At 46.2% G+C, this 51,045-nt stretch overlaps 1 protein-coding gene and 1 pseudogene across 1 annotated transcript; one reads left to right on the top strand and one right to left on the bottom strand.

Moving 5' to 3' along the window:
* Positions 1–9,612: 9,612 nt before the first annotated feature.
* LOC100917172 lies at positions 9,613–10,571 on the bottom strand (annotated as a pseudogene).
* A 33,359-nt stretch (positions 10,572–43,930) lies between these two features.
* On the top strand, positions 43,931–48,199 carry LOC105750096 (osteoclast-associated immunoglobulin-like receptor). Its single transcript, XM_031961790.1, has 8 exons — positions 43,931–44,354; positions 45,179–45,466; positions 45,726–45,752; positions 45,872–45,967; positions 46,154–46,180; positions 46,323–46,400; positions 46,502–46,539; positions 46,753–48,199. The coding sequence occupies exons 1-8, from the start codon at positions 43,931–43,933 to the stop codon at positions 46,882–46,884; spliced, it is 1,110 nt and encodes a 369-aa protein (XP_031817650.1). The 3' UTR covers positions 46,885–48,199.
* The last annotated feature ends 2,846 nt before the right edge of the window (positions 48,200–51,045 follow it).

The following is a 51,045-nucleotide window of genomic DNA, read 5'->3' as shown; positions in this document are numbered from 1 at the left end:
TTACTCTTTTTCCCTTTCCTCCCACCTTCCTCAAGTAGGCTAAGCAGTTAAGCATGGAAATAATTGGGTATACAAAACAGAGAGTCACAGAGAGTCACACACAGACACACACACACACACACACACACACACATATATATATATATATATATACTTTTATACACACATATATACAAGAACACATGTATATATAAACCAACATGTACATATATACATATACATGCATATACTAGATCCTTATAATTGTTCACAAATATATACATGTGCCCTCATAAACATCTCTGTAAGATTGTACCGTGCTTGGTCCTCTGTCTCTCTGAGGGTGGATAGCATCATCCTTCTTGGGTCCAAACCTTTCCATAGTTTTCTAAATTCACCAAACCATCCTACACCACTGCGATATTCCAATGTTACAATGTCTACATTTAATTCAACTGAGCAGAACAGAAGACTCAGAGTTGGAAGGAGTATCTTAAGAGTTGAGAGGATCCTGTTGGACAGAGACAGAGAAAGTTCTCATTGGTGTCATGAGCTTCTTTGTCAGGTTAATTAAACCTATGGATCCTTTCTCAGAATAAAGTTTTAAAATGCATAAAATGTAATACAAAGGAGTGAGAAGGAAAAACCAAATATATTGTGATACAATTATCAAAATATCAATTCTTCCTCCTCAAGTTCAAGGACCCTAGTTAAGGAAACCCCTGCAAGAGACCCAGGACCACAAAGCTATGGTGAGGAGGCACCTGCCAAAACAGTAAGCATTCATTTAGTGTTTGCCATGTTCTGCAGTACTGGGTATGTTCCTCACTCTTGTTCACTTTTGTTTTTGCATCTCAGTTCATAGCAGGGGTGTGTAGAATAATGATACCATGTCTCAAGGCCTTGGGGTCTGCTAAATCATCAGAAATGATTTATCTGAGCATGATAGTGAGAGGCAGCAATTGTGCCTCAGATAACCTTAAGCAGGTTGTGTCCTGATACTGGCCCATGACTGGAAGAAGTGTGGTTTCGGTCTACCAACAGAGGTGGTAGCCCCGCCGGGATCGGGTGAGAGAGCCAAGCAGGTCAGGCAGGATTTCTTTATCTGTGGTAAATGGGGTCGGGCTGCCAGAAGCATGGGGCCATGTAGGAGCTCTCATTTTCCTTTATGTCACCACTGTGAAAAGCGGCCTTGTTTCTAGTGTCCGCAAAGTGCTAGAGGTGTCTATGCCCTCTCCTGTTCTGCTGCCCTTGGACCAAGTCCTGATCCTTGGCCTAGTTGATTTCTCTGAGATGATTTGGACAGAGATCTTACTAGCTTCAAGCTGAGATTCAGGAATGGTCTCTTCCCTCAGTCTTGTAATAGCTCCCTAGCCTACACAGGGCAGCCCACAGCTGGGAAAAACCTATTTAGACATGGCAAGATGGAGACAGAGCTGAAGGGTCAGGAAGAGAGTCCCAGAGGCTTGAGCTGTATCTTGAGATGATAGAATCCATCCCCACATGAGAGAAAAGGGAGAGATGAGAAATAAGAGCTGCCTGAGCCCAGGAACCCTTGGGTAAGTGGAAGCCCCCATGAGTTTCCTCCCTCCAAAGCCCCAGATTTGAGGTCAGGAGAGAGTTGTATCCAACCTGAAGAGGATCTGCTTCCTTTATATTGTGAGAGGCAGGGCCTGGGGTGACCATCTGTCTAGTCCTGGCACGTATTACAGAGCACCAGGCACAGGAGAGAAAGGGACTTGATTATGTCCCACAGCTCATTGTAGGCAAAGGTGGGGCTCGAACCCAGATCCTGCTTCCGACTCCAGTGCTCGTCCTCCCCCAGCACCTCTCTCTGAGCCCCAGCTTGAAGCCCTCAGCCACTCGGTAAATTCCCAGGAGAGATGTGTCTCCAGCCCCAGGGACTTGGTCCCAGGATCTTCAACTGGCCTCCTGCTGAGGCTCTGGGCCTTCAGAGGAGAGTTCAGCAAGATGTCCCAGGTAATGATTCCCAGAGGGAAAAGAGGCACAGACTGGTGGGAGGAGACAACGGGTCCCCTACCACATCCTGAGCAGGACCTCTCTCAGGGCTTCATGTTGACTCCTGCTGTGTGGCTCACTGAGGTCTGGGAATCCTTTAAGTACCATGGGACCGACCTCCAAAGGCCTTGCTCTGCCTTGGTGAGCCCCTGGGCTGGGCTGGGGAGGTGGACGGTTGAGAAGAGCTTTGGCCTGCTACACTGCAGGGTACGGAGATAGACCCCGGCAGCGTTCTTGATTGAGCAGATCCCAGACTTCTGCCACCTTGAATCACTTGTCTGTTAGAGCACCCAGAGAATCTTAGGGAAGTGGCTGGAGAGAGTTTGGAGTCATCCATAATCTCCTTCTCTTCCAGGGCTGTGCTGCATCTGCATGATTAGGGCACAGTTGGGTGAGTGTTTCCCTTTGGGGTCGTCTTGTTGAGGGCAATCAAGGAGGGAGAAGCTAGGGTGGGTCCACGCCATTGGTCTATTTCTGACTATCAGGGAGGGAGGGGGGCCTGCATTGATCTATTTGTCATTCCCAAGGAATCAAGAAGGAAAAGAGGACCAACCTCTCCATTTGTCCCATAACACCCAGGAAGTGCTAGAAACTGATTCTGTTCAGCATAAGTCCCTGATGGCATAAACTAGATAGAACAACCACATTGGACCAAAGCATTTGAAATCACTACATGGAAGCCCCTGATGAGTTTCAGTCTGACTGTGTGAACTGTGAGCCTCTGTTTCAGGGCCCAGGGTGAGACATGTGCAGGGACATCCAAGAAAGAGAAGGAGGTCAGCCTGGAGGTAGTCCTTCATGGGACTTTCCCCTGTAGCCCATAACTAGAGCTTGCACACTTCTTCTGGCTCCATTCTCCACACAGCTCATCCTTTGAGAAATCGGATTTCATCCTGTTTTAACTTTTCTCCTTCCCAACTTGAGTTTCTCCCCAATTCCTGAATAATTTCAACATCACGTGCGAGGTGCCTGTATCTGAGTGAGAACATTCTTAGCTAGAGTTCATTGGGCTGGGGCAGATGAAACAGTCCTCTTGACACCACGAGGGCCTTCCTCCTGTCGGTCAGGGCCCCTGCATAACCAGGAAAACCCAGATCAGAGCCATTCCTCTGTGGAACATTCATGGGTGACCTAGGGCCATAGGGACCCTGCCCAGTTCTCTGGGGAGCCTCACACCATTCCTCTATCCTGAATGGACGCCTGTCGGTGGCCTCACCAGCCATCTCTGTTGTGGGTGATGGAAGGATGGTGGGGCAGGGGAGGATGGGATGCAGAGGTTCATGACCTGGCCTTTCCCAGTTCTGCTTCTGTGCTCTTAGGCCTGGCATCTCTGCAGTCCCAGGTTGCTCCTGAATAACAAGGTGAGGCCAGAGTAGCCATGCCTAAAAGGGCTACTGAGGCTGCCCCTGTGTAAGGGGCACAAGGCCAGAGGCTGGGCTCTGATGAGGAGGCAGAGGCTTCCTACCCACAAGGAAAGCAAGTGAGGGGAGCCTCAGGGCCTGGGAGGTGAGGAAGGCCCTGAAAGGCCCCTGGATGTGACTGCTCAACCTTCCCAGGGTTGCATCTGAAAGAGAAGTCCAGGCTGGCTGGTCTCTGAGCAGGTCGGCTGTGTGTGTGTGTGTGTGCATGTACATGTGTGTGCAGTGACCTGTGAGCCTGTGTACACAATTCCTGTGAGCCCTCGGTCTGTGCTTGTCTACACAATTCCTCTGCGGTCCGTTGTCTTGTACCTGTGTTTGTGGGTGATTCGTCTCCCTTCGTTTCATTCACCACTGCCTTTAGGGCCCTCAGGCCCAGAATATCTCGGCGACCCGGCATGGACAGGCCCAAGGGTCTGGGCCAGCAAGGCAGCCTCAGCCACCCTGCCAGGCTCTCATTTCTCCCTGGACATGGAGGTTGGGGGGGCTGGAGATCAGCATCCAGAACCTTCTTGGGCCCAGCCACTCCTGGTGACTGAGGGCTCAGGGGTGGCTTGCAGCCTGGGAGCCTGTGTCAGTCTTGTGCTGGCCCTCCTCAGTGGGAGCTAGACCTTTATTGCAGGTGCACCCTGAGGCTCTGAGTCCCGCGGAGCCACAGAGACCTTACCCAGCATTCTCCCAGTGTCTCTACCACTCTGTGAGGGGATGCAGCCTCCTTCCTGAGGAGCCAGCAATCAGGACATCAGGAGGCTGGAAGCCTGGGGCCAGGGATGGTGGAAGGAAGCCTGGAGCAGAGCTGAGCTGCTAGACAGTTGGGGCACCAGAGGAAGGAGCTGGCCCAGCCTCCTGGCATTTTTAGGGGGCAGGAGAGCCCGGGACAGTGGTCTCCATGCTCGCAGACGCTGAGTTAGTAGCTAGAGGCCACAACCTGTGTGGGGACAGGAGGAAGAGGTGGTGACTAGACCAAGGAGCTCCACTTGGAGGGGTTGGAAGGGAGAGGTGGGGGTGGGGAAGATGCAATAGAAGTCATCTGTTCCTCTCTCAGTTTCCTTGCTTTGTCAGCCTGCCCACTGGGCAAGCCCAGGATCTTTGTTCCTCCCAACAGGGGCAGCTTGGCGATCTGCAGTGAGCGGCTGGGCCAGAGAGTCAGAGCCCCCAACCTGCCTAGTGTCCTTACTAGCTGTGGGGATTTAAGAATTACCTTGACTCTCAATGTCCTCCCCTGTTATGGGGAGAACTGAGCACTCAGCACCCAGGGCTGCAGGTCCAATGAGATAATATCTGTCAAATGCCTTGTTGCACCCATTCTTAGGGGGCACTGTACAAACACCACAGGAATTGTTATTATCTATGAGCATGATGATCAACACCCTGGTCCAGGAGGTGGAAGCCTCAGGCCTCTGCCCCAGTCACAGACTAGTCAAGCCTGACTCTGGGCTTTCCCTCCCCTCCCCCATATCTTCCTCTCCCAGCATCTCCTCCAGGCCGACTCTCTATGTCCAGCCGGGTCCTGTGGGGCACTAGGGGAGGAAGTGACGTTCAGGCAGGAGACCATCATCGTCACAAAAATCGGTTGCGACATTCCTTCTGTTGAAGGCAGAGCCCTGCAAAGGAAACATGAAATCCTTTATCAAACCAATTTCCCTGCAATCCTGGAGTGCCCAGGACCTGGGAGCTACAGCTGTGTGTACTACTACACTTCCCACCCACACATGTCAGGTTTGGCCAGTGAGACCCTTCTGACCTGGGGGTGACAGGCAGAGAGAGCAGGGTAGACTAGCCATGAGGTGGGCTCTAGGTTCTGGGGACAGTTTGACAGGGAGGAGCCCTGTGATCTCCCATGCAGGGGAGTGGGGAGCCAAGGAGGAGGTCCCGTGGAGGGGCCGGCCTGGCTAACACGTGACCGAGTTAGATGAGGCAGCAGTAAACGTCACCCTGAGTATGAGCGAGGTGGGCATTGTTCTGCAGGAAATATCTGCAGCCTTGGAAAAATGGAGGTGGCACCCTGCCTGAAGGGAGGTCAGCCCTGGGGCTCTGCTAGTACCTGTTGCCTGCACCCCCGAGAGACACCCAGATACTGCCAGGAGGCCTTCAATGGAGCCCCAACTCAGAGTGGGGGTGGGGCAGTGGGGGCACTTTCCGACACTGCAGGCTGGAGTAGGGAACCAAGCAGTGTAACAGAAAGCTAGAATTAAGTTCCCCACATGAGGGAAAGGGTAAAGAAGGCCTGGGGTGGGGGAGAGAAAGAGGGTGTGACCCCTGAGGCTGGCTAACTCCTGAGTTCCTGAGCTGTGGTCCCCGCCCTGCAGAGACAGCCTTCCCAAGCCCTCTCTCCTCAGCCTGGCCCAGTTCCACAGTAACCCTGGGGGTCAACGACCCTCCTGTGTCAGGGGGCCATCCTGAGGTGTGAGGTTTGCTCTGTACAAGGATGGGGAGGAGCTGCCTGTGAGCACCAGTGAGCCCACCCAGCACGGGGGCAGAGCCCTGATCCACGTGAACATCAACCAGACTGGAAGGTACAGGCTCTCATCTCCTGGGAGGTTGATCTGTCCTGGCCCCTGCCTAGTGATCCCTGGCACTCATTATACAAGGTGAGGGCTGATGCCTGAAAGTCCATCTGAAGAATGATTGTAGTTCCCTCTTCTCCTAAAACCCCTTAATCTGTAGAACTGGGCAAAGCCCCAGGAATTCCGGCTCTCACTAGGGAGACTTAGAAATAGAGGGAAGGGAAGCCCTCCTTCTCCTGAAATTCTCAAACAGCTGGGATCCTGCCTGAGCTGGGCTAGTTGGCCAAAATCTCACTCCTGGATCTTACCTTTCCATCCACTTTCTAGTGAGCAATGGGAGAGTCTCACAAGAAGTCAAGGTCCATGAGATGGGAAGAGGGTCAGACCATCTTGCATCTGAGCCATTTCTTAAGTTGGAGCATGAGGGATTGATGGCAGGTTGAGGGGAGAAGTTACAAATGATGGTCAAGGATCGATTTTATTTTTAATGCAAAAGTTGTTATTTATTTTAACTTTAAAAAGTTAAAGAAAAACTTTCAGAGTCTAGAAAGAAGTCTAGAGTGGCATGAAGTCAAGCCTAAAAGATGCTGAGTGTTTTGTTCTTTCATTCTATACTTTTTGGAATATTCCATCTGTAGTCGCATAATAGGTCATTTGGGATGGGGACTTCGTCTTCTCTGTCTCTGTCTCCATCCTCGTCTATGTCTATCTCGACTTGTCAGATTCCCCGTCAGAATCCCACTGGGAAGGCAACCATGATACATTATTAATGGGAAATCACACAAAACATTATCGTTGTCTCATGGTATGGCAAAACCCAAGAAAATAGAATGAGAAAAGTAGATTCAAATCTGCACTCAGAGCCCACCAGCTTTCTCTAGGGACAAATTTCCCATCAGAGCTCTGGAATTCCTCCCATATCGAGACCAGTCCAAAGTGGCCCCTGTGCTGACCTGTAGGTCAGCATTTTTGTAATTATGTGTAATACCTCCCATGTTGATGGATTTACATATACCTGTTTCAAGTGAGACCATTAAGAAACCTGCTAATCTGATTTGATTTTCCATTTTCCTTTAGTGTTTTCATCACCCTTCCTGAGAAATCAGAGAGGGCATGTCACCCCCTTTTATGATGTTTTCACCACGTTTTTGAGCAGTCATGGAAGGGTTTGGTCACCTCTTTGGGGTTTCCACCTCCTTGAGAAGTCAGGGAGAGTGACCACCTTATGTTCTCAAACAGAAGAAAGAGGGAGATATTATGGACCAGAATTCTGAACTTGAAACAAGGATGCTTACAAGGTACTAAGTAAGTGGATTTGATGAGACAATGGTTATCTAGTTTAGCATGGTTCAGTGTGACTGATTTAATCTTACAACAAATAATGGTTTCCTAGAGATATAATGATCGGAATATACTCAGGGTGGAGCATATAAGCAGGGACTGAGAGCCACAGAGGACAAGCGCACTAGAAGTTCTTAGAGCCAAGGAGAGACAGAAATCCATTTCACCTTCAGTCAGGTTCCTGGTGGCTGGGCCTGGGTTTTCTTGCACTTCCCCACTGGAGACCAAGGCAGGTCTAAAACCCTCTTCAGAAAGCTGCCCAGCCCCAGAAAGGCGATTATAAAGTATTTGGATTTGAACATGTGGCTGTTTTTGTGGTGATTACTGAACTGAAACGAAGGCTGCTCCCAGAGAACCCAAGAAACCCGATACAGAGAATATTACAGTAATTGGTGAAGGTGAACATTATTTCTCTCAATCTACCTTCATGTGAAGAATTCATCTAAACTGTAGTTGAGAACAACAATTAAACAATGACCTTGTTCAACAGCAAAATTGAAAATCTGATGTCAAACTAATAAAAAAAGAACAATGGATCAGTTTTTAACAAACTGCATATTTAAAGTAAATTTCCCCAAAGGAAGATCTATGAAGAGTAAGTAATTTAGAATCGAGAAGTACAACAAATGCAATTATTCACAGCTAGTCACAGATGAAAATGATATCAATCACCAAGGCTCATTCAGTCATTTTCAACAAGGGTAGACACTAATTGAAGAATGATATCTACAAACTAGATAAACTGTCCAAATATTATTTCATTACCACACTACGTTTGGTAATCCTAAAATTATACTAATCTTTCTTCTCCCTTAATAAAGTAGGAGCATGTCAATACAGAAACCAATGCAAATTCCACTTTCACATGAAAAGAGCAGCAAAAATGGTTTTGAGTGTGTTTCAGATTTTCAAAAAAGTTAAAGTTCATTTTGCATTTGTAAGAAAAACAAGCAAGTTACCAAAAGTTGAAATTGATAAAAGGTTAATATTGACTTCCTTATAAAAATGAAAAAAAATTTTTGTTTTAAACATATACCATACAACTGATTATCTGATCTTAGACTGACTAATTATAAGAATGGTTTCAAGGGGTAGTATAGTTGCTTGCTTTCCCCTTATATTTTATTTATTCATTTATATTTCCCCTTACATTTTAAAGTTAAAGGACTCTAGAAATAGAGTAATTCCTATTTTCTTCAGGCATCTCACCAAGACCCAAGTTGAAATTGATAAAAGTTTAATATTGACTTCGTTATAAAAATGAAAAAAAAATTAGTTTTAAACATATACCATACAACTGATTATCTGATCTTAGACTGACTAATTATAAGAATGGTTTCAAGGGATAGTATAGTTGCTTGCTTTCCCCTTATATTTTATTTATTTATTTATATTTCCCCTTATATTTTAAAGTTAAAGGACTCTCTAGAAATAGAGTAATTCCTATTTTCTTCAGGCATCTCACCAAGACCCAAGTTGAAATTGATAAAAGTTTAATATTGACTTCCTTATAAAAATGAAAAAATAATTTAGTTTTAAACATATACCATACAACTAATTATCTGATCTTAGACTGACTAATTATAAGAATGGTTTCAAGGGATAGTATAGTTGCTTGCTTTCCCCTATATATTTATTTTAAAGTTAAAGGGCTCTCTTGAAATAGAGGAATTCCTATTTTCTTCAGGCATGTCACCAAGACCCAAAGGATATGAACACACAACTTTAACCTTATAGAAATATATTCTTGAAAATAATCCTATATAAAGAAGTGTCCAAAACTCGCCCCTCCCTCCCTTCCCTCCTCTCTGCTCCTCCCTCCCTCCTCTCCATCCTCTTCTTCCTCCCTCCCCTCTCCTCCCTCTCCTCCCTCCTCTCCTCTCCTCCTCCTCCCTCTACCCCTCCAGACCTCCTTCCCTCCCCTGCCCCCCTCAGCCCCCCCCCTCCCTCAACACACACACACACACACACACACACACACACACACACACACACAAAAAAAAACTAACCCCAGGGATTTGTTCTGTTTTACAAAATCTCACGAGAAAGAAACTAGACTTGGCCTACTCACCCTCCTTCTCTCTCCTCCGCCCTCTCCCCTCCCTCCGCTCTCCTCCCTTCTTCTCCTCCCTCCTCTCCTCCTCCTCCTCCTCATCTCCCTCTCTCCCCTCCCCTTCCTTCCCTCCTCTACCTCCCTTCCAGCCCTCCCTTCCTCCCTCCCCTCAACCCCTCCTCTCAACACGCACACACACACACACAAAACTAACCCTAGGATTTAACGGTTTTTACAAAATCTCATTTATAGTGAAACTAGATTCTTGGCATAGTTTCTAAAGCTAATCCCAAAATCTTGTAAGTGTCCAGCTATGTCCCAAATTTCTTCATCTAAAAAAACTTCCATCTATGTCCACAATCATTACAGAAAACATATGTTGTCATAGGTTCATCACCACTTAGGGTTTGAAGCTGGGTATAGGTACAATTCTTCTTTTTACATTTGCCACATTGGAATAGATCACTTTGGCTCCCACCGGTCTGAGCCAGTTGATATTTTCTAATTGCTTCTCTGGTCAGGTTTTTACGCATCTCTTTAAGTTCGTCACTAGCCATTTCCTCTGCAGTCATTCTAGCAAAGCAATCTGGAGGTATGTTCCCATACAGTACGTTTTTCCTTAAATTTGGATTCTTTGCATCCTTGAGATTTGCTATTCTACTTCGTACCCTGTTTTTATACTTTATATCCTTGTTCCTTAGGTCCTGATACACAGCTTCCTCAATCTGAGCTGCCAGTTCTTCTACATCGGCCCCAATAGCAATGTAGTCATCTCCAGTTCTGAGGGCTGCAGCCAGCATCTCTCTGCACTTGATTCGGACCCAATCTGAGGTGCTTGGTGCCCTGGGGAAAGATTTAATGAGGGAATGGGAAGCATTGGTCTCTTCCTTTCCCTGGTTTGCTTTGATGCTGGAGCTCCTTTCTTGTCCTGGCTCAGGGCTGCTTTGGGAAGAGGTAGGAGGTTCCTTTTTTGGTTTCATCTGAGTCTTGGAGAACCCACATACCAACTTCTTCCAGCATTTGACGAGAGACTTGGCTAATGAGGCGACTTCTTCATCTGTGCTCTGCTTGCGAACAGTATTTACTGAGATTCCAATTTTTGTGGACTGCAACAATTCCAGAGTCATGGGAATGTTCTTAAGTTCCTTTAGCAAGTCCAGGGCCCCAGCCGCGTTCTTCTTCTGCACCATCTTATCGATCTTCTTGGCTATACGAAGGATCTCGTCCTCCATGGCCATGGCCGTTTTGCAACCCCACTCTTCCACCACCCGAAGGGGATGGGACACGGAGAAGCGGGAGCAAGAGGCTGATCTCCAAAGAGTAAGTGGGGCAGAGGTAAGCAGGAGTCCCAGGATGTCAACAAGAGCCACCCAGGGAGAACCAAGGCCCAGGGCCCTCTCAGGAACAAAGAAAAACCAGGCTTGAGTGATTGCTTGTCCCCAGGCACCGGTGACTGCTCCTCTCCAACTCTGGTGATTGCTGTTCCCAGGCACAGGTGACTGCTGGTCTCAGGTGCTGGTGATTTCTCCTCCCAGGCTCTGATAGCAGATGTAGACTGGGGACTTTGAAGAAATATACTTGAAAAAGTATACTTGAAATGATGATTTAACTCACAGGAATAGGAGACAGCACAGCCACCAAGAGGGTCTTTGTCATGGAGTCTGTTCTCCAGTATGAGTTCAAGAGCTTGAGTGAGCTCCAGCCTCCAGTCCTCAGTCTTTCTCTGAGTCTGTCTCCCTCTCACATCTCTTAGCTCTTATATACTGTCTTAAAAGTACTTAATCAGAAGTATCAATCTTGTAGAATAGGTGTCAACTCATATATCTCTACTAAGTACCTGTAAACAAGGGAATCATTATCTCAATTCCACTGAGTTAACACCTTGTTGTAAGATTACTTGTTTCAAGTATACTTGGCCCTCTACTTCTCCCACTTTCTTTTAGATTCTTTGGTGGGTTGGATCATCCACATGGGCTATCATGCCCGCTCTGACTTCTCAGAAAGGGCAGTGAAAACACCAAAAAGGAGGCGATCACACCCTCCCTGATATCTCTGGGAGATGAAAACACCAAAGGGGAATTGGAAGTCCAACCGATTAGTGGGTTTCCTCTGGGCTGAAATTGAAACAAGTATAGAGGAATCAATCAGCATTGGAGGTTCTGCACACATTGATTGTATCCAAGATCTACTGTAATCTATTTAACATGTATAGGACTACTTGACATCTTGGGGAGAGGGTGGAGGGAGGGAGGGGCAAAATCAAATAGAAGGAGTGTGTATGGGATAATGGTAAAAATTTTGGCACACACAATTCCACACAAATGTTATTTAACAAAAAAAAAAATTAAAAAAAGGTACTGATTAAAGCTAAAAAAGGACAGGGTCTATCTGATTTAAGAATAAAAGCATTATGTTGTTTACAAGAAACACATTTAAAGCAGGGAGATACATATACATTAAAGGTAAAAAAGGCTGTTAAATGAGGCTTCAGGTGGTCAAAAGTAGGTAGCCATCCTTATCTCAGAATCAAGCAAAAGTAAAAAACTGATCTAATTAAGAGATAAGGAAGGAAACTACATCCTGCTAAAGGGTAGCATAAACAACGAAGCAATATCAATATTAAACATATATGCACCAAGTGGTATGGCATCCAACTTCCAAAGGAGAAGTTGAGAGCAAAGAAGAAATATCAACAAACCGCAATAGTAGTGAATCTCAACCTTTGCACCTTCAGAATTATACAACCCAAACCACAAAACAAATAAGAAAGAAAATTAAAGAAGTAAATAGAATATTAGAAAAAATTAGTATGTTGGATCTTGGAGAAATTGAATGAGTTAGAAAAGGAATATACTTTCTTCTCAGCAGTTCATGGAACCTAATTTAAAAATTGACCATATGGCTAGGACATAAAGACCTCAATTAAATGCAAGAAAGCAGAAATAGTAACAAGCTTTTCAGATAATGATGCAATAAAACTACATTCAACAAAAAGTTAGGGAAATACCAAAAAGTAATTGGAAACTAAACCATTCTTCTAAAGAATGATTATGAAGTAGCAAATAGATGTTAAATAATAATTTCAATTAAGATAAATACAATGATGATCACACCAAAATCTTCAGGGATGCATGAAGTAAAATAAGAGGAATTTATATCCTTAGAGGCTTACTGAATAAAAACAGAGAAAGAAAGATTAATGAATTGGCTTCAACTAAAAAACTAAAAAAAAGACCAAATTAAAAACCCCCTATCAAACACTAAATTGGAAATTTAAAATTAAAGGAGAAATTAAAAATGGAAAGTAAAACCATTGGAACTAATTAATAAATTATTAAAAATAGCATCTTATACTCAATCATGAAAACCTCACTTGGCTACAGACGTCAACCAGGAAAAAAGAGACTTCATATTCCAAGTGAATTGGCTGCATCCTTCCCTATCAGACCATAACTATCACCAACTCTTTAAACGACTTCCTTCAATGTTCAGTTCCCTAGGCTAATTAATTCTATGCCACTGTTTGTAGAATCATCATATTATATTTGTATTGATATGTATACTAGTAATATACTGAGTTAAATTCATTGTAACTCACTCAAATTATTTTTATCTTTGAAGCAAATAAAAATATTAGCCTATTATCCTTGAACACATTAGACCTTTAAATACTTGAAAAACCAATACATCTATTTTTATCTCATCAAAAGTCAGTTACTTTAACCCTTCCTCCTTGTGAGATATCAACCAATAACTTCATCAACTTCTAAATTTTAACTAGTTTGTGAAGGCCATTGTAAAAGAGCACCAGCAGCAAGCCAAATTCCTCAGGTGTGATATGACCAATGAAGAGCACAATAAAACCATTGTCTTCTTCAGACTGAATTAAATCAACTGTCTAGTATATGAAATTTTTTTATTTCATTTCTTTTAAAAATTATTTTTATCTCCAAATATCCTGCTTCCCATCACTGAAAAAAAAAACATGAAAAAAGCCAAATAAAATAGACAAGCCTTTTGCAAATCTGATTAGAAAAGGAGGAGGAAAACAAATTAGTAGTCTTAAAATGAAAAGGGAGAACTTTCCACCAATGAAGAGGAAATTAGAAAGAATAATAAGGAGTTATTTTGCTCAACTTTTATGCCAATAAATTTGATAACCTAAGTGAAATGGATGACTACCTGAAACATGACTCCTAGACTAACAGAGGAAGAAGCAATGGTTTTGAATAGTCCCATTTCAGAAAAAGAAATAGAACAGGCAATTAAACAACTCCCCAAGAAAACCCAGCACCAGATGGATTTATATGTAAATTTTTACCAAACATTTAAAGAACAATTGGCCCCTAATGCTATATAAATTATTTGATAAAATAGGGTCGAAGGAGTCCTACCAAATTCCTTCTATGACACAGACATGGTACTGATACCTAAAACTGCAGGCTGAAAACAATAGAGAAAGAAATTATAGACCAACTTCCTTAATGAATATTGATGCTAAAATCTTTAAATAAGATATTAAAGAAGACTACAGAAAATCATCTCCAAGATAATACACTATGATCAAGTAGGGATTTATACCAGGAAATGCAGGCTGTCTAATATTAGGAAAACTATCAACATAATTGGCCATACACAACCAAATTAACAAAAACTATATGATCATCTCAATAGATGCAGAAAGCATTTGATAAACCATCCATTCCTAATAAAAAATTCTTGAGAGTATAGGAATAAATGGACTTTTCCTTAAAATAACTGGGCACTATTTAAACCATCAGTACATCATATGTAATGGAGACAAACTGCAACCATTCCCAATAAGATCTGGAGGAAACAAGGTTGCCCACTCATCACCGTTACTATTTAATATTGTATAGAAATGCCATAGCAATAAGAGCTGAGAAAGAGATTAGCAACAAGAAGAGGCAACAGAGGACAAATTATCACCTTGTCGATGACAGATGGTACTAGAGAATCCCAGAGATTCAGTCTCACTCATTTCAGTACTGAAACCTTTAAACTATAGTGCTCCAGTTATTCAGAAATGTGAGATGTGCGTTGCTACTTAGAGCCATCTCCACTCTAAAATGTTCATATATGGACGGTTTGGTGCCTGATCTGTGGTGTAGAACTTTCAGAACTCATATTGGTCTGATTAGCCTGAACCATCACACTGTACCACCGCCATGGGTGTATCTCCTTTGAGAATAAAGGGACAACCATCTCTATAGTCTTCTCAAACTTGAGAGAAGCTCCAAACTGGAACTTCCTTCCCTGTAGAGAGATCTTTGCTTTCCTATTTCTATTAGGAACACCACCAACCTTTAGTCATATAGATCTGGGATCTTAGATCTCTTTGTTACAAATGAAAAATGAATCTCTAGGAGGACAATAAACTTTGTCTAGATCATGCATAAAATAAGTATCAGAGTTTGCTGAGAACTGTGGACCAAACTTCAGTTATGTTCTGAATCAAACTTAGCTTTAGCATTGATCCTTCTGTGGTGGACAAGGTTGAAGAAAAGGACTCTAAACAATTTTACTGAGTCATCATGCTAGGAAAAGGAAGTATGGGCTGAGTTTTGTTGAGTTTCCTTTAGTTCATAGATTGAAAAGGGATTCAGAAAACAGATTATTAAGTAGCAGGTCCCCTCATTATGTGGATGATAAACAAAGGAAATAACGGAATTTGTCTATGGTCGTTCCAATACATATGAGCAGAGCTGCATCTGCACCTCAGTAAGCTGTTCCATTTCCTGTTTCAGTATCTTTTCTTCCAGGCCCTCTCCCAAGTCAACCTCCTGCCCCAAAGATTTTAGCCTGGTCCTGGCAATGTGATCTGCAGCAACATGTCAGACAGATGATTTGCCCAGAAAATGGACATATCTGCTGTTCAAGGAGGAAATTCTGTTCTGGCAGGACAAGACTACAGAATGTTGGGCTGAGTTCAACTTACTGTTTGAGACAACCTAGGATTTTGGGAACCAGTTGCAAGTATTTCTACCTTTTAGCTTTTCAAATAGTTTTCAGAGGCCAGGATGGTCCTGGTGATTTCAGAGAAGATAAGAAAGGGATCTGGTTCTATTATTGTAGTTGCTGTTTTTATCATATAATGGCAGGCTTATTTAGAAAAATGAAAAAAGAAAAATAGAAGAAAACCCAGAAGAGAAATACGTCGCATGCACAGCAGAATACAAAAGAGGATCTAGAAGAAGTAGCAATAAATTTCTGTTTTAAGAAAGTGTATATGATACTAGAATACATTGTATTCAGAACTGTCCACCTTGCAAATTAAGACAACTCTGAGATATTGATTTGCACATTCTGCTGACTGGCTAGAAATGACAGGGGAACAAAATGCAGAATGTTGAGGGATGGGAAACAGACTTAATATATTGTTGGTGGAGTTGCATTACATCCAACCATTCTAGAGAGCAATTTGGAACCTGCTCAAAAGACAACTGTGCATACCCTTTGACCTATCAGTGTTACTACTGGGCTTAGATCCCAAAGATACTAAAGAAGTGAAAGAGACCTGTATGCATGAATGTTTGTAGGCCCTCTTTGTAGTGGCTAGAAACTGGAAACTGAGTGATGCCCCTCAATTGAAGAACATTGAATAAATTGTAGTATATGAATATTATGGGATGTTATTGTTCTGTAAGAAATGACCAGCAGGATGATTTCAGAAAGGCCTGGGAGACTTACACGAACTGATGCTGAATGAAATGAGCAGGACCAGAGATCATTATATACTTCATCAATATTACTATAGGATGACCAATTCTGATGGACCTACGTCCTCAGCAACGAGATGAACCAACCAGTTCCAATTGAGCAGCAATGAAATGAACTAACTACACCTAATAAAGAATTCTGAGATGATTAAAACCATTACATTGAATTCCTAACTCTCTATTTTTGCCCACCTGCATTTTGGATTTTCATAGGGTAATTGTAATATTTCAGAGGCCGATTCTTTTGTACAGCAAAGAACAGTTTATCATGTATACTTACTTGTATCAAATTTGTATTTTAATATATTTAACATCTACTGGTCATCCTGCCATCTGGGGACTGGGTGGGGGAAGGAGGGAAAATTGGAACAAGAGGTTTGCAATTGTCATGCTGTAAAGTTACCTATACATATAACCTGTAAATAAAAGGCTATGTAAGGATTGTTTTGAGGGTACTTAATTGAAAAATTGTCCACCTTGCTTCCTTCTGCTTTCTTTTAATCCTCTGCCACATTTTTTTTTATGTACTTTTACTCTTTTTCCCTTTCCTCCCACCTTCCTCAAGTAGGCTACAGTTAAGCATGGAAATAATTGGGTATACAAAACAGAGAGTCACAGAGAGTCACACACAGACACACACACACACACACACACACACACATATATATATATATATATATACTTTTATACACACATATATACAAGAACACATGTATATATAAACCAACATGTACATATATACATATACATGCATATACTAGATCCTTATAATTGTTCACAAATATATACATGTGCCCTCATAAACATCTCTGTAAGATTGTACCGTGCTTGGTCCTCTGTCTCTCTGAGGGTGGATAGCATCATCCTTCTTGGGTCCAAACCTTTCCATAGTTTTCTAAATTCACCAAACCATCCTACACCACTGCGATATTCCAATGTTACAATGTCTACATTTAATTCAACTGAGCAGAACAGAAGACTCAGAGTTGGAAGGAGTATCTTAAGAGTTGAGAGGATCCTGTTGGACAGAGACAGAGAAAGTTCTCATTGGTGTCATGAGCTTCTTTGTCAGGTTAATTAAACCTATGGATCCTTTCTCAGAATAATAAAGTTTTAAATGTATGGAAATGTAATAATAAAGAGTGAGAAGGAAAAACCAAATGTATTGTGATACAATTATCAAAATATCAATTCTTCCTCCTCAAGTTCAAGGACCCTAGTTAAGGAACCCCTGTGCTAGGATCTCAGCAGGACCACAAAGCTATGGTGAGGAGGCACCTTGGCTAAACAGTAAGCATTCATTTAGTGTTTGCCATGTTCTGGAGTACTGGGTATGTTCCTCACTCTTGTTCACTTTTGTTTTTGCATCTCAGTTCATAGCAGGGGTGTGTAGAATAATGATACCATGTCTCAAGGCCTTGGGGTCTGCTAAATCATCAGAAATGATTTATCTGAGCATGATAGTGAGAGGCAGCAATTGTGCCTCAGATAACCTTAAGCAGGTTGTGTCCTGATACTGGCCCATGACTGGAAGAAGTGTGGTTTCGGTCTACCAACAGAGGTGGTAGCCCCGCCGGGATCGGGTGAGAGAGCCAAGCAGGTCAGGCAGGATTTCTTTATCTGTGGTAAATGGGGTCGGGCTGCCAGAAGCATGGGGCCATGTAGGAGCTCTCATTTTCCTTTATGTCACCACTGTGAAAAGCGGCCTTGTTTCTAGTGTCCGCAAAGTGCTAGAGGTGTCTATGCCTCCTGTTCTGCTGCCCTTGGACCAAGTCCTGATCCTTGGCCTAGTTGATTTCTCTGAGATGATTTGGACAGAGATCTTACTAGCTTCAAGCTGAGATTCAGGAATGGTCTCTTCCCTCAGTCTTGTAATAGCTCCCTAGCCTACACAGGGCAGCCCACAGCTGGGAAAAACCTATTTAGACATGGCAAGATGGAGACAGAGCTGAAGGGTCAGGAAGAGAGTCCCAGAGGCTTGAGCTGTATCTTGAGATGATAGAATCCATCCCCACATGAGAGAAAAGGGAGAGATGAGAAATAAGAGCTGCCTGAGCCCAGGAACCCTTGGGTAAGTGGAAGCCCCCATGAGTTTCCTCCCTCCAAAGCCCCAGATTTGAGGTCAGGAGAGAGTTGTATCCAACCTGAAGAGGATCTGCTTCCTTTATATTGTGAGAGGCAGGGCCTGGGGTGACCATCTGTCTAGTCCTGGCACGTATTACAGAGCACCAGGCACAGGAGAGAAAGGGACTTGATTATGTCCCACAGCTCATTGTGGTAAGCAAGGTGGGGCCCGAACCCAGATCCTGCTTCCGACTCCAGTGCTCGTCCTCCCCCAGCACCTCTCTCTGAGCCTCCCCAGCTTGAAGCCCTCAGCCACTCGGTAAATTCCCAGGAGAGATGTGTCTCCAGCCCCAGGGACTTGGTCCCAGGATCTTCAACTGGCCTCCTGCTGAGGCTCTGGGCCTTCAGAGGAGAGTTCAGCAAGATGTCCCAGGTAATGATTCCCAGAGGGAAAAGAGGCACAGACTGGTGGGAGGAGACAACGGGTCCCCTACCACATCCTGAGCAGGACCTCTCTCAGGGCTTCATGTTGACTCCTGCTGTGTGGCTCACTGAGGTCTGGGAATCCTTTAAGTACCATGGGACCGACCTCCAAAGGCCTTGCTCTGCCTTGGTGAGCCCCTGGGCTGGGCTGGGGAGGTGGACGGTTGAGAAGAGCTTTGGCCTGCTACACTGCAGGGTACGGAGATAGACCCCGGCAGCGTTCTTGATTGAGCAGATCCCAGACTTCTGCCACCTTGAATCACTTGTCTGTTAGAGCACCCAGAGAATCTTAGGGAAGTGGCTGAGAGAGTTTGGAGTCATCCTATGGACCTCCTTCTCTTCCAGGGCTGTGCTGCATCTGCAAGGATTAGGCACAGTTGGGTGAGGTTTCCCTTTGGGGTCGTCTTGTTGAGGGCAATCAAGGAGGGAGAAGCAGTGGGTCCGCCATTGGTCTATTTCTGATCATCAGGAGGGAGGGGGCCTGCATTGATCTATTTGTCATTCCCAAGGAATCAAGAAGGAAAAGAGGACCAACCTCTCCATTTGTCCCATAACACCCAGGAAGTGCTAGAAACTGATTCTGTTCAGCATAAGTCCTGATGGCATAAACTAGATAGAACAAACCACATTGGACCAAAGCATTTGAAATCACTACATGGAAGCCCCTGATGAGTTTCAGTCTGACTGTGTGAACTGTGAGCCTCTGTTTCAGGGCCCAGGGTGAGACATGTGCAGGGACATCCAAGAAAGAGAAGGAGGTCAGCCTGGAGGTAGTCCTTCATGGGACTTTCCCCTGTAGCCCATAACTAGAGCTTGGCACACTTTCTGGCTCCATTCTCCCAATACAGCTCATCCTTTGAGAAATCGGATTTCATCCTGTTTTAACTTTTCTCCTTCCCAACTTGAGTTTCTCCCCTAATTCCTGGAATAATTTTAACATCACGTGCGAGGTGCCTGTATCTGAGTGAGAACATTCTTAGCTAGAGTTCATTGGGCTGGGGCAGATGAAACAGTCCTCTTGACACCACGAGGGCCTTCCTCCTGTCGGTCAGGGCCCCTGCATAACCAGGAAAACCCAGATCAGAGCCATTCCTCTGTGGAACATTCATGGGTGACCTAGGGCCATAGGGACCCTGCCCAGTTCTCTGGGGAGCCTCACACCATTCCTCTATCCTGAATGGACGCCTGTCGGTGGCCTCACCAGCCATCTCTGTTGTGGGTGATGGAAGGATGGTGGGGCAGGGGAGGATGGGATGCAGAGGTTCATGACCTGGCCTTTCCCAGTTCTGCTTCTGTGCTCTTAGGCCTGGCATCTCTGCAGTCCCAGGTTGCTCCTGAATAACAAGGTGAGGCCAGAGTAGCCATGCCTAAAAGGGCTACTGAGGCTGCCCCTGTGTAAGGGGCACAAGGCCAGAGGCTGGGCTCTGATGAGGAGGCAGAGGCTTCCTACCCACAAGGAAAGCAAGTGAGGGGAGCCTCAGGGCCTGGGAGGTGAGGAAGGCCCTGAAAGGCCCCTGGATGTGACTGCTCAACCTTCCCAGGGTTGCATCTGAAAGAGAAGTCCAGGCTGGCTGGTCTCTGAGCAGGTCGGCTGTGTGTGTGTGTGTGTGCATGTACATGTGTGTGCAGTGACCTGTGAGCCTGTGTACACAATTCCTGTGAGCCCTCGGTCTGTGCTTGTCTACACAATTCCTCTGCGGTCCGTTGTCTTGTACCTGTGTTTGTGGGTGATTCGTCTCCCTTCGTTTCATTCACCACTGCCTTTAGGGCCCTCAGGCCCAGAATATCTCGGCGACCCGGCATGGACAGGCCCAAGGGTCTGGGCCAGCAAGGCAGCCTCAGCCACCCTGCCAGGCTCTCATTTCTCCCTGGACATGGAGGTTGGGGGGGCTGGAGATCAGCATCCAGAACCTTCTTGGGCCCAGCCACTCCTGGTGACTGAGGGCTCAGGGGTGGCTTGCAGCCTGGGAGCCTGTGTCAGTCTTGTGCTGGCCCTCCTCAGTGGGAGCTAGACCTTTATTGCAGGTGCACCCTGAGGCTCTGAGTCCCGCGGAGCCACAGAGACCTTACCCAGCATTCTCCCAGTGTCTCTACCACTCTGTGAGGGGATGCAGCCTCCTTCCTGAGGAGCCAGCAATCAGGACATCAGGAGGCTGGAAGCCTGGGGCCAGGGATGGTGGAAGGAAGCCTGGAGCAGAGCTGAGCTGCTAGACAGTTGGGGCACCAGAGGAAGGAGCTGGCCCAGCCTCCTGGCATTTTTAGGGGGCAGGAGAGCCCGGGACAGTGGTCTCCATGCTCGCAGACGCTGAGTTAGTAGCTAGAGGCCACAACCTGTGTGGGGACAGGAGGAAGAGGTGGTGACTAGACCAAGGAGCTCCACTTGGAGGGGTTGGAAGGGAGAGGTGGGGGTGGGGAAGATGCAATAGAAGTCATCTGTTCCTCTCTCAGTTTCCTTGCTTTGTCAGCCTGCCCACTGGGCAAGCCCAGGATCTTTGTTCCTCCCAACAGGGGCAGCTTGGCGATCTGCAGTGAGCGGCTGGGCCAGAGAGTCAGAGCCCCCAACCTGCCTAGTGTCCTTACTAGCTGTGGGGATTTAAGAATTACCTTGACTCTCAATGTCCTCCCCTGTTATGGGGAGAACTGAGCACTCAGCACCCAGGGCTGCAGGTCCAATGAGATAATATCTGTCAAATGCCTTGTTGCACCCATTCTTAGGGGGCACTGTACAAACACCACAGGAATTGTTATTATCTATGAGCATGATGATCAACACCCTGGTCCAGGAGGTGGAAGCCTCAGGCCTCTGCCCCAGTCACAGACTAGTCAAGCCTGACTCTGGGCTTTCCCTCCCCTCCCCCATATCTTCCTCTCCCAGCATCTCCTCCAGGCCGACTCTCTATGTCCAGCCGGGTCCTGTGGGGCACTAGGGGAGGAAGTGACGTTCAGGCAGGAGACCATCATCGTCACAAAAATCGGTTGCGACATTCCTTCTGTTGAAGGCAGAGCCCTGCAAAGGAAACATGAAATCCTTTATCAAACCAATTTCCCTGCAATCCTGGAGTGCCCAGGACCTGGGAGCTACAGCTGTGTGTACTACTACACTTCCCACCCACACATGTCAGGTTTGGCCAGTGAGACCCTTCTGACCTGGGGGTGACAGGCAGAGAGAGCAGGGTAGACTAGCCATGAGGTGGGCTCTAGGTTCTGGGGACAGTTTGACAGGGAGGAGCCCTGTGATCTCCCATGCAGGGGAGTGGGGAGCCAAGGAGGAGGTCCCGTGGAGGGGCCGGCCTGGCTAACACGTGACCGAGTTAGATGAGGCAGCAGTAAACGTCACCCTGAGTATGAGCGAGGTGGGCATTGTTCTGCAGGAAATATCTGCAGCCTTGGAAAAATGGAGGTGGCACCCTGCCTGAAGGGAGGTCAGCCCTGGGGCTCTGCTAGTACCTGTTGCCTGCACCCCCGAGAGACACCCAGATACTGCCAGGAGGCCTTCAATGGAGCCCCAACTCAGAGTGGGGGTGGGGCAGTGGGGGCACTTTCCGACACTGCAGGCTGGAGTAGGGAACCAAGCAGTGTAACAGAAAGCTAGAATTAAGTTCCCCACATGAGGGAAAGGGTAAAGAAGGCCTGGGGTGGGGGAGAGAAAGAGGGTGTGACCCCTGAGGCTGGCTAACTCCTGAGTTCCTGAGCTGTGGTCCCCGCCCTGCAGAGACAGCCTTCCCAAGCCCTCTCTCCTCAGCCTGGCCCAGTTCCACAGTAACCCTGGGGGTCAACGACCCTCCTGTGTCAGGGGGCCATCCTGAGGTGTGAGGTTTGCTCTGTACAAGGATGGGGAGGAGCTGCCTGTGAGCACCAGTGAGCCCACCCAGCACGGGGGCAGAGCCCTGATCCACGTGAACATCAACCAGACTGGAAGGTACAGGCTCTCATCTCCTGGGAGGTTGATCTGTCCTGGCCCCTGCCTAGTGATCCCTGGCACTCATTATACAAGGTGAGGGCTGATGCCTGAAAGTCCATCTGAAGAATGATTGTAGTTCCCTCTTCTCCTAAAACCCCTTAATCTGTAGAACTGGGCAAAGCCCCAGGAATTCCGGCTCTCACTAGGGAGACTTAGAAATAGAGGGAAGGGAAGCCCTCCTTCTCCTGAAATTCTCAAACAGCTGGGATCCTGCCTGAGCTGGGCTAGTTGGCCAAAATCTCACTCCTGGATCTTACCTTTCCATCCACTTTCTAGTGAGCAATGGGAGAGTCTCACAAGAAGTCAAGGTCCATGAGATGGGAAGAGGGTCAGACCATCTTGCATCTGAGCCATTTCTTAAGTTGGAGCATGAGGGATTGATGGCAGGTTGAGGGGAGAAGTTACAAATGATGGTCAAGGATCGATTTTATTTTTAATGCAAAAGTTGTTATTTATTTTTTAACTTTTAAAAAAGTTAAAAGAAAAAACTTTTCAGAGTCTAGAAAGAAGTCTAGAAGAGTGGCGCGAATGTTTAGCCTAAAAGATGCTGAGTGTTTTGTTCTTTCATTCTATACTTTTTGGAATACTCCATCTGTAATGGCTAATAGGTCATTTGGGATGGGGGACTCTGTCTCTCTCTGTCTCTGTCTCCATCCCTGTCTATGTCTGACTCTGACTCTGTCAGACTCTGTCAGAATCCCACTGGGAAGGCAAACCACATGATACACATTATTAATGTGAAATCACACAAAACATATTTCCATGTTCCCCATGGCATAAAACCCCAAGAAAAATAGAATGAGAAAAGTAGATTCAAATCTGCACTCAGAGCCTACCAGCTTTCTGTGGTAGGGACAAATTTCCCATCGTGAGTCACTCTGAATTCCTCCTGGTATATCGAGACCAGTCCAAAGTGGCCCCTGCCTTCCTAGAGCTACTTTCCCATGAGCCTGACCAAATGTGCATACATTGGGGAACAGACTGTATGCAAAAGAAGCCAAGGCAGATTGAGGAAGGAGGGAAGTTCCCTGGGAGACGGGATGCTTGAACTTTGGGAAACACCTAGGATTGTCAGAGATGTGGATGCTGGGCCCAACAGAGGAAGGGCAGACGTGGGCAAACAGTGAGGCTGTCCCTTTGCCAAGGGGAAGAATGGGGAGGAAGGGTGGAATGAGAGGGAGCAGGAAGGTTCTGGAGAGTCGTCCCTCTCACACAGAGGACTTGAGGTTCAGATCTGGGTAACTGGGAGCCACTAGAGTCATGGATTAGGAGAGTGAAAGGTCAGAGCTGTGCCTTGGTAACATCCCTGTGTGAGGGACAGGCTATGGCCAGAGTCCTCAGAGCATCTGTTGTGGCTGCAGCAGCAGCAACCGCAGCAGCAGCAAGGCTCTGACTACAGTCATGGCCTTTGGGCTCCCCTCCTCTTCCAGCCTCCTCCTTTTCCTTCCCACCACAGTGCTCACCTAAAGCCTTCCAGCTCCTTGCAAAACCTCTGGGCTGTTCCCTGGCTCTCCCTCTGCAGTCCAGGCCCCTTTTCTGACTTCTCCCAGGCCTGGAATGTTCTCACTCCCCACTCCATTCCCCAGCTTTTCTGTCTCTGTCTCTATCCTTGTCTCTGCCTCTGTCATTGACTCTTTCTCTCTCCACTTCCACTTTGACTGTTATGCAGATACCTTCTAGATCATGCATTTAGTCCCATGAGACAGAGACAGTCAGACACACAAAGAGATAGAGGCAGAGAGACTAAGTCCCCCATCACAAATGACTTATTAGCCATTACAGATGGAACATTCCAAAAGTACATTAAATTTAAAAAAAACAAAACCACTCAGCATCTTTTTGGCTAAACGTTCCCACCACTCTTCTAGACTTCTTTGTAGACTCTGAAAAGGTCAATTAATTCAATTTCAGTTTCCTCATTAATAAAATGGGTGACCTGGGCTCAGGGGCCTCCAAGCTTCCTCCCAGATCTAAGTCTATGAGCCAAAGATCCTTGAGATGTTTGGCCGATCAGTGCCTAAAGACCCAGCCAAGTGTAGATTTCTGTTCCTATGTGTTTCTAATTCTTGATCTTGCTTCCCTGCCAAGAGTTCCTCCCCAATCTCCCTAATGCCTACCAGTGACGAATGCAGGAAATGCCTGCCCTTTACTCTGACTTCCATAATGTCAGCTTCTCAGAGCATTTCCTGGGAGCCCCACCTGCCACTGGCTTCTTTGTCAGGTGACAGAAAATTATTTTTTAAACTTTCGGGTTAGAGCAGCAATTCTCACGCCTCATAAGAGTAATGTAAGAAGAGGGAATTCCTAATAAAGGAATCATCCAGTGAAAAAGGACCAGAGTAGAAGGAAGAATGTTACCTGACTAGAGAGGGAGGGCCAGCTTGACTGCTCTCAGAGTGGAGGAATAGTGGAACCATCAGTGTCCAAGGAGGTAGAAACTTCCCTCTCTCATATTGTTACAGGCTTTAGAAGCTTAACAGAGGACTTCATATGTGGTTTTCAAAGAAAAAGGAAGACTCTACAGTTGATTAAGTTAGGGAGTCACAGCCAACTTTGAGGGCCTGCCATCATTTGGTGCCAAACTCCACATCACAGATCATATCACTGGCAGCTGATGATTCATTGGGTCAAATGTTCAGATTATTTTTGAAAGGGCGAGGGAAATTGGTTATTTGAAAATAAGGGGAGCTTGACTTCAGCCCCTGGCCAAATTCAGTAATATCCTCTCACAGATTTTTAGTAAGCATCCAGATTTTGGGAGGCTGCAAGACTTTGTTTGGGGGAGAAAAAGCTCTACAACTCCAGAATTTTTTGCTGATCCCTTGAAAGGAGAGCACATTCTTGCCTTTCTTCATCTGCCTTTGATTTTTGCTCCCTTGCATTTACATGCGAATCAGACTAACTCTGGGGAGTGAATTTTGGGCTTCATTGTCTACATTGCCCCAGTCTGGCAAGTTGTGATTTGGGAAAGTGGAGGAGGGATGGAGATAAGAGCCCCTGGAGAATGATTAGGGTCACATGTTCTCCCTAACTGGTTAAACTGGAGTTATATAAGTTTTCTTTTCTTAAATGGAACTGGGATCTTCAATTTTAAATGATCACTAGGTATAGGAAGTCAACAAACAGATCAATAAACCAGACTTGAAAGTTGTTTCCTGTCTTTTCTGGGCCATTCAAGGTAAAGTGTGGTTCATTGCTCCTGTGGAAAGAGCAGTCCCGGGCCCTAAAGAAACCTTAACCAACCTTCTCCCCAGGACTGCCTCTCTGTGAGGGATGCCAGGTACTCCCCTCTTTCCTATGAGGGTTGTTTAATCAGAACATCAGAGGCTTGGAGCCCCTAGGGATGGTTGGAAGGAAGCCTGGGAACAGAGCTAAGCTCTGCAGGAGACAGCTGAGTCCTTACTCAGAGTGAGAGCTTGATCTGGTCACTCCTGGGGCAGTGGTCTCCATGGTCAGAGATGCTGAGCCAGTGGCTGGGGAGGCTGCCAGCCTGTGTGGACATAGGAGGGAAGAGGAGGGCAGGACTAGACCAAGGAGAGTTTAGCTGAAGAACTCTCAGATCAAACACATATCAATCAGTGACTGTTAGCTAAAGTAGATCAAGTCTTAAGGCCTCAGTTTTGGCTTCTCCGGAGTCACGTGATTTTAGATAAAGCCTGGAAGATATTCCATTGTCCAAAGAAGGGATTAAAAAAGTTTTCATGGTGGAAGAAGCCGTATATCACCTTGTCTACTGCATCCCACTGACCAAACAGGGGAAGAGACTTATGTGACCAATCACAATATATAGAGGGCAAGATTTTGGGGTTCTAAATGTATAAATACTGTGAACATTTCAAAGGCAGTGGCCCTGTCCTGCTGTGAATTCGGCTCACAGACCAGGCTGGGGTCGGATTCTCGAGATTCTAACAAATCATTCGGCTTTCTATGAGTGATCTCTGAGTAGTCAAGAGTAGGTCTCTTTTGTCCCGAACAGAGAGGTGTGGGAATGAGGAAGAGAGAGGAGAAGTTATTTGGCCTTGCTCACTGGGAGCTAAGCACAATATGTCGCCAGGAGCCCTGAATTTGGTCTGGGACACTTAGCAGCTGTGGGATTCTGGGAGGGGCAGGTAACTTTGGTCTCCCTCAATGTGCTTCTCTGTAAAATGGGGAGAATCTGAGCACTCAGTACCCAGCCCTTGAGGGTCCAATGGGATAATATCTGTCCAGTGCTTAGCCAGCACCTGGCCCCTAGGGCACACTATACAAACACCAGGAATTGTTATTATCTGTGCCTATGATGATCATCAATTCTAGTCCAGGAGGTGGAAGCCTCAGGCTCCTGCCCCAGTCACAGACTAGTCAAGCTCTGACTCTGCCTTTCCTTCCCCCTCCCCCATATCCTTCCTCTCTCTCCCAGGATCTTCTCCCAGGCCGATTTTCTATGTCCATCCTGGTCCTGTGGGGGCACCAGGGGAGGAAGTGACCTTCAGGTGCAGGAGACCATCATCGTCACACAGTTGGTTGGTGACATTTCTTCTGCTGAAGGTGGGGACACAGGAGCCCTTGCAAAAGAACCAGGAAACCCTTTCTGAAACCAATTTCACCCTGAAGTCTCCGCGTGCCCAGGATTATGGAACTACAGCTGTGCGTACTACTACACTTCCCACCCACATGTCAGGTCGGAAGCCAGTGAGACCCTGGAGGTCTGGGTGACAGGTGAGAGAGCAGGGGCAGGACTGGGGGCCAGAGCAGGCCCTGGGTTCTTGGGAGAGGTCAGTGTGAGGAGCCCCTGTGAGCCCCGTGCAGGGGAGTGGGGGAGCAAAGGGAGGAGGCCCCGTGGGAGGAGCCGCCCTGGTCAATGTGACCGAGTTAGATGGAGGCAGCAGCAAAAGTCACTCCCTGAACATGAGTGAGGTGGGCATTGCTCCTGCAGGGAATTCTGCAGCCTTTGGCACGGAGGTGGCGCCCTGCCCGGAAGGGAGGTCAGCCCCGGGGCCTTGCTGGCACCTGCCGAGCTCACACCCCAGAGGACACCCAGATACTGCCAAGTAGGCCTTTCTAATGGAGCCCTGGGAACTCAGAGTGGGGGGTGGGGCAGTGGGGGCACTTTCCCCTCTGACACTGTGCAGGGTTGGAGTAGGGGTGAACTCAAGCAGTGTAATAGAAAAAAATAGAATTAAGTTCTCCACGAGAGGGAAAGGGTAAAGAAGGCCTTAGGGGTGAGAGAGAGAAAGATTGGCAGGGCATCCCCCCCAAGGCTCACTAACTCCTTGGAGACCTGGAGAGCTGTGGTCCCTGCTTTCTCCTGCAGACAGCCTTCCCAAGCCCTCTCTCAGCCCGGCCCAGTTCCAAGGTAACCCCGGGGGACAACGTTACCCTCCTGTGTCAGGACCATCCCAGGTGTGGGTTTGCTCTGTACAAGGAGGAGATGAGCTGCCTGTGAGCACCAGTGAGCCCACCAGCACGGGCAGGAGTTCCCTGATCCACGTGAACATCAACCAAACTGGAAGGTACAGGTGCTCTTTCCCTTGGGAGAGACAGCCATGTCCTGGCCCTGCCCAGTGATCCCCTGGAACTCATAATACAAGGTGAGGGCTGGATGCCTGAAAGTCCATCTGAAGAATGATTGTAGGTCCCCCTTCTCCCTAAACCCTTAATCTGCAGAACTGGGCAATTAGCCCCAGGAATCCCTTTGGCTCTCACTGGGAGACTCAGAAATAGAGGAAGGGAAGCCCCTCCCTTTCCCCAGAATTTCAGGCCATTGGGATCCTGCCTGAGAGCTGGGCTGGGGTTGGCTTTCAGAATCTTCACTCCTGGGATCTTACCTCTTTCATTCCATTTTCTAGAGGAGCAGAATGAAAGTCTCACAAGAAGTCAGGGTCCATGAGATGGGAAGGGGTCAGTGACCATCTTGCTTCTGAGCTCAGTTCTTAGGTTGGAGCATGGAAGGATTGGATGGCAGGTTGGAGGGAGATAAATGATGGTCATGACTGATTTTATTTTTAATGCAAAAGTTATTATTTATTTTTTAACTTTTAAAAAAGTTTTGAGTTCTAAACTCTTTCCCTCCCAATGGGAAGGCAAACCACATGATACCCATTATTCATGTGAAATCACACAATACATATTTCCTTGTTCCCCATGGCACCAAAACACAAGTGAAATAAAATGGGAAAACCTGACTCAAATCTGCACTCAGAGCCTACCAGTTCTCTATGGAAGGGACGACGTTTCCATTGTGAGTCACTCTGAATTCCTCCTGGAATACCAACACCGGCCCAAAGTGGCCCCTGCTTTCCTAGAGTTACTTTCCTATGAGCCTGACCAGGTGTGCATGGATTGCGGCACAGAATGTATACAAAAGAAGCCAAGGCAGATTGAGGAAGGAGGAAGTTCCCTGTGAGACGGGGCTGCCTGAACTTTGGGAAACACCTAGGATTGTCAGAGATGGGGATGCTGAGCCTGACAGAGGAAGGGCAGACATGGACAAACAGTGAGGCTGTCCCTTTGCCAAGGGGAAGAATGGGGAGGAAGGGTGGAATGAGAGGGAGGAGGAAGGTTCTGGAGAGTTGTTCCTGTCACAAAGAGGACTTGAGGTTCAGGTCTGGGTAACTGGGAGCCACTAGAGTCATGGAGTAGGAGAGTGAAAGGGCAGAGCTGTGCTTTGGTAACATCCCTGTTTGAGGGACGGGCTATGGCCAGAGGCCTCAAAGCTTCTGTGGCAGCTGCAGCAGCAACCCCAGCAGCAGCAGTGCTCTGACTACAGTCATGGCCTTTGGGCTCCCCTCCTCTCCCAGTCTCCTCCTTTTGCTTCCAACCATGGTGCTCACCCAAAGCCTTCCAGCTCCTTGTGAGTCCTCTGGGCTGTTTCCTGGCTCCCCATCTCTGCACTCCGGGCACCTTTTTCTGACTTCTCCCAGACCTGGAATATTCTCACTCCCCATTCCATTTCCCAGCTTTTCTGTCTCTGTCTCTATCCCTGTCTCTGTCTCTGTCAGTGACTCTTTCTCTCTCTCTCTCTCCACTTCCACTTTGACTGTTATGCAGATACCTTCCAGATCAATGCATTTAGCTCAGTGAGACAGAGACAGAGTCCGACACACAAAGAGATAGAGACAGAGAGACTGAGTCCCCATTACAAATAACCTATCAGCCATTACAGATGGAACATTCCAAAGTTTATTAAATTAAAAAAAAAAACACTCAACATCTTTTTGGCTTTTTGGCTTTCCCTTCACTCATCTAGACTTCTTTCTAGATTCTGAAAAGTTTGCTTAATTCATTTTCAGTTTCCTCATCAATAAAATGGGGGACCTGGTCTCAGGGGCCTCCAAGCTTCCTCCCAGACCTAAGTCTATGAGGCAAGGATCCTTGTAGATGTTTGTCCAATCAGTACCTAAAGACTCAGCCAAGTGAAGAATTCTGCTTCTATGTGCTTCTAATTCTTTATCTTGCTTCCCTGCCAAGTGTTTCCCCCCAAACTCCCTACTGCCTACCAGTGGCCAATGTAGCGAATGTCTGTGCTTTCCTCTGACCTCTTTGTAAGGTCAGCTTCTCAGAGCATTTCCCAGGAGCATATAGGACCAGAAATCTTCACTTGGGTCTTTAGACATCCATTTATTGGAGCTCAAGACTATGTTTGGATGAGAAAAAGCTCTACAACTCCAGACTTTTGTTGGTCCATGAATGGATACATTCTTTCCTTTCTTCATCTACTTTTGATTTTTGCTCCTTGCATTTACATGTGAATCAGACTAAGTTTGTGGTAATGGTGGGCTTCATTGTCTACATTGCCCCAGTCTGGCAAGTTTTATTTGGGAAGGTAAGGAGGGGTGGAGATAAGAGCCCTGGAGAATGATTAGTCACATTTCTCCTAACTAGTTAAACAGGAGATACATAAATTTTTCTTTAAACCAAGGTAAACTGGATCTTAATTTAATATTACCAGGTATAGGAAGTCAACAAACAAACCAATAAAGTAGACGTAAAGCATTTTTCCTGTCTTTTCTGGGTTGTTCAAAGTAAAGGGTGGCTCATTGTTCCTGGGGAAAGAACTCTAGCATCCTGTCCTTGTCAGCTAAAGACTTTCCAGCCTCCATAACTTAGTGAATGTGAGTAAAGGGCAGTAGGGGGCCCTGATGAGCTGAAGTTCTTCAGCAGAGAGCAGCTCAGCCTTAGTCAAAAGAATATAGGAGGACTTGCAAGAGCTGAGTAATTTTCTACAAATGCAAAATGTTTAGTCTGGGATGACCTACCTATCAAATCACGGTCCCATGATTTGGACCAGTCCGGGGCAGGATCAAGGAGCCTGCAAAGAGAAGGTGAACTCCTGGAAATATTCTTATGTCAGCACTAACCTCATTCCTCTTCTCCCTCAGACTCTTTCCAATCGTTTTATTTGTGATCAATCTCTTTCACATCAGCCTGGTTGGATTGGTCCTCCTTGTCATGGGGATACTTTTGCCAGTGAGTGGAATGGCCTGAGGAGTTGAGGGTGAGCCAGAGGATACCTGCCTGGAGCAGTAAGGCTGGACAGACAGACATCAAAGGATTATAGGAACTTCAAACTAACCAGCAAGTATGGAGGGAAAGAGATCAGGCAACTCTGGGCAGCATTAGAAGACTTGGACCGCAAACCCAGCTAATGTCCAGAGCTGACCATCAGAAACCTTCTGTCCCCTTCCATTGGCCCAGCAGCTCCTGCTTCCTGCTCTCCAGCCCTGCTTCTCTTCATGCTGTATCACCAGGTCCTCTCCTCCCCAGATTCCCTTCATACACATGTCATAAATGGGTGTTCTTAGGTTTTATTAATAATGAGAAAAGATAAAACATATTTCCCAAATAGCAAAGCTTCTGAGAGTTATGAAATTCTTCAAGAGTAGCAATAATTGTCCTCTCTAACCCACCCCATCTGTTACAAAGCACTTGTCAAAACCATTGCTAGGTAGTTGAATGAGTAGAGTTCTCGACCCACAAAGAGCTGAGTTCAAAACCTATTTCAGACATTTACTCATAGCCTCAGTCCTCTATGTATAAAATGCAAATAATAACAGCATCATCTTCATAGGGATGCTATGAATATCAAATAAGATATATTTCTATATTTAAAAGTTTTTTGTAAACAAGATATATATGTATATAGATGTAGATATATGCATATATATACATAAACATGTGTCTATAAATGAGTCTTATTTCAGTTATCTCTGTGTATTTCTATGTATACATACACAGATATATAACCATTTTATACATGCTGACTATTAACATTGTATAATCATCAACCATGATAGACTCAGCTCTTCTCCACAATGCAGGATCCAAGACAATCCCCAAAGATTCACAGTGGAAAATGCTAACCACCTCTCTGGCTACTGGAAGAGATTGCTTTTATTTGCACATTCACTGTGGGTGGGGTAGATTCCCTCCTAACTCACCTAAGGCTTTGAGATCCCTCACTTACCCTCAATGTTGCTTAGCAATACCACTTGCTGAAACGGTTTACATGGTATGACCTTTAGGCATGTTTCAGCTCCTTGGAGACACTGGTGAAGGTTAGGTGACTATGTGGACACCAAGAGTGGAAAATAGTCTTGCCACCATGGATACTAATTTTCATCAAGCATAAGACGAAAGAAGAAGGCAATTAAACTAATTTTTCCACTAAAAATAACAATTTCATAGGCTCACCAATGCACCAAGAGGGTCTCAACTGTTGAATTCCCCTACTCACCAAGGGGAACTATAACTGGGGTCCTTAACTTCCTCCAGGTACTTTGACGTATCCGAAGCAGCTCCCTCCAGTTGCTCTATTTCCCCACAGAGTACCCCACACACCAGAAGTTACTAATTACTGCAAGCATTTATTAAGCACCCTACATCTTCTCTAATGGCATCCACCGCTTCTCACAGTTACATTCCTTCTTATACACCATCTCATTACATCATCTCATACCCAGCTCTCTTTGTCTTTACCCCATCAGGGTACAGGGTTCTCAATAATAAAATCATTAATCTTGGGGCAAACAACTTTTCACAACTGCCTTCCTCCTTTCCTCCTCTGCGCACCTTGCTACACCTTCCTCAGGTTTTTTCCTGCTATACAGCTCCTTTTGCCACATATACCTAAAATCACCTTACAACTCCCTTTTCTTGTTATGTAGGTACCACTCAGGTAAGAGGCAAGGAAACCCCATTTATGGTACAGAAGCAGAGAGGAGGTTCAGCCTCGTTAATGGAGCGTGGTTAAATCCAGTACTCCCAAGTATCCTCAACCCTAAGCCCTGTCTGTTGTCTATGAATCTCAACGCCTTGATGTGTCATGGCCACATTAATTCAACAGCTTGTATAGCAACCTGAGGCCGAGGCTGGTACTGTGCAAAAGCCTCTGGTCCTGGGAGCTTCTTCTCTGTAGCTCTTTCTGCCTTCTCCTCTTGTTCCATTTGACCTCCTTGATGACCTGAATCCTTCTGATCAGTACCCACCGCTCACATCTGTTTTCATCTGCAACAATGAGAGCATACCCGGGACCCCACACCTCAACTGTCCCTGGACCTAGCCAATTTCCTTCCTCTGTTTTCCATAGCACTGTATTAATTTTTTTCCTTTTGTAATTGTTGGTGTTGTACTTTTGTGTCATACAGTGTCCTTTCAAATGTATGCCAAAAACAAATGGCTGCCATTAATTCATTGGCAGAAAATTGTAAGTAATTATATGTAAATACTGCTTTGTCTAACATACTTTGGGTTAAGTGACCTTTTAGCCTAACCCATGACACTCCCTTTTCTTGTTTGATCAGGAGTGCCTTAAGGGTTCTATTAGCTCTTTCAACTATGGCCTGGCCTGTGGGGTTATAAGGAATACCTGTCACATGAGTGATACCAAATCCAGAACAGAAGGACTGAAAACCTTTTGAAGTATAAGAAGTTCCATTATCTGTCTTTATCTGTTGAGGCACACCAAGAGAAGCAAAACAATGATATAAATGAGAAATAACATGTTTTAATGCCTCTCCAGTTTGAAGAGTAGCTACTATAAAATTACAATGAGTATCTACAGTTACATGAACACACGGTGTTCTCCAGTGAGTAACATCCATTTGCCAAATATCATTAGGCTTATCTCCTTTTGGATTATAAGTAGGATCACATTTATGAGGGGCAAAAGGAATACATTTTAAACATTTCTTTACCTTCTCTCTAAATTCTTAACCACTATATAAGCATACTGACTATCTGTAATAATATTAAAAGGTGGAGAGATATGTTGTAATACATATAAAATAACATATAATTCATTTTTCTGGGTAGAGTCATAAGGAGTAGATAAAACACATAGAATATTCATGGAAGGTATATAAAAATTAGCCCTATGGTCTTTGTAGCATCTATAAAAATATTAGGGCCATCAACAGAAGTTACAGTAATCACATGAGAAGGAATACTTATATGAAATTGTTGATATAATTGGGCAATTTTTGGTAACTTAACATTAGAAAGAGAACAAAAAGTAATAGGGGCTCCAGAAACTTCCTCCTTTTTTACTTTCTAATTATAATCTAACCACTTTGGTATGTTGGTCACTAGGTAGAGTTCTAGGACTATTTATAACCTGTATTTCTTTTAAAAACTGGTTTAACTATTTCTATTGTTTTACTAACTGGGCCACATTCCACAACAAAGTCCGAGTTTCCTCCTCTTCTGGGGGTGTGTTCTGCTCGGTCTTTGTTTGCCAATCACTAGGTGGAGGTGGCAATTCATATGCCCCTGCCTCTTCCACAGCCGCCACTTTTTTAATTTAAAAATGGCCCAAAGACGGATTTAAAGGGCAATAGGTAAGCATTCCATGCCCTAGTGCTCAAGATTCTGCAGGAGGCAGCAGCAGCGGCAGCAGTCCCTGTACTTTCACTTTTTTGGTTGCTTTTCTTATTCAAGTGTGGCTCTGGATCACCAAGCAAAGAATTACCAGTCTGTACTTTTTCACTCACTAAAATGGGCAGAAGCATAGAGCCTCCCTGGAGGGTTGTTTTGATTAGATTGTAAAGGACATAAGAAGCCATTTGTGAGCCCACCACTCTCCCTGCTTTTAGATTTAATCCTGTATTGTTCTAACCAAGGGGAAAATTTCCAAAGTTTCACTACAACTTGTCTACAAAACTTTATATCTGCTTTCATCCTCTGCCCCTTAACTAAATTATAAATCTGGTGTACATAAACTTCATTATTTTTTGGGTCTTGCAATGGGATCTAACTTACATTATCCCATTTTTCTAAGCTCATCCGACTTCCACAAATTTTTCAAATTTTTTCAATTTGTGAGGCTATGGAGACTTCCTCCCAGGGACCCCTGTCCAGCAGAATGTCCCTGTTTAGGCCACCAGTTGTTGAGTTCCCTCAACTCACCAAGAGAGTCTTAACTGTTGAAGTCCCCTACTCACCAAGGGGAAGTATAACTGGGTTCCTTACCATCCTCCAGGTAGTAGGACATCTCTGAAACAGCTCCCTCCAGCTGCTCTCTTTCCCCACAGAGCATCCGACACACTAGAGTTACTAAGTACTACAAGCGTGTATTAAGCACCCTACATTTTCTCTAATGCCATCTGCCGCTTCTCACAGTTACATTCCTTCTCATTTACCATCTCATTAAGTCATCTCATACTCAGCTCTCTTTGTCTTTACCCCGTCACAGTACAGGCTACTCAATAACAAAATCATTAATCTTGGGGTGAACAACCTTTCACTACTGCCTTCCTGTTTTCCTCCTCTACACACCTTGTTACTCCTCCTTAGGTTATTTCCTGCTATACAGCTCCTTTTGCCACATATACCTAAAATCACTGTGCACTTTTATAATGCCCTGAAGGTTATTTATGAACCAAAACCCTCTAGAACTTCTTAACTATTCAGTGCTGAAAAAGCTCATTGTTTAGTAATAAGAGTGTGATCTGGAAGAGGTGGACTGAAAGCTTGAAGAGGTGGACTGAGAGCTTCCATAGTGTTCTCAAGTAGTCATCATCAATCAATGCTGGTGCCAGTGATCATGTTAAAGTCAATCCCTCTAGGCAAATTTTCTAGCGAAGGAGAAATTTGGACACCATCAGGCTCCTCTCATTTGGCAATGCTTGATTCTAGTCAGCTGAGCTTTTGAAGGCAGATCACTGTGCATAGAAATGCTATGGAAATATCCTGGGTTATATGGCAGAGGAAGTTATCTTCTGAGTAAAAGAATGATTCCATCATCCATCTCTGTAGAGGAAAATATATAGGTTGTCCTGTGACAAACACAGTGAAGTCTTTTCTCTTATTTATGCTGTCAAGATTCTTATCAGAGTCTCCTTCCAGGGTCTCATTGTTCACTGGGAAGATGGTCATTTCTAAGAGTCACTGGATCTCAGAAAGGGCTGAGTAATAGCTGCTTTATGAGTCCAAGAGAAACTCAGGATTGAATAGCAAGCTATATATGATATACATTGTCTTTTTTGTCGTTCTAAGGACTTACTAGAATTGGGAAAATTGTATTCAGAGTCTTTTATGTCATGATGGTTTCTTCGCCTCGATTTTGCATAATGGACAATGCTCTCACATCTTCCAATCACCAATGGAGGAAGCAAGGCTGTGTGCTTGCTTTCATGCTTATAACCAAATTTTCTTCAATATTGTCAGATGCCTTCAAAGAAGACAAACAGCACAAGATCAGCTACTGTACTGCCAGTACATTTATTTAACTTTTAAAGGCTAGAAATTGGATAAAGTAAAGAAGAGTTGATACTGGGCTTTTGTACAGATGATTGGCACTCAAGAAAATCTCTGAGGCTTTGATGACATGTAAACTACAGATCGAATCTCTGCTGCTTTTCTAATTTGGCCTAAAATGGACAATAAAAGCTCAGGCTTTTCACCAGTCTAGTACCACATTATCAATACATGGTGCATCAGATACAGCAAAAGGGAAACGTTTGAATGTTGCTGGATAAATTCACTATCTTGGCAGTATATACTCAAGATGTAAATATAATGTAGGATTGAAAATAAGACACCACAGAGCTGGCTCAGTGTTTGGGAGATTTCAAAGCAAATGTGGGAGAGAGATGACTAATAGGCTGACTACCAAATGCAGGTCTACAGCACTACTGTTTGAACTCATTTTTTATGCTTAGAAAACATCAGTCAGCAAATTGAATTAGCTTCCATGTGAAGGTCAGGAAGATGCTGAAGATTACGTGAGAAAATATGCCAGGTTTCTAGAAGCTGTGTGGGACTGAATTACCAAACCTCAAACTCTACTGGAGAGACTCTGACGGGCTTGCTCACTTGTTGAAACTTAAGTCCATTTGGTAACTTCATCTGGTCAAAGAATGGTACAAGCACACTCCCAAGGTCTAGGTAAGAACATTGAAATCAATTATGAGACGCAGGGATCCCTGGCACCAACCCTACCCACAGCAGTTATTCTAAACAGGAATTGCATGGCTCCAAAATTCATGCTAGATTAGAGACTTGACCCATCTCCCTCCCATTGTACCTGAATTGGGTAGCTTCCAAGCACCTATCGGTCTGATCAGCCACAATCATAATATACCTTGACCCGACTTAGTGATGCCATTGTGGTTCTCACAGAGAACAAAAAGCCATAAACCTTGGGGTAATGTTGACATGCTTCCCCCTTTCTATCTATAATGTATTAGTAACAACATCAGGTCCAGGGTTCCGGGGCAGTCAAGTAAGAGCTTAGGTGTTAGAAGTGTGCAGAGGGATCACGTGATGAACTTCCTCTCCTGAAAAGCCAAGCAGTCCTAGGAAGGAGAAGCCTGCTGATGATCGGCATGCAGGAACTCTTTACCTCTTGAGCTCTCCAAATTGCCACAATGACTGGAAAGGTCCAGCTCTCTGTACCATGGTTTGTTCCCTTGTTCTGAACTAAAGGATTATCGTGAATTCAAGGAGATCTCCTTAGATGTGAAGTCCAGATTCAGAAAGGAAAACATATTTTCATTTCATTAAAGAAAAGATGATTTTCAAAGAGTGGCTATTCTTATCATCTCCTTTTCTGCAACGGTTTCCTTTTTGAATGTGTTCTGTTGAGCACAGGATCAGTATGGCTGCACATGGATATTATACGTAAATAAATCGATTTGCGTGCATTTCAGCTGCGTGCTCAAACATTTGATCGATAAGACAGAAAACCAACAATAAGTCAAAAATCCTTTTGGTTGGAGAGCATCTCATTAAAACTGGGGTGAGTGTTCCCTCAAAGGACAACCAAACTAAAAGTCAGGCAAGCACATGATGGCTTAGTCCCATTTCTAATGCTATCTTCTTTTGGAAGCTTCCACCTGTTGAGCACAGGGGCCTGGAAGCTGCCTCTGACCAGAAACCATTAGAGAACTGAGCCTCATTCTCCCTAGAATCCATGAGCACCTATGGAGAATGATGGTGACATTACTGGGAAAACTTGACCAGGCCACCCCAAAACAGTGAAGCTCAAAGCCAGAAAATAGTCATCATCTGCCACCTAAGCATGGATGGTGAGACAGAACTGAAGGTCAGGAATGGAATCCCAGAGGGCCTAAGCTGGGAGGAATCTTTGAGATGTTAGAATCTGTCCTCCCCATGGAGAGAAAAGGAAATGAGGAATAAGAGCTAGGTCTGAGCTCAGGATCCCTCCTCTCTGAGCACCACATATAGGCTGAGAGGAGAGTGTCTAAGCTTCTCCCTGAGTCTGCTTGGGTGGGAGGGAAGCCTTCCCCGAGTTTCTCCTCTAAAGACCCAAATTTTGGTCAGAGAGAGTTGTGGTCCAACTTTGAAGATGATCTGCTTCTTATATTGTGAGAGGCACAGAGGCCCTGGGTGACCATCTGTTCCAATCATGGCATTTATTACATGAGTGATCAGAGGCAAATGTGGGGCTGGAACCCAGATCCTCCTTCCCAGCCTAGTGCTTGTCCTCCCCTAACACCTCTCTCTGAGCCCCAGCTCGAAGCTTCCAGCCACTGCGGTGACCCCGAGAGATGTTTCCCTCAGTCTCAGGGATTTTGTCTCACACTCTTTGGAAGACTGGCCTCCTGCTGAGGTTCTGGTCCTCTCAGAGGGAGAGTTCAGTAAGATGTCTTCCAGGTAACGATTCTCAGAGTGGAAAGAGTGTGGCCAGACTGGTGGGAGGAGACAACGGGTCCCCCACCACATCCTGAGCCGGAGCTCTCTCAGGGCTTGCTGACTCCTGCTGTGTGCTCACTGAGGTCTGGGAATCTCAGGCGCACCATGGACGCAGACCTCCTGTGTCTGCTGTGCCTTGGTGAGCTCCTGGGCTGGGCTGGGGGAGGAGGAAAGTGGGAGAAGAGCTTTTGGCTCACACACTGCGGGGTATGGAGATAGACCTTCGGTTCTGAGGCAGTGTTCTTGGACTGAGCAGGTCCCAGATCTCTCTGCCACCTGAATCTGCCTCTGTTCTTGTCAGGGAGGACCTGGGGGAAAGAACCTTTAGGGGAAGCAGCTGGAGGGCATTTGGAGTCATCAATAATCTCCTTTTCTTCCAGGGCTGTGCTGCATCTGCGTGATTAGGGCACAGTTAGGTGAGTGTTTCCCTTTGGGGTCTCTTGTTGAGGGCAATCAAGGAGGGAGAAGCTGGGGTGGGTCCACTCCATTGGTCTATTTCTGACTATTAGGGAGGGAGGGGGGCCTCCATTGATTCATTTGTCATTCCCAAGGGAATCAAGAAGGGAGAAGAGGAACCTGAATCCCTCTTCCATTTGCCTCATAAACATCAGGGAGGTATAAGGAGAGGATGGCTTGGGATGAAGCTGTGGAGTTATTGGGTTCCACAAATGATTATATCGGGATTAAAAGCAACTCTTTTGAATCCGGACCTGGTTCTCTTTATACATCAGATTGCACAGGATCCCCTCAGGCTGAGTAAGGGGGGATTCATACTTCATTATTCTCCTTGTGTAACAAACAAGATGGTCCAGTGAGAAACTTCTTTAATTGCGTTCTAGCATAATTTCCCAATGGCATAAACTAGATGGAACAAACACTTTGGACCAAAGCATTTCAAATCACTACATGGAAGCCCCTGATGATGTTTCAATCTTTACTGCAAGAACTGGGAGCCCTTCTGGAGCCAGGGGAAGCCCAGGTGACATGTGCAGGAACATTCCAGCAATGGGTCAGAAGGAGGCTTTGCTGGGCTTGGAGAGTCCCTATGACTGTCCCCCTGTAGCCCATAAGTAAGGCTTGGCACAGTTTCTGGCCTCATTCTGCCAATACAACTTATTCTTTGAGAAATCGGATTTCATCCTATTTTCATTTTTCTCCTTCCCAACTTGAGTTTCTCCCTAATTCTTTGAATAATTCTTTAACATCATGTGGAGGCGCCTGGATCTGAGCTGAGAACATCTCGTTAGCTAAGTTAATTGGGGTTGGGCAGATGAAACAGTCCCTCTTACACTACTAGGGCCCTTCCTCCTTGCTCTGTCAGGCCTCTGCCATAACAGGAAACCCTGATCAGAGCCAGCCTCCCAGTGGAACATTGGACCCTGCCCTGCCCCTCTGGGAGACTCACACCCATTCCCAGTCCTGAATGGACGCATGTCGGTGGGCTTCCCCACACAGCCATTCTCAGTTATGGGTGATGGAAGGATGGAGGGGCAGGGGGGAGGATGGGATGCAGAGGTTCACAACCCGGCTCCTTTGTCAGTTCTGCTTCTCTGTGCTCTTAGGCCTGGCAGGGCGTCTCTGCAGTCTCATTTTACTCCTGAATAACAAGCTGAGGTCAGAGTAGCTCATGCCTAAGAGCCAATGAGGCTGCCCCTGGGTAAGGGGCCCGAGGCCCGAGGCTGGGTTTGAGCTGAGAGGTGATGCTTCCTTCCCCACAAGGAAGCAGGGAGGGGGAGCTCCCTCAGGCCCTGGGAGGGGGTGACAAGGCGCCTGAAAGGCCCTTGGACCTGGCTGCTCAACTTTCTCCCCAGGGTTGCATCTGAATGAGAAGTCCAGGCTGGCTGGGACCTAGTGGTCTTATTTTGTGTGTGTGTGTTTCTATGGACATGTATACACACATGTGCATGATGTACCACATTTATACTACATGTAGTTCTGTAGACACGTGTACACGCTCATCAGTGCAGGTGCAGATGATTATGAGGGCATGTGTCCAGGAGGTGTGTCTCTACAGTATTGTGTGTATGTGTGTGTGTGTGTGTGTACGTGTGTACATGAGTGTGCAGTGACCTGTGAGCCTATGTGTGCAACCTGTGTGAGCCTGGCTCTGTGCTTGTCTACACGTGTCTCTGCGGGTCCGTTTGTTCCCAGGCCTGTGTATTTGTGGGTGATTCTTTGTCTCCCCCTCTTCCTTTCTTCACATTCACCACTGCCCTTTGGGCCCTCTGGGGCCCAGAATATCTCTGTGACTTGACATGGACAGGCCCGAGGGAGCTGGGTCCAGGGGCAAAGGGCAGCCCTCCGCCACCTGCTGGGCTCTCATTAACCTCTGGACATTTAGTTTGGCAGGGAGGATGGAAATCTCCATCCAGAACCTTCTGGGCCCAGCTATCTCCTGGTGACTGAGGGGTCAGGGGTGGCTACAGCTCTGGGGCCGGTGTCAGTCTTGTGCCGGCCCGTCCTCAGAGGGAGCTAGACATTTTATTGCAGGCAGGTGCCCTGGAGGCTCTGAGGTCCCGGAGCCACAGAGACCTTACCCAGCATTCTCCCCAGTGTCTCTGCCTCTCTGTGAGGGACGCAGCTCCCCCCTTTCCTCTGAGGGACGGTGCAATCAGGACGTCAGAGGCTGAAGCCCTGGGGCCAGGGATGGTGAGAAGGAAGCCTGGGAGCAGAGCTGAGCTGCCAGGGACAGTTGGGACACCAGAGGAAGTGAGCTTGGTCTGGGATCTCCTGACATTTTGAGGGGGCAGGAGAGCCTGGGACAGTGGTCTCCATGCTCAGAGACGCTGAGTCAGTGGCTAAGGAGGCTGCCAGCCTGTGTGCAGATGGGTGGGAAGAGCAGGGCAGGACTAGACCAAGGGGAGTCTACCTGAGGGGCTGGGGAAGGGAGGGTTGTCAGGGAGGGGAAGATGCAACAGAAGTCATCTGTTCCCCTCTCAGTTTCCTTGTTAGCCTTGCCCACTAAGTGCTAAGCCCAGGATCTTTGTAGCTCCAAACATGGAAACCAAGGGATATGGCAGTGAGAGGGCTGGGCCATTAGTCAAAAGCCCCTCAATTCAAATTTGGTCTGGGACACTTAGCAGTCTGTGGTTCTGGGCAAGGCAGGTAACCTTGTCCTCCCTCAAAGTCTCCTGGAAAATGAGGACAGTGTGAGTATTCAGCACCCAGGCTGTGAGGGTCCAATGGGATACTATCAAATGCCTTGCATACCACCTGGCCCCTGGGGGCACTGTACAAACACCAGGAATTGTTACTATCTATGACTATGATGATCATCAGTTTTGGTCCAGGAGGTGGAAGCCTCAGGCTCCTGCCCTAGTCACAGACTAGTGAAGCTCTGACTCTGGGCTTTCCTTCCCCCTCCCCCACATCCTTCCTCTCTCTCCCAGCATCTCCTCCCAGGCCGACTCTCTATGTCCAGCCGGGTCCTGTGGGGGCACCAGGGGAGGAAGTGACCTCAGTGCAGGGAGACCATCATTGTCATATATCGTTGGTGACATTTGCTCTGCTGAAGGCAGGGGACACAGAAGCCCTTGCAAATGTACCATGGAAACTTTTCTGAAACCAATTTCCCCCTGAAGTCTCTGAGTGCCCAGGACTCTGGGAACTACAGCTGCATGTACTACTACACTTCCCACCCACATGTCAGGTCGGAAGCCAGTGAGACCCTGGAGGTCTGGGTGACAGGTGAGAGAGCAGGGGCAGGACTGGGGGCCAGAGCAGGCCCCGGATTCTTGGGAGTGGTCAGTGTGAGGAGCCCCTGTGAGCCCCGTGCAGGAGAGGGGGGAGCCAAGGGAGGAGGCCCCGTGTGAGGGGCCGCCCTGGCCAATGTGATCGAGTTAGATGGAGGCAGGAGCAAAATTCACTCCCTGAGCATGAGGGAGGTGGGCATTGCTCCTGCAGGGAATATCTGCAGCCTTTGGCATGGAGGTGGTACCCTGCCCGGAAGGGAGGTCAGCCCGGGGCCTTGCTGGCACCTGTGAGCTCACATCCCCAGAGGACGTTCAGGACTTTCTAATTGAGCCCTGGGAACTCAGGATGAGAGATGGTGCACTGGTGGCAGTTTCTCTCTGACACACTGTGCAGGATTGGAAAAGGGGTGAACAATGTCATAGAAAATAAAGAAAATCTAGGGTTTTTTTTTAAAAGAGTTGAGTGAAATTCCTAGTGAGGCAGGAAAGGCAAAGAGAGACTGGGAATAAAAGAAAGAGTGGCAGGGGATCCCCTGAGGCTCGCTAACTCCTTGGACACCTGGAGAGCTGTGGTCCCTGCTTTCTCCTGCAGACAGCCTTCCCAAGCCCTCTCTCTCTCAGCCCGGCCCAGTTCCAAGGTAACCTCAGGGGACAATGTGACCCTCCTGTGTCAGGGGCCATCCCGAGGTGTGGGGTTTGCTCTGTACAAGGAGGGAGAGGAGCTGCCTGTGAGCACCAGTGAGCCCACCCAGCACTGGGCAGAGTTCCCCTTGATCCACGTGAACATCAACCAGACTGGAAGGTACAGGTGCTCTTATCTCCTTGGGAGAGACAGCCCTGTCCTGGCCCTGCCCAGTGATCCCCTGGAACTCATAATACAAGGTGAGGGCTGGATGCCGGAAAGTCCATCTAAAGAATGATTGTAGGTCCCCCTTCTCCCTAAGCCCCTAATCTGTAGAACTGGGCAAATACCCCCAGGAATCCCATAGGGTAAGGAAAGACCCTGCCTTTCCCCAGAATTTCAGGGCCATTGGGATCATGCTTGAGGTACAAGAGATCTGCATGGGTAGTTTTAGAGCATTGACAATTGTAAAACTTTTTGTTCCAACTTTTCCCCTCCTTCCCCCCAACCCCTCCCCAAGATGGCAGGTTGACCAATGCATGTTAAATATGTTAAATATGTATTTGTATTTATTGATGTAAAAGTATTTTGTAAATATGTATTTAACTTATACAATATAAGTATACATGACAGAACAGTTATTTTGCTGTATAAAAAGAATCGGACTCTGGAATCATGTACAATTAGCCTGTGAAGGAAATGAAAAAGACCAAAGGACACTTAGCAGCGTGTGATTCTGGGCAAGGCAGGTAACCTTGGTCTCCCTCAATGTGCTTCTGTGTAAAATGGGGATAATCTGAGCACTCAGCATCCAGGCTGTGCGGCTCCAACGGGATAATGTCTGTCAAATGCCTTGCACAGCACCTGGCCCCTAGGGGGCACTATACAAACACCAGGAGTTCTTATTATCAATGACTATGATGATCATTAATTCTGGTCCAGGAGGTGGAAACCTCAGGCTCCTGCCCCAGTCACAGACTAGTCAAGCTCTGACTCTGGGCTTTCCTTTCCCCTCCCCCATATCCTTCCTCTCTCTCCCAGCATCTCCTCCCAGGCCGACTCTTCATGCTGAGCCGGGTCCTGTGGTGGCACCAGGGGAGGAAGTGACGTTCAGGTGCAGGAGCCCATCATCATCACCCAATCGGTTGGTGACATTTCTTCTGCTGAAGGCGGGGACACAGGAGCCCTTGCAAAAGAACCAGGAAACCCTTTCGGAAACCAATTTCACCCTGAAGTCTCCAAGTGCCCAGGACTCTGGGAGCTACAGCTGCGTGTACTACTACACTTCCCACCCACATGTCAGGTCGGAAGCCAGTGAGACCCTGGAGCTCTGGGTGACAGGTGAGAGAGCAGGGGCGGGACTGGGGGCCTGAACAGGCCCCGGATTCTTGGGGACAGTTTGGGAGAGGTCAGTATGAGGAGCCCTGTGAGCCCCGTGCAGGATAGTGGGGGAGCCAAGGGAGGAAGCCCCGTGGGAGGGGCCACCCTGGCCAATGTGAATGAGTTAGAATTCAGGGGTCCTCAAACTATGACCCGCAGGCCAGATGTGGCAGCTGAGGACGTTTATCCCCCTCCCCCAGGGCTATGAAGTTTCTTTATTTAAAGGCCCACAAAATGAAGTTTTTGTTTTTACTCTAGTCTGGCCTCCAACAGTCTGAGGTACAGTGGTCTGGCCCCCTGTTTAAAAATTTCGAGGACCCCTGATTCTTCGATGGAGGCAGCAGCAAACTTCACTCCCTGAGCATGAGCGAGGTGGGCATTGCTCCTGCAGGGAATATCTGCAGCCTTTGGCACGGAGGTGGCGCCCTGCCCGGAAGGGAGGTCAGCCCCGGGGCCTGCTGGCACCTTCCGAGCTCACACCCCCAGAGGACACCAAGATACTGCCAGGGAGGCCTTTCTAATGGAGCCCTGGGAACTCAGAGTGGGGGGTGGGGCAGTGGGGGCACTTTTCCCTCTGACACTGTGCAGGGTTGGAGTGGGGGTGAACTCCAGTGTGTAATAGAAAATAAAAAACCCTAGGTTGTTTTTTTTAAGAGTTAAGTTCCCAGTAAGGCAGGAAAGGCAAAGAGAAGCGGGGACTAAGAGAAAGAGTGGCAGGGGATCCCCCTGAGTCTCGCTAACTCCTTGGAGACTCAGAGAGCTCTGGTCCCTGCTTTCTCCCGCAGACAGCCTTCCCAAGCCCTCTCTCTCAGCCCGGCCCAGTTCCAAGGTAACCCCGGAGGACAACGTGACCCTCCTGTATCAGGGGCCATCCCGAGGGCTGGGGTTTGCTCTGTACAAGGATGGAGAGGAGCTGCCTGTGAGCACCAGTGAGCCCACCCAGCATGGGGCAGAGTTCCCCTTGATCCATGTGAACATTAACCAGGCTGGAGAGTACAGGTGCTCTTATCTCCTTGGGAGAAACAGCCATGTCCTGGCCCTGCCCAGTGATCCCCTGGAACTCATTATACAAAGTGAGGAACTCATTATACAAAGTCCATCTGAAGAATTATTGTAGTTCCCCCTTCTCCCTAAACCCTTAATCTGCAGAACTGGGCAAATAGCCCCAGCAATCCTTTTGGGTCTCACTGGGAGACTCAGAAATAGAGAAAGGGAAGACCCTGCCTTTCCTTGGAATTTCAGGGCCATTGGGATCCTGCCTGGGAGCTGGGCTGGGGGTTGGGTTTCAGAATCTTCACTCCTGGGATCTTACCTTTTCAATCCATTTTCTAGAGGAGCAGAATGAGAGTCTCACAAGAAGTCAGGGTCCATGAGATGGGAAAGTGGGTCAGTGACCCCTTCGATCTGACCATGGCGGGGATCATTTGTGAGAAGACAACAGAGCCTGATGACTAATGTTTTTACTTCTCCAGTTACAGAAACCAAAACCATCCTCATCACTGCCCTCAGCTGTGCCTTTATACTCTTCCTCCTCCTCTTCTTAACTTTTGGCCGTCATTGCCTGTCTCAGATTGGTGAGTTTGGGGAGGAAAGGAATGAAACAGAAAGGGAGTTGAGGGATTCAGTAGCATGGGTACCACTGGGACCTCAGTATCTTCAGCTGTGAAAGTGGAGGCCAACCTGAAATCATCTTTAAGGTGCCTTCAAGCTCTAAATCACAGGCTGGACTGACCCAGGTTTCCCTCTTTCTCTCTCAGCAGTGATTTCACATGGAGACACCTCCAGAAGGTAGGGAGCTTCAGGTCATCTTCCCTTGCCTCCTTTGTTTAGTGTGATCTTAGATCTTCTGTGATTCTATTGGGGAGAGAAGGATGAGTGATTTTCCCAGTATGAAAGAGCTCCTCAACCCCAACCTCTTTTCTTCTCATTGATTCCCAAGGTGCCTCAGTTGTACTTGGTTTGTCTGCTTCTCTTCCAAATCTAGAGCTCCCCAACATGAGACTGAGTGTAAGTGACTGAGGCAGGTGGTGGGGCAGGAATCCTGCCTGGGTCCTTGGGAAGGCCTGATCTCAGGAGTTCCAACTGACAGAACCTTCTCTCCAATTCAGATGCCCGGGGGGCCAAATGCAGTAGCTCGAGGACAACTGTGAGTTATTCTCATCCCTTCTGGGAGGACCCTGCCTCCTCCCCAGTCTCAGACTCATCTCTCCCAGCTTCCCTCCTATATTCTAGCTCTTGGTTTTATCCACTTCTCAGTAACTGACCCATCATCTTGTTCTTTCTTCCTTCAAAGGAAGTATCATCACAGTATCACTCATGTGATACTGGTTGATCGCTCCCCTGCCTTGTTTTTCTTTAGGTTCCTGAGGCTGAAGACCCTGAGGGGCTGACCTATATCCAGCTGAATCCACAAGCCCTGAAGGAACAGCAGAGAGTCCCTGGGAAGATGGGCCCTGATCCAACAATGTATGCTGCTCTTGCTCTGCAATGATGAACAAGAACTTCTTGTTCTGTGTTCTTTCTTAGGATCTTTTGCTAGATAATTATCCATATTCCCCTTCCTCAATGTGGGGACCCTTTGGATTCTTTTTGAGTTTTCTCCTCTACACACTTCTGGTGATCTCCTCATCTTCTCTGGGTTTTATCACCATAACCCAAGGGTCTAGGCCTTCTTCCCTGAACTCTAGGCCCACATCACCAGTTGCTGATTGAAAATTTCCAATTGGGTGCCCTATAGGCATTTCCAACTCTACTGTTCTAAGCAGAACTTTTTTGTTTCTTCCCTCTACAAACATTTACAACTTTCTCCTTTTTCAAACTTCCTTCCTTCTACTGAAGGCACCCATATTCTTTTGGTCTCTCATGGCTACAAATTTGGAGTTATTTTTAAATCCTCTTTCTGCTCATCCACAGTCATTTGCCAACTGCTATTCCAGCCCCATTTCTTTGCTCATATTGTCACTTTTCCAGGCCTTTGTCACCTCTCTCCTCAACTACTTCTTTTTCTTTTTTTCTTTCTTTCTTTCTTTCTTTCTTTCTTTCTTTCTTTCTTTCTTTCTTTCTTTCTTTCTTGCTGAGGGAATTGGGATTGATTGGGACTTGCCCTGAGTCACACTCCCAGTACGTGTTAAGTAACTGATACCAGATTTGATCTCAGGTCCTCTTGACTTCAGAGCTGGTGCTCTATCCACTACCCCAACTAGCTTCCCTTCCTCTTCTATTTCTACAGCATATTAATTGAGATTTCTGTATCTGTCCTCTTTCCTCTGCAATCCATCCTCCAGAAAGCTGTGAAATAAAATTTCCTAATGCTCCAGTCTGACATAGTTGATATTCTGCCAAGGAAGCTTTTATGTTTTTCTCTTACTTTTAGGATCAATATAATTTCTCCAGTTGGGCATTTGAAGCCCCTGTCTTTCTAGACTCATTGTATGTTGTTAGCCTTCACTCTCTCTCCATTCGAAACAAACTGAGCAACCTGTTGTTCCTCAAAACAGCTGAACTCCCACCTCTGGGCCCTTCCTAAAGCATTTCTCCACTGCTTTTCCACCTTTGGAAGAGTGTCTTTTGGAGTCTTCAAGACTCAGTCCCAGTTTGTCCTCTTATAAGCAACCTTTCCAGATTCACGAAAATGGAGCATCTTTCCCAATAATTACATTTCCCATTCACTATTGGTTTTTCTTTTTTCAATACTCGCCTTAAAAAACACCAAATAAATGAACACTTACATGTAAAGGAGCAGAAAGAGGTTTTATAAAATTGATTTTTATATGAATCTTACTTTTCTTTTTGGAATCTATAATAAATTAAACATGCAGCTTTCTTTTGTTTGGGGATGATTTTATTAATTTTTTTTCATATCAGCAGAGTTTTTTTCAGGATCCTTCCTCTTCCTCATTCCAAGGAGCCGTTCTACTATATAAGTCAACAGATATTGAGCATCTGGTCTCTAAAGGAATTATGAATAAGCACTGGGGATTCAAATAAAGAAAAAAGATGGCTTCTGGTCTCAAGGAAATCACAGTCTAAAAGAGGAGACAACATGCAAACAAATACATTCAAATAAGCTATATACAGAATTAGTAGAATATAATGAATAGAAGGAAGACATAAGAATGAACAAAGGCTTCCTATAGAAGTTAATACTTTGAGAAAGCCAGGGAAGGTAGAGATGAAGGGGAGACAAACCACGGAAGACATAGGAGATCAGAAGGGAAAATGCCAGGAGTTAAGAGATAGAATGTCTTGTTTAAGGCAACAATAATGAAATCAATGTTACTGGATCAGAGTCTGTGTCTGGGGAGTAAGATGTAAGCTGACTGAAAAGAGTGGGACTGGGTTATAAAGGGCTTTGATAAGGAAAGATAGGATTTTGTATTTGCTTCAGAAGGTGACAGGGACTCTTGAATTCAATGAATGTGTTGGGGAAGTGACAAGACTGGACCTTTCTTTTAGGAACATCACTTAAGTGCTTGAATGGAGGATTGATTGCTGGGGAAGGTTCTTAAAGCAGATGCCAACTATTGCAAAAGTCCAGATATGAATGAGGTGATGAAGGCCTGCACTACACAAGCAGGAGTGTCAGAAGAAAGGTGTATTTGATAGGTTCTGCACAGATTAAATTGAAAGGTCCTGGCATAATATTGCATATGGGGAGAGTGTGAGATCTTGAGGAATCTAGAATGATTCCTAAATTGTGAGACTAGAGTCTGGGATGATGGTGAAGCCCTCTACAATCCCAGAGAAGTGAGAAAGAAGGGAGGTTTTTGGAGAAAGATAATGAGATCTGTTTGGTCATAATGAGTTTAAGATTGAACATCTAGTTCTAGATGGTAGATTGGAGGTCTGCAGAGAGACTGGGAAAGGAAAGGTACATTTCAGAACTGTCAGCATAAAGATGGTAAACAAATCCTTGAAGGCTCATGAGTCATCAAGTGAAATAGTATAGAAGGTGCAGAGGAGAGAGCTCAGGATAGAGCCTGGAGGGACACCTCTGGTTAGAAAGTATGACCTGGAGAAGAGGGAACAAAGGAGACAGGCAGCTCATCAGATAGGAAGAGGAAAATCCAAAGAGAGTATTGTCCTAATAACCTAAGAGAGAAGAAAGTATAAAAGAGGAGGATGGAAGGTTGGAGTTAGTTTTGGGGTGTGACAGCATATAAAAGACTTGGATGTCATACAGAGAATTTCATATATTATTTTAAGTTGTAGGGAGCCACATCACATCAGATGTGAGATTGAGAATCAGTAGGGCTTGGAAGCAGATTAGATATGATAGGGAGAGTGAGAGGAAGTTTCAGCACTAAGGTTGTGAGCCTGGGTGAGGGAGAATGTTGGTACCTTGGACAGTGACAAAAAAGGAAGATGGTAGGGCTTTGTTATCAGTGAGTGAGTGAGTGAGTGCTTGAAAGTGTGTGTGTGTGTGTGTGTGTGTGTGTGTGTGTGTGTGTTTGTGTGAGGCTACAGAGTCCAGGTTTGTATCTATTGACTTTAAGATGTTTGTGGGACATCCACTTTAATATATCCAGTAGGCAGCGGGTGTAATATTCTCTTCTTAAATGTAATGTTCTCTGGGTGCAGGTTTCTTGGAGGCCTCTGGAGGCTTCTGGCCCATAACAAGTGGGGAGATGGGAATCTACAGAGGCTGGACAAATAGATTTGAGGAATAGTGGCACAGAGATAATTGAATTGATGAGAGATGGTGGGATCATCATATGAAATAAAGAGGGAGAAGTGAAGAAATTCCAAAGAAGAGCCTCTATGGTTAACAGATGTGACCTGGATGAAGATCCTGAAAAGGAGAGAGAAGGAGAAACACTTCAATAGGTGCAAAAAAAATCCCAGGTTCAGGAAATCCTAGAGAGGAAAACATAAAGACAAAAAGGGGTTGACGAAAGGTCAAGAAAGATAAGTGTTGAGGAAAAAACAAGTTGATGTGTACATGAGCAGAGAACGCCTAGTCAACTAAATTAATTGGGGTTGGGCAGGTGAAATAGCTCCTCTTACACTACTAGTACCCTTCCTTCTTGCTTCTGTCAAATCCTTGTATAACCATCAAACCTAGATTAGATACCACCCTCTTCATGGAACAAATCCTGGCTGGGCTAAGGCAGCAATGGCCTTGCCAGATGGCCCTCTTGGAGTGCCATACTTAAGTCCATTTCCTGAATGGATGTACCTTGGTGGTCATTCCCCACTTAATCATTATATCTTATAGGTGAAGAAAAATGATCTAGTGGGGAAAGATGAGATTAGGAAGTTTATGATCTAGCTTCCAATCTGCTTCTCTATGATTTTAGGCATACCAATTCAGCTCTTGAGACCTAAGTTTACAGTTATATAACAAGCTGAGGAGAGAATAGCCCTAGTGTAAGGTCCCTCCAATTCTGAGACCATTGAGGTTGCTTCTATGTCTATCACTCAGGAGACTAAGGGCCTCTGAAGCCAGAGGCTGAGTTTGAACTCAATTTTCAGGCTTCCTTATCCATAAGGGTATAGGGAAAGTACAGCTTCCTCAGACCCTGGGATAGTGTGAGGAAGACTCTTGTAAATAATCAGAATGTACTCTGTATATGGGTGCTCGACACTCTCACCAGAACCAAAATCCATAGGATGCAACCAAAGCTGTTCCTAGGGGAAATTTTATATCTCT

Source organism: Sarcophilus harrisii, chromosome 3, assembly GCF_902635505.1.
Source record: "Sarcophilus harrisii chromosome 3, mSarHar1.11, whole genome shotgun sequence".
NCBI lineage: Eukaryota > Metazoa > Chordata > Mammalia > Dasyuromorphia > Dasyuridae > Sarcophilus > Sarcophilus harrisii.
The sequence above is the reverse complement of the archived record's forward strand: the minus strand, read 5'-3'. Positions and strand labels throughout refer to the sequence as shown.

Bases quoted from the DNA above. Each gene is read 5' to 3' on its own strand.
- LOC105750096 (XM_031961790.1), top strand. From the start codon at position 43,931: ATGATGATCATTAATTCTGGTCCAGGAGGTGGAAACCTCAGGCTCCTG. The intron at 45,467-45,725 runs GTGAGGAACTCA...TCCATTTTCTAG, and splicing joins CCTGGAACTCATTATACAAA to AGGAGCAGAATGAGAGTCTC. The intron at 45,968-46,153 runs GTGAGTTTGGGG...CTCTCTCAGCAG, and splicing joins TCATTGCCTGTCTCAGATTG to TGATTTCACATGGAGACACC.